Here is a 72,089-nt window from a genome sequence, read left to right on the forward strand (position 1 = left end):
GAGGTTTCCATTGTATATTTTACTTATTATTTTATTCTAATAATGTGATCTTGTATATTGTCAATGTCAAACCCTTGTATATTGTCAACATTTGGGATTGAAGCAACATGTTGCATTTGATCCTCTCCATAATCATCTTCATGTTCAAGTCCATCATGGTTCATAGTGTTTCTCCTTTTTGTTGGTTCATCATGGTTATCATGCATTATTACAACCATGCCAACTCTTCCTCCATTAGTTACCATGCTTAGAATCATTAGATAAATTGCATATACTCTGAATTTTTAGTAGCAAGGTTCTCACAAATTTTTTTTACAATACTATAAAAATAATCTTCTAAGCTTTGGTTAGCTACCATCTCCAAATGAGCTATTCATTAATATGATGATTTAACATCACCAAAACATGTTGAGCTCTTAGGCCTGCCCCTTGAAACAAGAGTAAAATCGACAAGAATCCCTTTGCATGCATTCTCAAGCCTCCCCAAATGAACTAGTCATTATCAAGGTGGTTCAACATCACCCATTAGTGTTGAACCCTTAGGCCCACCCTTCCAACTGAGAGGAAAATTGGTTCTTAGTCCAATAACATTAATGAAATACAGGGTTGTTGATCATCCACATACTTACTACATCTAATAAAAAGAATTTTCAAGAATGCATGACATGTTTCCAAATGCATATCCATAAAAATGCACAAAAATGAAATTCTATAATATTAAAGGATGCTAGTCCCTTTGCATACACCCTTTAGCATCTCTAGAAGAGCAAGTGATTTCCGTGTGGATTCAATATCACCCAAATATGTTGAGCCCTTAGGCACACCCATTTGAATTAGTAGGAAAATGGATTGGTTATCCAACAATTCTCATGCTAAGAAAGCTTGTTAATCGATCACATATCAACCACATCTCATCAAAAATAAATAAATCAAGTAATGCATACATAAGGTATGCACAATCACTAACCATTCTATGCACTTTTTTATCACATCAATACATGGAACACTAGTTCAAAGCACCTAATCATTTTTCTTTTCTTGATGTAATAAGGTCTAGGGATAGATCTAATGATCTCCCTGTGACCATCCACATTTGTAATGGACACAAGACCCCATGGTGCAACTATAAGCCTTGGCCATCAATTGGTCCAATAAAGTGGATTTTTGGTAAATTGCATGTTTTTTTAGGTAAGTCTAGATGTTTAGAACATTATTAGGGTCCCTAGGAGTTTGTAGAGTCCATTTGCAAACAAATTTGCAATAAAACTTGTCTTAGCGCAAAAATGCTTAGCAACTTTTGCAATTTTCTTGACAACTTTTCAAAATCTAAATCCTAACGGCTAGAACTGTTTGAATCATCAGTGACATTAGCTTTGGGTGGGTAGGTGAACCCTAGTGACATCCTTATTCTGACCATGGAGACTATCCATCATCTGCAGCCACCCCATACTGAGGAGTCTCCAAGGTGCTCTAAGTGCGTTTCGAGGTCGATCTTCCGAGGGTCATAACTCAGAGCTCGTGAGGGCTATGGATGAACTGTTGAATGCTACAGGACAGTGATGCTGAGGCCTAAAATAACCTATCTCATTTTTGAGAGATCGTATTCCATTTGGATTCCGAACAGCGATCTTGCTCGATACCAAAACTCGTAGTGTGCCTCAATTCATAGGTGCACCACAGCGTAACTTTGAAACCGTTGATCTTGGCATCGAATCGTCAGCACCATTAGCTCTAGGTGGGCGGGTGAATCCTAGTCACACACTTGTTCAGGCCATGGAGACCATCCATAGTTCGCGGCCACCTTGCATCGAGGAGTCTCCAAGGTGCTCTAAGTGCATTTCGAGGTTGATCTTTCGGGGGTCATAACTTGAAGCTCGTGAGGGCTATCGATGAACTGTCAAATGCTACAGGACGGTGATGCTGATGCCTAAAATAACCTATCTCATTTTTGAGAGATCACATTCCGTTTGGATTCGGCACAGTGATCTCGCTCGATGCCAAAACTTGCAGTGTGCCTCAGTTCATAGGTGCACCACAGTGTAACTTGAAACTGTTGATCTTGGCATCGAATCAGTAGTGCCATTAGCTCCAAGTGGGCAGGTGAACCCTAGTGACACCCTTTTTTCGACCACGGAGACCATCCATCGTCCGTGGCCACCCCGTACCGAGGAGTCTCTAAGGTGCTCTAAGTGTGTTTTGAGGTTGATCTTCCAAGGATCATAACTCAGAGCTCATGAGGGCTATCAATGAACTATTGAATGCTACATGACGGTGATGTTGATGCCTAAAATAACCTATCTTATTTTTGAGAGATCACATTTCGTTTAGATTCGGCATAGCGATCTCGCTCGATGCCAAAACTCGCAATGTGCCTCAGTTCATAGGTGCACTACAGCGTAACTTTGAAACCACTGATCTTGGCATTGAATCGTTAGCGCCATTAGCTCTAGGTGGGTGAGTGAACCCTAGTCACACCCTTTTTCTAGCCACAGAGACCATCCATCGTTCACGGCCACCCCGTACTAAGGAGTCTCCAAGGTGATCTAAGTGCGTTTCGAGGTTGATCTTTTGAGGGTCATAACTCGGAGCTCGTGAGGGCTATCGATGAACTGTCAAATGCTATAGGATAGTGATGCTGAAACCTAAAATAATCTATCTCATTTTTGAGAGATCACATTCCATTTGGATAGGGCACAGCGATCTCGCTCGATGCCAAAACTCGCAGTGTGCCTCAGTTCATAGGTGCACCACAGCGTAACTTTGAAACCATTGATCTTGGCATCGAATTGTCAGCGCCATTAGCTCTGGGTGGGCAGGTGAATCCTAGTCACACCCTTGTTCCAGCCACAAAGACTATCCATCGTTCGCGGCCACCCCATACTAAGGAGTCTCCAAGGTGCTCTAAGTGCGTTTGGAGGTCGATCTTTCGAGGGTCATAACTCAGAGCTCGTGAGGGCTATCGATGAACTATCAAATGCTACAGGACAGTGATGCTAAGACCTAAAATAACCTATCTCATTTTCGAGAGATCACATTCTGTTTGGATTCGGCACAGGGATCTCGCTTCATGCCAAAACTCGCAGTGTGCCTCAGTTCATAGTTGCACCACAGTGTAACTCTGAAACCGCTGATCTTGGCATCGAATCGTTAGTGCCATTAGCTCCGAGTGGGTGGGTGAACCCTAGTGATACCTTTGTTCCGGCCACAGAGACCATCCATCGTCCACAGCCACCCTGTACCGAGGAGTCTCCAAGGTGCTCTAAGTGTGTTTCAGGGCCGATCTTTCGAGGGTCATAACTCGGAGCTCGTGAGGGCTATCGATGAACTATCAAATGCTACAAGACGGTGATGCTGAGGCCTAAAATAACCTATCTCATTTTTGAGAGATCATATTCTATTTGGATTTGGCACAGTGATCTTGCTCGATGCCAAAACTCGCAGTGTGCCTTAGTTCATAAGTGCACCATAATGTAACTTTCAAACCGTTGATCTTGGCATCGAATCGTCAACGCCATTAGCTCTGAGTGGGTAGGTGAACCTTAGTGACACCCTTTTTCTGGCCCCAGAGACCATCCATCGTCTGCGGCCAACCCGTACCGAGGAGTCTCTAAGGTGCTCTAAGTGTGTTTCAAAGTCAATCTTTCGAGGGTCATAACTCAGAGCTCGTGAGGGCTATCAATGAACTGTCAATTGCTACAAGACGGTGATACTGAAGCCTAAAATAACCTATCTCATTTTCAAGAGATCAGATTCTGTTTGGATTCTGCATAACAATCTCGCTCAATGCCAAAACTCGCAGTGTGCCTCAATTCATAGGTGCACCACAGCGTAACTTTGAAACCGTTGATCTTGGCATCAGATCGTCTGCGCCATTAGCTCCGAGTGGGCAGGTGAACCTTAGTGACACACTTGTTCTGGTCAGGGAGACCATCCATTGTCCACGGCCACCCCGTACCAAGGAGTCTCCAAGGTGCTCTAAGTGCATTTCAAGGTCAATATTATGAAGGTCATAATTCGGAGCTCGTGAGGGCTATCAATGAACCGTTGAATGTTACAGGACGGTGATGTTGAGGCCTAAAATAACTCGGAGCTCGTGAGGGCTATCGATGAACTATACAATCAAGTCTCTTAAGTTGAGATATTTTGAAGTTATGTTGAAATTGAAAAGTTTTAGTATGAGGATAGTAACAAAGTGAACTGCTAGTTATCAAAGATTATGAATCTATGAATGACTTGGTGGTTGGGAATAGAATCCATGGTTGAGGAGTGGAGTCCTTAACTATGTTGAGATTAGATTTGAAGCCAAGAGTTAGTTTCAAGGTTGAAGGTGGAGTTTAAAATCAGATTTGGGGTTATCTGAACCTTGTGTAGGAGGTTAGCAAGTGTGTTTATGTCATGATAGCACTTCAAATTATACATTGCATCCAAATTTGATAATAAAGGTTGTTAAAATGTTATTAAAAAATTATTGCATTTGAATTGAATATAAAAATAATAATCAAAATTAATGATATTCCATAAACATGAACAATACACATGATCCACAATAAATTGAACAATACTAGATACTAAATTAATATGTATATCATTGTGCACATAAATGACAAAAATATATATCAAAATACATGTATCCATAGACAAAATTTTATACAAATATATATCAAAGATCATATATCCATAGACAAAGTACTCAAATATATATCAAAATACATAGATCCATATACAAAATGTGGTTGATCATGCCATCAGAACATGTATAATATCAATGTTTCTGTATACAATGTGGCATATGTCATCTCAAAATGTCTCATGATGCATCTTACGAAAACTATACTATCTTAGGATGCTGGTGGATGATCAAAATGCAGCCTCTTGCTGCACTAGGTGGATCAAAGGCCTCCTACATAAACAAAAAAGGAAAACCCAAAGTTAAACTACTAAATTTATATGATTCTTTGTATCTAATATTGAATTACTCAAATGCATAATGATCTTTTTTGTAATGAAGATTTATACTATCAAATTTTCATAATAAATACCTCTCTCGTCGACCTCTTGTGCCAATCAGGAGTCCTCGTGTATGCCCTCAGAAATGCTTGTACCTCTCTGATTGTGGGCTGTATATGTTCAAATACGTTTGTCAAATGAATCTACAATTTAAACTATAACATTATAATTCATAGCATGCTAAATTTATAACATATTTAATCATGAATTCAAACTACAACTTATTATTGTAGGCTCCTCCTCAGGAGAGAGTGGCCGCATCATCAAATCTACATAACTCTCTCGTCGGACCTCATGTGCACTGGGAGTCTCCTATGAGATACAAAATAGTAGTTGTTAATATCACAAAAATTAGTTTTGAATTTATTTATGAAGATAAGGATAATAAAAAATAAATGATACTTATACATACAATGGGGCTCTCAATGCGAATGGCAATCCCTAATGGTCTGCGACGCGAAATCTGTACAGGCTCATCGTCAGTAGCCACACCCTATATACAATAAAGAATGTAATTAAATGGGATTACCACAAACATTTTACAAGAATGCATCGATATTTAATCAAATAGAAAGCACCTAATTACCTTTCCTTTGTCAATGCGTGCTGGCTCACCCCCCGCACTTTGTCCCCCCAGGACAGGTGGTACCTGCAAGATAAAAGAAAGATTAGCAACCATATATGCTACAATATCAAATTTTAAAAAAAATCTGAACACAACATAATGTACCGTAGATGTCTCAAGGCCAAATGAAATGGCTGAGAGCATGGCATCATCAATCTATTTGAGCTCCTCCTCGGTCATCAACTAAACATGAACGAAGATCACATACATATAAAAGTCAATATGGCTTAAAAATTAAAATTACTCTATTATAAAAATTAACTTTAAATCACATGTCATAACAAAAATATATATACATGTATCGACACCGAAGGAGTCCATGCCTCTGCATTCCCCTCCTCTCGCATCAGGGTCTGTAGCCTGTGCGCGTGTGTCTGGTGTATCCTCGTCTAATACAAAATGATACTCAGAAAGATCACCTATGGGACCCAGGCAAATATTCTTGCACGTAATGCAAGTGTGAGGCACACAAACATGTGATGAGCTAGCCAATGATGAACTGGCACCAGCATCATCAACACGAGGAGGCGGGACTGACCTAGCCTGAGATATCATTAGGCTACTCAACCTATGAATGGCTCTGATGGTCTGAGAGCTAGCCTCTTTCATAATATATGGATGTTGCACTCGAGGAGGGGGGGAGATATCAGTGGGGGGAACAAAAGTGTCAGCTTTCTTCCACTGGGAAGAGGGTCTATCCTGAGGAGCTCCTAGTCCGAAGCCCATGTTGGGCTTCATGCTCCAATAGTTCAATTTAAGTTTCAACACAAATTCTACATATAATTTTCTAAGGAAATAAAATGGTATGTCTAAATTGCCATGTGGAGGGATATCAAAGACCATCCACCAACGATCTCAAAAGTTTGCACGTATGGCGTCATTTGTGCACCATTTAATCGATAGTTTGGATTTTTTTGGGTCGACTAGTAAACCCATTTTCGAGTTTGCAAAAAGGCTAGTCAAATCGTCTTTGGTTATGTTGAGGGCCGCAACCTCATCATAATCCAAACCATCATCAAACATCTTGTGCATTTCATCACGCCAATGAAGAGCAGCATTTTGTTGGTTTGTAAGCGTTTCAATGTTATCCACTATGGTGTTTAACGTGGATAACATAGGAGCCAATGCAAGTACATTATTATATGTTCTATGCAAACCTCTCAACTTGATGAGATTTTCATTTATCAAATCCTGGATTCGAGGAGGGTTTTGAGGGGGTAGAGGATCATTTGGTGGACAGTTTTGTGGGGATACTGGATCGTTTGGTGGGGGGTTACGAGGAATATTATTTCCTGCCTTAGTGTCATCATTCGGATCAGCCATTCCTATTAAATTACAAAACATAATATATATTTTTAAAAAACCTTAATTTTAACCATTTTTTTCAAGAAAACCCTAGATTCAACTAAAACAAACAAAATCATCCTAAAATCTATTGAATTTAGGTTTAAAATGAGTTGGAAAAAAAAAACCTTAATATCTGATATTCAATCTTGAATCGTATATTCGACCGCTCTTCTAATACTGGCCCCAAATTAACGTAATAAGAGGGCCCGCAAGTCTGTGTTTTTATTTTATGTTATGTGCAAGTATCGGATATCCAATATTATACGAATATCCAATATAATATTGGATATCCGATATGCCCGCAATATTATATATTAATTATAACATATAATATCTTATATTTTTATTATAATATTATATTTTATATATAATATATTAGATTATATTATATTTTATATTTTTTTTTAATATTTTTTATATATTATATTACATTACTATATATTATAATATAAAATATTATATTATATTATTATAATATAATATAATATATTATTATATTATTATAATAATATTATTATTGTATTATATATTTTTTAAATTAAATAATCGATAAATCAAAAAGATAGGTACAAAATCAAAAGAGGGGAGGCGAACGTCAACCTCCTAGTTCAATTAGTAATCCATGATCAGTCAACTAGCACAATAAGTAACAGTTTCAACGAGATTACAAAAAAGGAAATTAGATAAGCTAATCCATAATATCATCATGATCATCAATCCATGTAGTCCATCCCAGCTCTCCTTCCATCCAAACAACTTTCTTCCGCTCAAGAATATGAGCAAAGAACTCAAGTCTATCAAGAAAAGGGCCTCTAGTATCTCGCATCTCCTTAATCAGCAGCTTAAGGGCTCCTTCAAAAGCAACTCGATCATCAATAATGTTGGCCCATTCCAGCCCATGCTTCATTTCGTAGATGAACATCGTAGCGTGCCCATCACGAAGAAATCTTTTCAGCTTGTCTTTTTCAAGTTTCATACTGCAGCACACCTGCAAGATAATCTTAAAGCGTATGACTTTTAGTTGAAACAAAGTAAGGGATCTACCAACATCTTGGAATTTGTCCTCATTTCTACTTTTCCAAATAAACCAAAGAATATGAGAAGAGAAAATATTCCAAAAAAAAGTTAGCATCCTTCTTGATACCAGATATGTTTCCAAGAATAGTATCCAGCACAGAGACATGATCAGTTATAGATATTCCAAAAAAAATCCATATAATCTTAACAAAATGACAAGTAAAGAAGATATGTCTTAAATTTTCAGGAACCCTACAAATAGAACAAGAGTCAGTATCACCAGCCTGATTTTTAATGGGAAGTCTATCAAGAAGAAGTTGTCATTTAAAATGTAAAATTTTGGGAGGAATATGAGACTTCCAGAATCTGTCAAGGATTTTGTGTCATTCAAGAGAGTCCAAATTCATATACCAGGTGGTATTCAGGTGTGATAAAATAGAGTGATCTTTATTAAGCACCTTATATATATCTTTGGCTTTAATTTTATGTAAGAGGGATCCATCATCCCAACGAAAATATAAAAATCTATAGGAATCCACATCACATCTACGAGGAAGATTGAGAGGGTGACAGGCATTAACTATCATATTATAGGTACATTTATGAGAGTCAGGAAGATTGAACTTAAGCCTAATATCCTGCCAACTAACAAGGTTGTCATTCTCCAAAATATCAATAAAGCTCTTGATACCACGGCTGTTCCAATGTTTTGCAAAACACCCTTGAGTCATGGCAAGAGGCTTGCCATTATGATGCAAAGTCCACCAGATAGAGCGTTCACCGTGGATAGAATTATTGCTATCGAAGTTAGAATTATAAATAAAGCCCCTCACCAACTCCCAAGCCTTCCAAATAGACTTAAAAACCATGGAGCCTTGAACAGAGACAAGGAACGTCCCAACAACAAGATCAACAAAGGGAAGGTTCTTCCAATATTTGGCCTGCTTAGGAAATCTAGATTGAATATTATTTTTAATAAGAATTTTCCAAGGTTCCTGACCATTAAGAGCCTGAAAAATCCACTTAGTAGCAAGAGAAACCCCTTGAATCCTAAGGTCTTTAAGGCCTAAACCACCAAACTTCTTATCAATGTGACACCAACTCCATCTAACAGCATGTTTCTTCCTGTATTATATTATATTATTATAATTTATAATATATTATACTTTTTTATTATATATTATATTATAATATATTACTTTAATATTATATTATATTATATTTTTTATATATTATATTACATTACTATATATTATAATATTAAATATTATATTATATTATTATAATATAATATTATTATTATAGTATAATATTATACGATTATAATATAATAATAATAATATTATATTATATAATATTAAATAATATATTATACTATTATAATATAATATTTTTATATTATTATAATATAATAATAGTAATAATATATTATAGTATAATTATTATATTGTTATAATATTATTACACTAATTATCGGATATCCGATAAGACTCGACTTTGCCTTCCAAGTTTGGTACCTAGATAGGTGAAACAAAGTAAGCAGATTTTGAAGCGCTTTTAGACGTCTTCAAACTATATTTTTTTCACATCACCACTTTTTGGCACACCATGATTTGCACATACCCTAAAGTCAAAATATATCAAAATACACACATTTATAAAATAAGCATAAAGATAGAGATAATAAGTGTTATATATATATATATATATATATATATATATATATATATATATATATATATATATATATATATATATATATATATATATATATATATCTTTTCTAGATATATCTCTCCCCATCTCCACCTCTATTTCTTTTTGTATTCCAGTAGAGTAGAGTAAATGAGAAGTCAAAATATGTCAAATACACACATTAATAAAATTAATAATTTATTAAAAAATTAGGAATAAATATGTCCAAAGGGTTTAGTGTGGAGAGACTAGTTCAAATCTCGTGAGAAACATCTTTTTGGAATTCAAGTTGTGACTTTTGGTCTTCTGGTTGTTTCTAGTGTGGAGATCAAATTCAATAATTTAAACTTAAATAGAAATCCATTTTATAGAACTTAGTCAATTTTCCTAGTATGGTATACATTATGAAAAACTATTAGAATCTTTTCTAAGTTGTGACTATTTGCATTACAGTATACTATAATGACAATGTACTGATTTTTTAATATTTTATATAATTCATTATTTATTTAAATTTGAGTTTTTTTTAACGTTAAATAATTATTCTGTATATAAAATTGGTAGAACTTAAAAATTTAACTTATATCTCAAAATATTTTATTTTAACTGATACAATATTTATTCTTTATCTTCACCAGGTGCCAAAGGAGCTCGTCTTCGATCCTCTTCACATCTGTCTCACGCACAGGTAGAGGGGATATCATTAAATTTGCGTCTTTGAGAACATTCCGCATGTCGGTCTACCTAGAGTTTATACAAGAGAATCTGGCCAATATGACACACTCTGCTTATTAGTTGGATGAACTCCTCTGGTATCAACAGATATAGCAGATTCTCCCACTGTGTATTCGCATCCTTGAGGAAAATATAAAGATACAAAAATATAGGTTATGAGATACGTGGCTGTCATTTTGATAGCTAGTGGCAATTTTTCACATTGCTCAACGATCTCACAACCCACCTTGTCCAAGTGTTATGGCGCTTTGTTTTCTTTAGAGTCTGAAAATATGTAGAAGCAGGACAACTCCAAACTGTCATCATCTGACAAATTCTCCCTTTCATAAATAGGAGCATTTGAATCGCTAGCACCCTTACAATTTCTTGCGCTCAACACAACTTCACAATCTTTGTCAAGTGGCATCGGACTGGCTAAAACCAAAGAAAGTTTCAAGGCTTTTTAAGTAGATTGGGATTCCCTAATAAAAAAACTTACAATGTGATGATGTTTTAAGTTTTAACCCGCTTTCCCAGTGCCCACCATATTTTTGAGTGAATAGGACACACTTACTTTCGCCGATTAACTGCGGAGAAACCAGGTAAAGTAAAGAACTTGTAAATGTAGAAAAATCAGGAAAAGTAAAGAACTTGTAAATGTAGAAACCGCCTAAAAATAAACGCTTGTCAATTAACATTTGTCTCTCACAAACAAGTAGGTACCTAACACGTATCAATTTTTCATGGATTACTAACATGGTTATAGAGGTGGAGGCGGCGCCTTTCTTCAATGGCGTCCTCTTGCCTGTGTTCGAACTCTCGCGTGGGTTCAGAGTATTGATACAAAATTCTTGTTACCATGAGTGAATTTCATGAAGGAGCGGTCGTTATTGTCCAAGAGCCTCTATTTCGGATGTGATGCGATGTCCAACGACGGGGATTTGATGGAAGTGTTGTACCATTTGTTAATGACTGTCAATTCTAACGCAGCTTTCTGTCGGTTCTTATAAAAGTTTTGAAACTCATTCACAATTGGAAAAATCAAGTGTCCAATCAAATTGATCAATCTATGGTTTAAAATGCTTCAATGGTAGTCTTTCTCTCTCCACAAGTTTCCACCGTTGAATGGAAATTTTAACTCGTCCTCCTCAAATAAGGGAACGCCTTCGGCGTAAATATGCTCCCACATATGTTTTCCAATGGTTACTCCACTCATAGTTTCACCATTATATTGCCACACGAATCGTCATTTTCTAATGGCACACATACTCCAAAGGAGAAATTTTCACTCGTTTCTTTTTTGTCAGAATGTTGGGTGCTTTTTCAACATTTTATTAGTTCATGTGCTTCATGTGAATTCACCAATCTGTGGTTCCCTACTGTTATTAGCACCTCTCAGCGAAGAGTCTTCATGAGCTATCTATTCTGTTCGAGCGTTGAGTTCAATGCTTTATTACTGGTTCTTTTCATATTGTCGTCGAGCGGCTCTTGTATTGAATTCGAGCGTTGAATAAGTGTTTCAGATTATGTTCTTGCAGTGCTTTTATTGTGTCCCAGTTGTTCCTATCATGTTCGATCTGTATCTACTCACCCTGTTTGAAGAGCTCTGAGGAGAATCGTAAATGATATGACTTAGACATCGTGCGTATGATGATGGACATGCTGTCGGTTTATGTTTTGGAAGTGCCGTCGGTTCATTGGTTCAATGAGGATGCTGTTTGGGCTTCGTAACGGTTGTCCTTTGCACTTCCGTGAGAAACTCGAAACTCTCATGGCGGTGTGGTTGACTCATCTAATGCAGATCTAAAACAAAACTAATTAAGTGTGAAATTGCAGAGAGAAATATATTGTGTTTGTATATGCGGTCTGGGAATGAACATCATCCTTATTTTGTGAAACTCTTTTATTTGTAATCAGCTATGTGAGATATTTGTTGGATGAGAACTTTTTTATTTCTATCTTTTTGGACTGTTTATTTCATTGTGATATTGCTATCATGATTTAAATGTGGTTTTTGAGCCAAACTCATTGACCCATGTTTCATGAGTAGTGATTCAACATGAATCCATCTCTAATGAGAATAAATTGAACACTTCGCACTCATTGGATCTAGGTGATGCCCACAGGGGTGAAGCACCAGGACTTCCCGGGAGGTCACCCATCCCAGTACTACTCCAGCGTGAGCATGCTTAACTACAAAGTTTCCTCCATGGTTAAACCCAAAGCTTGCAACCCCATTTGCAAAACCTTCACCAAGTGTTGTGCCTTATGAATCATTCATTAGAAAGCCCCTTAAGCTCATCAATTGATAAGTAGGAAATAATTTCCACAGCAAGTCAAATTGTGATATTGCTATTAGGATTTAACTATGTGATTTTTTAATCAAACTCATTGACCCATGTTTCATGAGTAGTGATTCAACATGAATCCATCTCTCATGAGAATAAATGGAACACTTAGCACTCATTGGATCTAGGTGATGCTCACATTGACTCTTCATTTTCTGTTGAAGACTATTGTATAAATATAAGGGTAAATCCCTGTATATGTAAGCTGCAATGACAGTATAATTGATTAGCTCTGCTCTCAGTGGACATAGCCACAGTTGTTGTGAACCACAATAAGTCTCGTCTCTTGTCTCTATTTGTGTGTTTTCAAGTTGTCTTTTAAATTAACAATTTGTATCAGAATATATGGATGAACACTTGCTGTGGAAATTATCTCCTACTTATCTATTTATTTCATGTTTGACTCTTCGTTTTCTATTGAAGACTATCGTATAAATATAAGGGTAAATCCCTGTATATGTAAGCTGCAATGACAGAATAAATGATTAGCTCTGCTCTCAGTGGACGTAGCCACAGTTGTTGTGAACCACAAATAAGTGTCGTCTCTTGTCTCTATTTGTTTGTTTTCAAGTTGTCTTTTAAATTAACAATTTTGGTATCAGAATATATAAGGTCCTAGAAAGCAGAGCTGACTATAGGAAAGATCGAGGAGAAATTAAGAACATTATATTGTTGTTCTATTCAAAGCAAGTTGTATAGAATTTGGAGAGGGTAGAAAATTGAAGAACGACAGTGTGCACCGCTGCCAGGAGAGGAAAGATGTGTGTGTCAGAGACCTGATGGGTGAAAATAAATCTTTTGAAAGGAAGGGTTACCGCACGCAAAAGCTGCTCAATAAATACGAAAATAAGAAAAGCTTCCATATAGCTGAAAACAACTGATTAAAACTGTGGAGGAGTCATTGAAGACCGATGGGTGGTTAAAGCAATGAAGAAGCCAACGTGGTGTGGATAGGTGACCAAAGGTTGGTGGCTTCTACACGCCGCAAAGAGTGTTCGTTTCTTAAAAGATGCGATTTAGAAGCATGCGGACTGAAAGGGATTGACGCCAAGTCTATGTGGAATTTTAAGAGGCGTGTTTGTGTATATTCTTGGAAATATGTTTAAATTGAGTCAATTTTTGGTTGACATTGCTCCTTGTTGTATGAGCTGGCTATTTCAGCATAAATCTATTCATGTTTTACAGTTGGTTGCATGTGATTACCAACTGATTGTAATTGCTATTCCGGCTGTGATGATTGTCTATTGACAAATTCTTAACATGCAATTTGGTAAGGGAAAGCAGAGTTTAAGTGGGAGGTTGTTCAGATGTGCGGTTGCAGCATGAGTTGAATTTCAAGTGGGAGATTGTTGGATGTGAAGTCCAACCCTTCATTTCATCTTCCCTGACTGTTTATTTTTTGTTTGACTATTCGTCTTTTGTTGAAGACTATTGTATAAATATGAGGACAAAGCCCTATATACGTAAGCTACAATGACTGAATAATGATTAGCTCTGCTCTCAGTGGACGTAGCCACAGTTGTGGTAAACCACAAAAAATCTTGTCTTGTGTCTCCATTTGTGTGTTTTCAATTTGTCCTTTAAATTAACAATATTAAAGACAGATATCTGAAAAGAAATAAGGCAGGATTATTGATTGATTGTTTGAAGACATCATTCATAAGCGAGAAATCTTGTATTTGTTTTAAGAACTCAAATGGAGGGTTTTGCCAAGACAAGTCTTCTGTGTTCTTCATGTTTCGGACTTCAGTCTGTTGCTAAATATATATTCTTGCTCAAAAAATTAACACCACTTTGTTCACCCTTGTTAATGGCTATGCCACTTGGAGACTGTGATTCGTGACTCCTACTAACCATTGCTGTGCTTTCTATATACTAGCATTGCCGACCTGAAGTTGTGATTTCATGAAAATTCATTCACCTTCGAAGTTTTGGTGCAGTTCCATAATGCCTTTGCCACTTTGAGCAGAGTTTCAATGTTTTCTGTCCCTCCAAAGCGTGCCTAGATTGCTCTCCATTCACTTCACTCTTCCTCGGCAGAGATTACTAACCAAACTGCCACCTTTTCATATGCAACTTGAATAGGGTCCATAAAATTCATTTACCATCCTTATCCTTGGACTAGAGTCATCATTATACTACCTTCCTTATATGTTGAAGCAATCAGTCTTTAGAGTTTGATCATCTTTGTCTACCATTCCTCATCTGTGAATGATTTGCAAACATTATTATTGGACCAAAAGATCAATACTTACTGTCTTTGATCAAAGGCGGGGAGAATGACACCTTTGAGATTGGATACGAGGCAAGAAAGGCAATATAATTTACTCTAAACTTGTCAGAAACCAGAGTTTCGAAGGGCACTAATCTTGGTAGTAACAATGGTCATTTTGCAGAATATTCATTAGATCTCGTCACAGAAGAGAAACACAGTACACAAGCATCAAGAAAACTTAGTCGCAAAAGAAAGCTATTCCTTTATCTTCTAATTGACTCATCTTTCATCAAATCTGGCATTTCACAGTTCAGTCATCAATCTAAAAGTCGGTCTTAGTATGTAGTTGGTTGATGCCTACAACAGGGGGGAAGGAGGACAAGAGACTATGGCACCTGATCAACAGACTAGGGAGGGGAACAATCCTCACCCCACCTTATTTCTGTTGGACTTTCCTGGCATTTCTCTTGAATAGGACATCTATCATGCCCTCGACCTCTACCATTCAGGACTAGAGAAGTTCTTAAAGCTTGATCAAAGAAATTGTCCTTGTACTTAAAAGATGATCAATTGATGCAGACTTACTACAGAAGAGCAATCATTAATCACACTCTTTGCAATAATAGAGTAACTAGAAAATAATGAACCACGGAAAAAGTAAAGAAGACAGAGAACTGTACTCCAATAAAATAGCTGATTAATATATTCATTATTCTGCAGCCTCGTATTTACATTCTTTCTCCAAACTCCAAAGAAAAGACCCCCATTACAACAGCCAAAATCCCCCCTTTATTCCAGTACCCTCTACTAAATGTGCTCCAACGGGGATTGCCAACAGCTAGTAAACTGAACAAATTATGCCTAAATTCTCTCCTACATAACTACCCCAGTTAACACTAAAGCTAAAGAAAACATGACTCGGCATAAACTAAAAGAGGCCGGTCAAACAACTGGCTATGCTGATATTTAACCTTCAATTAACTGGACAGTCACCCACAATTAAATGCAGCTGAACTTGAACAGCTGTTGATCTGAATGCTCTGCATCATTAATGTTTACTCATATAAAAAATATTCGAAAATGTCAAATCTTAGATATCTAATATTCTCATAAGTAGCAAAAATGACTTTGCATAAATTTGTTGCAATGCATGCAAGCTATAATACTTTTGCTATCCATGTGCACCTATTACTTAATGTTGACTTCACTGCTTTTTTTAAAGCTCGGTGATTTCAGACTGCAATAATTAAATATCTAAATCAAATTCTCGAAAACTTATAAACTTTGAGGTTTAATATAACAAGTTATAGCTTTCAGACGCAATTATACATATTCTCAAACCACATCCCAAACTGCTTGAAGAATCCTACTACCCATCATTCTGTTGATGAAACATCTAAGTTTGGCAACTTCTTGAAAACTTATGTAACCCCCAAAATTGATTGAAAATGTTGACTTTCGGCAGAAATTATAACCGTTTTCAAACCACCTCCCAAAATACTTGAGGAATCCTCTAGCAATGTATCTGAGCAAAAACTTACAATGTAAATTAAAATAATTTGCCATAACAAGCAACGTGATGTGTCTAAGATTGGTTTCTGGTTTAAATTTTGCTGGTAAATGAAAATTTAATTTTAAATATTATTTCTGGGACCAAGGATAGTGTAGAGGTAGCATAAAACTGAGTCATGTCAGAACTGAATGAGATATACAAGGGCTCTCTAAATTGCTTGATTAGTTTGCAATATATTTTATTGTAAATCTATAATCTGACTTATGAAAAACATGGCTCTGACAAACCAACTTTGTAAGCAGAGCTTCGAGCAACATATGCCTAAAATTAGTGCTAATACAGAGGTACCCTAGTCCTTAATTATCACTTTGGATTTTAGTCCTTTATAGTCAATGGGCAAGCCTTGTAGAAATCAGAAAGATGATCATGATACGGCAGTAGGATGGCTGTGAATTAAATGAATAATGAAAAGTATTGAGGCAAACATAGTTGTTAGATGATCATAATAGGACAGTAGGATGGCTGTGAATTAAATGAATAATAATAAATATTGAGGAAACCAATAGTTGTTTTTTAGTAAATAATAGGTAGATTGTTACCCCTACCAAAGTTTCTGTGTCATTTTTGTTACATTGTTACTGTACTTTTTCTAGGGCAAGCTTATGTGCAGTACACTTATGTAGTGTCAATCAAGGGCTGTTTTCAAGACTATATAGTATCAGACCAAATAAATTTTTGGCCTGTTGACTGCTTTTGTGTGCTTCCTCTGCTATCAAGAAAGAGTGCATGTGGCTGTACAGGCCAAATTAGTTCTTTCTTTGTAGCAATGTCATTTCTATCAAGCTACACAAGCTGCTCAACAAATTGGGAGTTTATAACCTTTGACCCTTATGGTGACTGGAATGCCCCCTCTTCTTGCTAAGAATCATGTTCATCTGGTAGTGAAGGCACAGTCGGAGGGAATTAGCAGGAACATGCAAATCATTATTGTAGGAAGAGGAATCTTGTAGAAGTAGTCACTTTGCTACTTTTGAGTAGCATTGTGGAGGAGAAATAATGAGCAAGAAGTGGATATCATATGGACAGCACGAGCAAAGTGCAGATCAGGCATTCAGGAAGAAAAGTCCCCGCTTTAGTGTGAGCATAAGAAAATCATGACCTGTGTGGGTGTGTGGGAGTATCTGTTAAGTTTATAGCCCGGAAATAAGGTGATAACGGCAATAAAGAAAAGCCAAAATAGATGCAAGAGACACACAGAAATATACTGTGAAAACCCTTCGAGAATGAAATTCAAGTGTATAATGCCTTTCGCTTGAAGCGATATATATAACATAAACAGAGACTTCACATTCTAACCGAAGGTCTCTTTAATTTCCCAAAACATTATACTTTATTTTCAAATGCAACTCTTCGCATTTCTATTCCTCAATGCATGTTGTATAAAATATAACACTATGTTTAATATTACATTTTATCATAAAGGTCATTTTCAGCTTAAGGTGACCATAACAGTATTAACGCCCAGATATAAAGATCGCTATTGCAGCTACAAACTCCAACACTCCCTCTTAGTTAGAGAGAGATCTTTAGTTGAACAATCACACAAGGCTGCAACCAAAATGTTAATGATAATATCTAATCACATAGATCCTATAAAATCTCATGAAATCACTCAATATGGAAATCCTACACGAAACACAACCAGATTCTCTTATGATACTAGAACAATTTACTCATGGAATCACTCAACATAATAAACCTGAAACAATTACTCATAATCATGGAATCGCTCAACATGATAAGACTTTTAAGAATCCCAGCTAAGTCTTAAATCACGGATTCTCTCCACTTGAACTGTCATAGAATTACTCAGCATGATATCCAACTTCCATCACGGATTCTCTCCACATTATGTCATCATGGAATCTCTCCACATGATGATCATTCCCAAGGCGAAAGTGTTATCATAGCTGATTCTTACAATCTTATTTATTCACACAAGGATAAAAACAGACATAACAAAAACAAGACTTAGTTCCATTTAAGTCTCAAATATAATAGTATTACAAATACCACAAGCATTATAAGCATATATGAGATTGAAAGGGATTCTATAAGCACTCCCTCTGAAGCTAAAGCCTAAAACATATCCCTCTCGATCATTGCTTTTCTTGTTGCATCCTGCAACGAAGAGAGAGGTTAAGAATTCAGAAGATCAATTATAATAAAGAAATGTATAGAAATCAATTCCAAAAGAAAACACTCAAGAATTCATAATCAGTATTCAAGATGTAATCAAAAGATACTTATCTCTTTGCACAAGAACTCAGCTCTCCCACAAAGCATTCTTACACTGTAAAATAATGCGTTCTTGGCAAAAATAAATATGAATTCAATGCAATCCTTAATTCTAATTTAAAAGAATACAGCAATAGCATGCTGGAATTAAATCATCTTCATGCCCTTTGATGTTATGCCCAGTCAGAGGTATAGAAGCTCTCACACACTTGTCCAATTGCTTTCAAATCCATGTCCAGAAGATTTGCGTGTACAACAATCAAACCTTTCAGACACCATCTTCCAGACATTATGAACTGAAACACTTAACTCTGCTGCATCGCCTCCGGCCATTTTCAAGTCTGCTTAACAATGAACTCGTTTCATCAGAACTGGATGGATGTCTAAAGACATTGATTTCAGTTCGCATGTGACTGATTCTAATGTGTTCAATTTTGATTTCAAGCAGGTATTGATTTCACAATATTTGAGATACCTTGGTTTACACCCAAATCAGCCTACTTTATACTGAGAAAGAGTGTCCCAGTTTTGATTTTGTCTAGTTGCACCCTACAATCAGTACAAGACATAGCGTGCAGCACCTGTGTGCATCATCTCATCTGCACAGCATGATGTCTTACAAGCTCAATTTACCAACACAATCTCGCATACTCTGCAGCTGTCGGCTTCTGTGTGAACTGTAATGATCCCATATTTTGGCCTTCACATTCTCCAAAGTCTCAATAGAGGATAAGAAGAAATTAAATTAATTTCTTATAAAGCCATTCAATTAAAATTAAAAGGTGGCTTTATATTTAATTAATTTAATTAATTATTGTATTACAAAGGAGATGCTTTGAGAGTGTGTATTAATTATTGGAAAGGTGGAAGCCTCTAGAAGCACAATTAATTATTGCAAGAGAGGAGTTTCTAGAGAGTGCATTAATTATTGGAAGGGGGAAGCTTCTAGCACTTGCAATTAATTAATGTTTTAGTTCTTTCTAGAAGGGTGAAGGAATAGGATAAATAGGGGTGAGAGTCTCATTGTTTAGCATCGGATTATTGATCGGATGATTATGACTTGCATTTGATAAGAGCTTGGATGTGTGAATCACACTCCTTTTTTGGCAATAGAGGACGTTCATTCTCTGTTGTAACATTCTAGACGTCATTCCCTTAGGGTTTGGCCTTTGGAATACATCTCTTTGTAAGAGATTGCAACATTTTTAGCATTAATATAATTTCAGCCTTGGTTCAGCTTTTGGGCATTCCTGGGTGTCCATTACATGAACTATGTGTTTTCACCATGCTTGCAGTTCTCACCAGCAATCAAATTTTATGTTCCTCCATTAATCGGCTCTCTCGGCTCTTCCTACTCACAAAGACTCCATCACGGCAACCATGGAGGCCAGAGGGGTGGCTCACAATTCTTGGCATCTCTACAGGAGTGCTAGCCAACGAATAACACACTCTTCTCTGGCAAATGACAAGGCTACTTCAAAACGTTTCGAACGTGAACTTCTTCAAGGCCGTTGCATCTATAACCAACCAAATACGAATCTCCAAAGAATAAACTTAAAAACAAGAGCGTTACTTTAATATTGATGATTGGAAATCCTCGACAGATTTATGCGCAAATCTTGGCAAGAAAGACAATACGATTTCTGGGACCTGTGACAATACCACCAATATACAGTGCTCTGCTATTTGCTAACTCTAAAAGACCAGGACTATATTGATGTAGAAGAGAGCCTAAAGATGAAGGCGAATAAACCGCCCAACTATTCCACCACTGAGTCACAAGAACAAAGAAAAAAATGCTCAACGGTGAATAGAAACTGGAGCGCATGTTGAAATGAAAGGATAAATTACAATATATCAAAAACAGAGAATTTCAAATACTTTCCCATGCAAATGAACACGAAAACACAACGTACCTCAGCGAAATGGCGATAGATACTGTCGTCGATAGAAATTGTGTATTAGCCGACGGGTCCCTTCGGGAAGAAAATTGTGTATCAGCTGACGAGTCCCTTCGGGAAGGTTCTTGTGTATTAGCCGACGGGTCCCTTCGGGAAGAAAATTGTGTATCAGCCGACGGGTCCCTTCAGAAAGGTTCTTGTTATGTAGCCGACAAGTCCTTTCGGAAAGGTTTTTGTTATGTAGCGACATGTTGTATGTGGCCGACGGACTCCTTGGGGAAAGTTCTTCGGAAAGTATTTATAACCCCTTCAGGAAGCATTGTATTCATCAGATCAGATCTTATCATGGAAGCATAATGTAATGTCTTTGGCATATGCGAATAATAATAAAAAGAGTTCTGCTGTTCGTGTTCAGGTTCATTGGCTATGTGCAATTCTTAATTAACCTATGCGGTAAACAGATACGAAACTAGAGAGACTCAAAATGGAATTTGCAAACATTCTGAATGACAATTAAAATGATCCCATTGCACAGGAAAATGCTGAGCAGCCTTGGGTGAAACCTCTAAACACATGCAGAGAAATTTTTTAAAAGTGATCTCAGAAATAATATAAGGATGAAACGGCACACAATAAGAAGTCAAAATCCATATTAGTAAAGCCATCAAATGCAAGGAATAACCAATCGGGCAAAAGGCAAACACACAATAAAATAATAATCTTCAATTGTTAAATAAGCCAGCAAGTATGATGACTCACACATGATGCCGGATCAAAGAATACAAGGTGCCCTTAACAAAAGAATGATTGCGAAACATGCAGATACAACTGTTCTAGCACGAGAGACGTACAGAAATTGGCATCGAATAATAAAATAAGCCATAACAAGAAGAACATGAACAAGCTGGAAAACAAAACTCTCAAACTGACTTGAGAACAACTCACTATCAGCTGAATTCGCAAGCCAATATAAAGGAAATACCAACATGCGGAAAGGCATCACACAGATAATGAGAAAAACAGGAAAGCATAAAAAGCTCTTGCATAGATAGACGACTTCCTTAGATGCTATTATCAAAATAGGTCGTGCTACCATGTTAAGTTTACAGCCCAGAAATAAGGTGATAACAGCAATAAAGAAAAGCCAAAATAGATGCAAGAGACACACAGAAATATCCTGCAAAAACCCTTAGAGAATGAAGGGAAAAATCCAGCAACACACAACAAAAATTCATTTTATTGATAGTGAATTCAAGTGTACAATGCCTTTCGCTTGAAGCGATATATATAACATATAAAGAGACTCTTCACATTCTAACCGAAGGTCTCTTTAATTTCCCAAAACATGGTACTTTATTTTCGTCAACACATGTTGTATGACACATGTCAATATATTTAATATTACATTTTATTATAAATGTCCTTTACAGCTGAAGGTGACCATAATGATATTTACGCCCAGAGATAAAGATCTCTATCGCAATTACAAGCTCCAACAGTATCATGGCCTGAAGAGCAATTGCAATGCTAGTAGAGACACAGAGAGGAGTTTAAGTATATTCTATTGTCTATAATGGCAAGCATACACACCTTTCTTTTGCTCTAAGTCAAGTGCATCATAACCACGATCAAATTGTTTTTAACAAATACCGGCAACCAGATGATGGTCATGCAATTCTCGATAACATACGTAAAAAGGCTATTGCTACCCAAAAACCAGTGGATCTTAGTAACCAGCTACTGCTACCCAAGAAGCAATGAATGCTGGAGGAGTAGTTTCAGTCTTACAGAAATTCCCATTATCCTATGCTCCATTCATTGAATCCTTGCTTGAATGACCAATTCTCGATAACATACATTAAAAAGCTATTGCTACCCAAAAACCAGTGAATCTTAGTAACCAGCTACTGCTACCCAAGGAGCAATGGATGCTGGAGGAGTAGTTTCAGTCTTACGGAACTTCCCATTATCCTATGCTTCATTCATTGAATCCTTGCTTGAATATCAGAAGTTATCAGCACTGCTTTTGCAAAATAAGTGAAAGCAAGACCAAATGGAAGCACCAACCTAAGACAATATAGAAAGGGCATTCAGTGCAAGGATCAAATGTAACGGCACGCATAGCACTAGCAACCCCTTAAATGATTCCTTTAAAGGTGTTGACACATCCAAGAGATCAAAAAGGAAATATTTTTACTTTTATGAGCCTGCACCTTAAGAAAAATTAAGAAAAATTGCAAGAACTAATTTGAGATATGACACATCAAAGAGAATCCAAGCACACACATTTTTTGAGATTGATAGTCAAGAGGAGGCATAGCTTTTGCACTTGTCGCACCCAAGGAACAATCAACTGAGTACAACCTGGCTATTCAAGACAAGAGCATCTGAACACAGTAAATACGACTGTTGTTTACCTTTTATGGAAGATAAGAGTAAAATTAAATCAAGAGTTGGATGCCCTCCCTATGGTAACGGATGTGATGATATTTGTATCGCAGTGTACAGAAATTGTTAACAGTACTGAGTTATACTTTCAAGAATGTTCTATGTGTTCTTGAGAGAAGACTGCCTAACTTTGTTCATCAATCGTCACAAATTAACGGATGCTCATGCACTAGCACTTATAAAAAATAACACTGTACTTCAGAACTGAAGTAATGAACACCTAAATCATCTGTATGTGTCTATATTTAGCATATTAATTGAATCATATTCATTTAGAAAAGTTGGGAGGTATCCATGAAATAGTAAACAGGATAATAGAGCTAACAGCCATTTGATATTGATAAAGAATGCTGTGCCAAAGGAGTGCCAGATATAGTACATGAAGATCTGTGTGACCCAATGAAGACAACCATAGTGCTAAAAGGGGAAAAGAAAATTGTTGCTGAGTTAACTTTTTTTTTTAAATGTGGGCTAGTTCTTGAAATAAACAGTCAAATACTTAACTTCATTTGTAACATTCAAAAAATTGGTGAGGAAATAAACAAGTAAGCATATCAAAACACTCATATTTGCTAACAGAGGAACAGTGGGTAATTTTATTTATCTTACTACCGCTCAATAAGACTTTGTTTTGCAGGAAGTTGTTACAAAATGAGTTCTTAAATATATCAAAGACACCCTCAATTTCAGCGCACCATATAGAAGATCTACAAATTTTATATTATGCAAGTATACTAACTCAGATTATACTAACTAATGAATCTACCACTAGATATGTTTCACTCTTGTTTCAGCAGCAAATTCTTTACAGCACAAGTTGCAACATACAGTTTCCTTATCGTCCACTATGGCAAAATATTAAGGTAGCCTGCCTTACAAATTATAAGGCTGTGAGGTAATGTCACAAAGGATATTAATCAACCTTCAATTTACCAAACAGCGCTGATCTTTTTTATGACAATATAAGTGTGCCAATGATAGTGGAAAAATTGATCTATCATTGTAGAAGCAAGCATATTTAAGTCCATCATTATTATGTCTGGTGGTTAAAACTTGATACTGAAGATACTTGTCTTTTATTATTGTCCTCCAAGAGAGCAAATTACTGACATAATCAATAAGCCACTTATTCATTGGGGGATATCAGATATTTTAAAAGAAATGGTGATGCAAACTAGTAATTGTTTTTTATTAGATAAACAGGTTTTACATGGACCCTGAAACCCAAGAGTTAGAACATAACCAAGGCTGATAATAAGCATGAAAAGCCCAGCCAAAAAAGTACCAGTTCAAAGGTTGATAATAAACACAAGGCCCAGCCAACAAACAAAAACCATAGAAAAGACCAAGAACAGAAACCATAAGAAATGACCAGGGCAAAAGCCCTTACAAAAAGCCAAAAAAAGGCACAGGAAGAAAGAAAAGAACAGGCAGAGGATTAGTCCTCGTTCTTTCTCTCGAGGTCTTGCATGACCTGAGCTGCCTCATAGGCCATCTTGTTCTCCTCAACCTCATGCTGGTGCTCCCTTTGATCCTCCTAGTCCTGATCATTGTTGATGTTGTCCATAGCAGTGTCGACCCCATTCTAGCTTCATCTCTGTCTTTTCCATCCTCATCATCCTTCATAGCTCTGTCTTCGATCCAGTCCGTTAAGGATATGATGTTGCTGTTAATGGAGCTAAGCATCGAAATCATTTGATTCGAGAGCTTATGATTGTAGATTTCGAGGTTGTTAATCCTTCTCTCCGCCAGACTGAGCCTCTCGCCGTTGCCATCTTTATTATCAAAGTCCGCTCCATTCTTGTTATACTCCATATGACCCACCTGCTCTTTGACCTCCTCCAACTTATGGAAAAGCCACTTGATTGATCTAAAGTTATCAATCATGCTATTGCGGGCATTATTCAGGAGATTCAACCCAATTTCCCTTGCTTTGTCTGAAATTGCCACAATCACCGGGTCTATGAGTTCTTCAAGCCTCGTCTCTTCTCGGTTATCCACAAGGACCTGCGAGATCATGGCCTCTCTAAAAATGCCCATTTTCGAGGTCCTGCCTCTGAAGTTTTTCCAAGCTTTCCTCCTGTTATTTACCTGCACCTCCCCACCCTCTGTCTCAGAATCCAAATTTTGTTCCTCAGGTTGCGCATTAATATGGATAGGTGAAAGAGGCAGCGAAGACATATCCCGTTCTTGCTACTTTATCTCATCCTCCAGACCCTCCCTCTTGCGTTTCTTCTCTCCACGATCATCCTTATTATCCTCCTGCATCTCCATTTCCTCCTCTTTTGCCTCCACATCCTCCTCCTCATCACTATCGTCCTTCACATCCTTCACAAGATGCTTCTGCCCATGATCCCTAGGACTTTTTCTACTAGGGGTGATGGAGGAAGGCGAGTTTTTGACCTGTTGGATGGCTTTCTTATTAGCGGAAGAAATCACGTCATCCTCAAAACTAAAGCTCTAAATGTCATCCGAGTCTGAAGAGAAGCTGGAGCTTCCAGAGGTCACATTCTCAGTCTGAGGGGGAGCCTTGCTAATAGACTGGGCCTTAAAATGCTCATAAATAAGCAACAGGAGCCCCTCATGCAACGCGGGGTTATCAGTAGGCTTCTTTTTGAAGCTAACCACCGCCTTGCTCAAAGAAGTTAACAAGTAAAAAGGAAAAGAAATTTTACGGTTGCGCTGAAAATGATTCAAAAGAACAAAGTGGTGGGTACGATCCCTATCAAACCTAGGGTCCAAAGTAATATACTCTATAATAGCTCTCAGAACATACCTCCACAGTTTCTTCATGGTATCAGGAACATAATACGTGTCAATCTTCTTCAGGGCTTTCAATTCCTTCTCGTCCTTTACAAAATCCTGCATAGCATTAGCCGAGAGCTTCTTGTCCCTGAAAAACTTAAAACCCTCAATCAAGATTTCAGTAACGATCGAAATAACCTCCTCAGTGATCATGAAAGAAACCCCATTCACCTTCACTCTGCCATCCTTCAATGAACCAATCATACTATTGGTCACCTCCTAATCAAAGCCATGCAATTTCGTTATGTATCTGGTAATCCCACCCAGATCCAGCTGCTCCCAAACTTTATCCCTACTCTTCCATTTCTCAGTTTCACCCACTAGCTCTTTTCTGCACCTTTCGCCAACCATGTCTGCACTCTGCACACCCTCAATTCTCATATGCACCTCGCACTGCAATAGATTGGAACCTCTGTGAGTAAGCAAAATGCAGAAAGAATTAGCCCTTCTGTCGTTTCTATTGAAAATGTAATAAACAACCCACAAAGCGTGTCGACTAGTCTGTAATAAATTGCAGCAATTACAATTTCCCATGCTAACTTTTTGGGAAGTACCCTTTCCCTTTGATCCATTCATACTCATAATTGCGTATTGATCCTCTCCGTACATCCTTGGACCTTGTCCAGATCGATCAAGCTTTTAACATCCGCCGGCAAAGTATTAACGGGACGCCATGTCATAATTTGGCTTGCGCCAACCCCAATATTTGCAAACTAGTAATTGTTGAGTTTGCTTAATAATGCATAAATTGTTACGCCTAACAAAAGCTTCTTGTCATTTTTGTGACACAGTTACAAGAATTGTTAAGGGGATACCAGTTTATACATGGCACCATTACGCACTGTTTGAAAATGCTCTGCACACTATAAGTAAATTCATATTCCTTGTGCACAGCATTATTCAGCCAAGTACTTCGTTAAAGTAATTGCATGTATGCCATCCTCTGTTGACTTGGAAGGCTTTATTGATTGCAATACTGCAATCAAAAGGGGAAAAAAGGAAACTGAGGTTTTGCACAGACTTGAACTGTGTAATAATAATGTACATAAGAACAGTGGAGGGATTTGGAATACACAAAGATGGCACAAAGAAATTCAACAGTTAACAGTATTTCAGAAAATGTCCAAGATATAGATCATATGTAATCAAACTGAGAGCTTGTATACAATTTTTTCTTTGTGTTCATTACTTACAAGAAAGTATTTACTATATGAAATATGGTTTCTGGACATCATGCGGGACAAGCGTCATCATATTATTTCACTGAGAAGCTGTGCTCTTCTTGGTTATGTAGCCTTGGAGTTGGAACCATTCGCAATTCTATTAGCCCTCTAGCATTCTCATCTGATTCTTAAGGCAGAGTCAATTTGCACTTGCATGTACACAAAATGACACCTACGATGGGATTGTAACTGATTTGTTTTCAGCAGAGAGAAGACCAACCTCTGCATCCGTATCTCTGGAATCAATGGAATCATCTGAAACCAAATCTTCAATAATTTGCAGATCAGGAAGCTCTGAATTAGTAACAAACTTTGCCCATTTCTCCTTTCTTACAAATCCAAGGCATGGATACAGTAAAAATCCAATCAGGACTGCAGTAAGGCTGACCACCATGACTTTTCGTGATGCAATAACCACCACCAAAATCAACAAAAGAGAAGGTGGAACGCAAAGCAAAATCACCCCAAGCATTCCGAAAGGCACCTTATAGGGCCGATGCATATTTGGCTCTTTAAACCTTAGCCACATAAATGCTGCAAACTCTGCAAACATACCGAAACAGTAGAGATAATTCTCTGCGGCTACAATCTCTTGGAAGGTCATCGATGATAACAACAGCACGCCTGATGCAGAAAACAAAATGCCCAATAGAGGAGTTCCATATTTCGATCTAACTGCAAACATCGACGGCAACATACCTCTCTCTGCCATTCCAAGAAGCTGAAAAGAATCACTACTCATCTCTGCCTCAAACATACCCATGTTTGAAAGAGCAGAAGCTGCTTCCACCCACCACTGCAACCAAAACCCACCCAATATCTTGGCAACATCTGCAAAATAGCCTGTGTTCCATTGGCTTCTCACGAGATCTATAGATCCAGTAGCTGATAAAAGTGGGAGAATATAAGTACCCACAACAAGCAACACGGCCCAGAATAGTGCCTTAGGAAGCGTTCTCTTGGGATTCTCCACTTCTCCTGCTAGTGTACTTACCGAGTCCCAATAATTCAGATTCCAGAAAAGTGTATTCAGATAAACATTCCAGTCAATATTTTTGTTATCAATTTTTAGCCATTTCGAAGGTTCTAGATGTGGTATGGAAATAATGCCCATCACGCAGAAAGGAAGTAATGAGAAAATTCCAAGGCAAACGGATGCCCATCCTACAATGGTAAGACCTCTGTAGTTCAGGTAAGTCAAGGCCAAGGTTATTACAATAATAGCTGCAATTCTAGGAACCCCACTGCCAACCTCTGGAAACACAGATTTAAGGTAGTCCAAGAACAAGACAGGATAAAGAGCATTATCAATGACTCCACTCAACCACTTCCACCAGCCTTGCTGGAATCCCCAAAATGGGCCAAATGCTGCTGAGATCCAGACAACATAACCACCATTCTCGGGAAACATTGTACCCAATTCAGCAGTCACGAGGGCTTCAGGTATACTCCAAAGAAGGGGAAAAATAAGAAAACCAAGAATGGCTAATAGAGGCCCCCCAGCTTTCACAGACTCCTCAACACCAAAAGGACCGCCAGAAACTTCATAGAAAATTAGAAACACCAGGGGTACAATGGATAGCTTATGACTAGGAATCTGGTATTTAGGAGACTTTGGTACATCAATATTTGTTGAATCTAAATTTTCCTCCATCTTCACACCTCCTGAAACAGGGTGCTTCCCTCTTCTATGCAATTCGTTCACAGAATCAACCTGTTTGACTTCTGAGGTAGCGAGTCTAAAATCGCTCAAAATTTGGGAAGCAACCATCAAATACGATGTCCGAAGCCATGTCATCCTTCGCCAGCTGATCTGGGATAAACAGTAAATAGCCATGCGAGCGAAAAACAAGCCATTGATATCATATAGGAAGCCATAATTTTGGGTTTACCTAAGTAAAGCTGTCTCTGCAAGATTAATCGACTCTCAGCAAATTGGCCATATAAAATACCATTATTTGCCACAACTTGTGAAAATACTTTATTCCAAAAATATAAATCCATGGAACAAGCTGCCGTTTTTTTAACGTTGCATTATATAAGAGAAATGAAAAACGAGATAGAGTGTCCAGATTTCACAGAGCGAAACTAAACTTACCTGTGGTCCTATCCGACAGTTAGGTTCAATCCCCAGGATGCCCTGCTATAAAAACTGGTAGAGATATAGCATCGATCTGTTTAAATCTTAGGAGGAAACGTTGAGCTCACTCCACATGAAATACTGTCGAACCCTAAAAGCGATAGCATCTGGAAAAGCCCAGATAAGAAGGGGCTAAAACATCTGTGTTTTTTGGGGCTCGATTACAGGCATACAGCGGTTGTGATATTTGAAAGAGATGGAGAAATTTTGCGATTTCTTAATTGATTTCGTTTAATGCGATGAGCTGTGACGATGTTTATTTGTCAACAAGGCCCGCATTGAACTGAATTAAGTAGGCACGTCTATATGCAGACATTTTCGATCCGTCCTTTCCATCTTATTAGCGCCTGCCTACGGCAGCTGTACATTGTTTATTCAGAATTAAATTTAGTGTCTACAGAAATACAATAGTTCATTATTAATATCTATTTTTCTTAATGGAGGTCAGCTTTGTTCTTTTTAGTTAAGAATCAAGGGTTCACTTCCACTAAATTCGCCTCGGACACAATCCTGGCCTCATCCCTTTTAGGCGCACTCGGCACAAGACTTGATGCCTGGTGGACTTTTTGTGAGCCTTTCAACTTCACCAGTTCATTATTAATATCTATTTTCAATTTTAAAAATAAATAAAAAAGTTCCTATGGGTTTGATCAAGTTGAAAAATCAAATATTCTTTAAAAATACAAAATTCATCATATTATAACAATTAATAAAATATAAAAGCTTCATAATAGAAAGATTTTCCTAAAAGTGTGTGCCTACTTGGAAGTCATTTCTACTTTCCATTCTAGAAGCATTGAAACTTTATGTTTTCTTTTTCTTGAATTTGTTACGGTACATTATGGGTGATGATGTATTTGCCTTGGTTTAGCCGATTTGGATTATAAGTTGTGGTGTTTTGATCATGAAATTACCTTGAATATGGTTGTCAACATGATGCAAACTTATTGGAGTGAAGTATGGAAAAATTCCAATTTTTCATATACCCACAATTAAAAATGATCGTGCAATTTCATGACAATAGCAACAAAGTTCTACATCATCCTCATATATTTCTCAAGGAAATGTTTTCTAAACTCCTTTCCTCATTTTTTTAGTAAGATCATATAAGGGTGGTTTCACATTTTTGTGAATCTTTCAAAGGGGAATGTTGGCTAGAGACGTAGTCCATCTAAAGTCTTCACTATGGACGAAGTTGTGAATGTTAATCCCTACTTTTCAGTGTTCTCAATGTCGATTGTTGTTTTCTTGAGGGTTAGTCCCTAAGATTTATGTATGGTGATTGGCTAGGCTATTACAATCAGTACTTTCTTCTATTGCCTAAGGATATTAGTATTATTGGTACCATTTTGGGGTCTTCTTCATTCCATGGTGGTCTCATGTAGTTATATATCTTTGTTACAACATATAACGGTACATCTGGCATCTTTCAATCCAATATTGTAGACAATGTATATTACCTCACCCAATGCTTCGTTTACTATTCAAGCATTGGAAACTACTAAGATTGATAAAATCGTGGTTTTTTCATTCATGATGAGTTAAGCAATTGCCTTATCAAAGTGCCAAATGTTACACCAATTTGGGAAAAAAAAAACTCAAGATTCAAATATCTTCCTATGTAGAAGAAATTTGAGATCTAAGTTATTTATATAAGTTGATTTGAAATAGATCAAATCAAGATATAAGAAGTAATTCCACAACAAATATTGTCGAGTGTGTAACATTAGTTTCTATTTTATCTTTTTGTGTGGTTGATCATTTAAATATAATGTTGATAGATTTGTAACACATTTAGTGCACTCATGCATAATGTCCCATAATTGTATTTGACAGATAGTGTGCCCATCTAGAGTTGACCTTAGACTTTGGCTATGACTTATCTAGAGATATTGATCTCAACAAAAAATTCAAATGAGACAAGTGGGTTGGAAAGCTAAGGGTGTACACATTAATGTCCAATTTCAATTATTAATACCATTGTTAAATATTAGTTCACGCAATGATAAGTTTGTAGTTCACAATACCTACTCAAGGTCATGGTGTCTTCCCCACTCTTTTACCAACCAAATATGACAGAGTTTCTTTGTGTCGAGTGTGCATATCTTGAGTTTTTAATAAATTAGATGTAAGATAATATAAAAGCAACATTGACAATAATTTGTAAATAAACATATGAACACTACATACTTTTTACAAGTGTTTTAGAAAGAGGAATTCAAATAAGGGGAGAATTCACCAAAGATATCTTGCAATGGTAGCCCACCTTCATCTATAGATAAGTGGTTTTGCAATCTAGATTCCTACAAGAACCCAAGAAAATACACGAGTTTCACACATAAAGCTACCCTAAAGAGAAAAGTATCAAACCTACACTTTAAATTGATTTTGAGTTTGAAAAACATTCAATAGATTGATTCTATCATCGATGAATTTCTTAGAAATTTAAGCTCGACAAAGACTGATGTTGTGCCTACAAAGACCAAAAGAATTCACCATGTGCATTAGTGGGATGATTAAGAAAATAAGCATAAATTTGAACCAGAAGAATATTTTGAAGCTCTCAAATTTGAGCAATGGCTACACAGATAGAAGGTATACCTTGTTCTTTGAAATCTCCTTCATCTTCTTCTTTTACTTTTTTATGCTCCTACTTCTTCTTTGTTGTCTTTCCTCTCCTCTTCTTCTCCTTCTTCACATTTTCTTCTTAGTCTTCTCTTTGTTTGTCTCCTCTTCCTCCTCCTCCTTTTCATTCTTTGCATCCTCGTCATCCTCCTTATTTCTTGTTCACATGTAAACATGCAAGCATTCACACACATAACACCATATAATTACCTAGAAACCCTCCAAGTGAGAAGGTAAAACTAGGGTGGGGATGACACTCACAAATCTTCACTACTGCAGCAATAAAGTGTATTTAATGAAGGTTACAATGGTTTGATCATGAAACATGATCTACCCTATGAAAGGTCTGCCCTGTTAAAGGCTTACAAAGATTGTTAGGTCTCACCTTGTTAGAGGATTTCAACACCCTGTTAGAAGTGTGCTTGGTTAGAGGACTTTAACTTACAACTAAATAAGCACCCTATTAAAGGATTTCATATAGCTTGTTAGGACTACTCTATAAAGAGATTTTACTAAAATCACCTATTATATCATCTCAGCATAGATCTTGCGATTGGCACTTGCTTGCCTGATAACAGATCACCTCTAAACAATGTCTTCTTGATCCTTCTTGATCAGATGTCTCAATGTTGTATCATTTTCTCTATCCTTTGTTCTTCTCGAATTGATTTTGCAATTTACTCTCTCTTTATAACTTCTAAGTCACCATAAATGCTTTGTTTGTGCATGTAAACTATCCTCTTTGCTCCTTCATTTCCTTACATACACTCTTAGAGTTTTGGGTTTTGTCCTCCTTAAGAAGACTTTGGTGGCTTAGGATTAGGTATGAATCTACGACTGAGATTCATTCATTTTGCTGCTTAAACCTTGTTATTTTATGATTGGCTACATGTAATTGCATAGTGAATTCAAATATAGATTCATTCTTATCTCCAAAATATTGAAATCTAATATTGAGTCAGCTCAAAGACGTTTGACATAGTTGTCTGTGCCATTACAAACAAGTATGTCAAAATTGTTTCACTCGGCATCTGAAATCTCTAATGCTTGGCATACACTAAACTTTATATTGTGACTCGACACTTATATTGCTTAGCATTTACTATTTACTTGGCTCCTCTGTCACTTGGCAGAGTCTATATGCTTGGCACTTGAGTGACTTGGTACATGAGTGGCTTAGCACTTACTATGACTTAACTTGGTCTAATATTTACATGTTGTGCTCGACATTTACTACTAGTCCAACATGAACTAAGTAACTTAAGTGTGTTGACACTTACTTGTCAAAACCAATATGAGATCAACAATCTCCCCCTTTGACATGAGTGTCAAAAAACACTTGAATATACATTAACATTTGTATTCTCTCAAACATAACATATACATAACTTGGCTTATGTACAAAACTTCAAAATTTCAAAATTTTGTAATAACTTAGATACCTCAAAATTTGATATAACTCCCCCTAAGTTAGTGTGTCCATTTTGTAACCAAAATTTTGTACTCCCTTTGAGTAAATGTGTCTCTGCTGATACACTTTGACTTCATTCTTATACTCTTTCATCTAATACTTCTTGTGTTGTGATGCTTCTCCCCCATTTCTCTTACTTTCCTTATGTCTCCCCTTTTGTTCCTTCTCTTTAAAAAGATATCTCCCCTTTTGTTCCTTCTCTTTAAAAAGATATCTCCCCTTTTTGTCTTATTTTCCCATTCTTATTATTCTCCCCGTTTTTGACACTTATGCCAATGGGCTATACACTTATTGTGTGTTTGTCCAAAAAAGATTTATGGACATCGAATATTATTTTGAGGGTTGTATCCCAGTTATCACATGCAACATCCAATGACTTGATTTAGATGGCAAGCTCGACAATAAGGTGAACTCGACCATCTAAAGTAGAATTATTGGGGTCTTTCTTCATTAAGGTCTTTGTGTAATATTTCCATATGGGGAGTGAGGGTTGCTTGAATGCTAGTCAGTTTGGCCCTTATGTTGGCCTCATCTATTGTCAATGTAGCTAACTGACTCTGTGTCTGAAGCAATGTCCTGAAATGCTTCTCACTTTGAGCTGGATTTTTTGGCAGTCTTGCATCTGATGTAGAAATTTGGATCTCTAGACTCAGAATGTGACTTATGGTCTCTTGGGTGAAGAGTGATGGGTTGCACAATTTAGCGTACAATGAGAATATGTTCTCAAGTACCTTCTTCACATCCTCAACCTTAGTTGCCAATGCAACTTGAGTTAGTGCTATGTCACCAGATATTTTCTCATTTACCTTGTTTTGGAACTTCTTTTCTGACCATTCTAATAATTTTGCAGTAGTATCTAAGTCTTCATTACTAACCTTATCCACTATATCTATCAGTTGATCCATTAGTGGCTTGGTCTCATCCAGAGTTGGCAGACTAAATACATCTAAAAAGATGTCTTTGATGTCCTATAGTGCCAACTTCTGCCTATGTTCTCTCCTAAGCATTTCTTGATACTTTTTCCTTTCTAAGGCCTGCTGCAATATGCCTATTTATTCTAATGTCATTGTATCATAATCATATTTTGGTATAACAATTTCTTCATCAAGGCTTACATCTCCATAATGTATTACCATTTCAACCTTTGAGGAACTTGGGCTTGGCACTAAGATCTACAATGGAATAGCATATGTGCTCAGCTTATGAAGAGTTTGTGTAGAAGGAGTGTCATATGTTGGTAATCTACTAGAGCTTGAATGGCAACTTGTTCCTTCACCTTAAGTGTTAGTTGTGTCTCTTCAGACTTTCCCTATTCTGCCACAATGACCTAACTCGCACTTTTTCCTTGTGATGTAGGTGCAGATAAGTCTATCTAACTTGTTTCCTTCTGTCCTGCAGTGGTGTCTTTCTCTTCTTAATTGTATCAATCTTAACAATTGTATCAACCTTGGTAGATGTAGCTTTTGAGATTTGGCCTAAAGGTTGTAAATTAGTGACTGAAGGGGTGATAGAAGGTGGTTCTTGTGGATTTACCTTTTCCCTTGTAACATCAGTCACTATCTTTTGTAGCTCATCTACACTCACCAAAATTGGATTACCACAAAGTTTAGTCTGTAATGCAGACTGATCTAAAATTTTCTTCAAATCATCTTCAATAAGTGGATTGATGTTCTAAGCTGATGGATCAAAAAGATCATTGATAGTTATAGTCTTAGTAGTCACACTTGTTATATGTGGAGGACTGACACTCGGTAATTGTGTGTCTTGCACACCATGTTCTTCTTATTGCTCAGGCTCAACAATTGCATTGTCATCTTCTTTCATTTATGTTTCTCCTCCAACTATTTTATCTTTGTCATCATCTTCTTTTTCATCATATTTAACCTCTGATGGTTTAGCGTCTCCTTTCTTTACCATGGTTAACCCATAAATGAGTTTCCATATTTGTGTTGACTTCTTGACAACATCTTTAATATTATTTTGTATAATGCTAAAGGCTCTGTATTTAGGTGTGAACCTAACTGCATATTTCTTTACAACCTTAGCAATTTGTCTTTTAGTTAATTCAGGCATTACTTGGCCTAGTGTGGTCTACCTAGTTTGTCTTTCCAGATTTAGAAAATAATGACATTTTTGCTCAACTATGTCATATAGACTCTTAGGTATAGAGTTGGCAAATTCTAGTGGTGTTGTCTTAAATTTTGACATCATGGCATATAGGACCTCTTCCACTTGGTTTTTCTCCACTTTACCCAATTTATCAAAATCAACATGACTCAAACATGATAGATCTACACTATTCTTAACATTTTCGCATAAATTCTCAAGATTTGAGAGAGGATTGTGACTTACCACCTTAAATTGGTTGTTGTCATCTGACTCTATTTTCTCTTCACCAAAATCTGCTTATGCAACATATTTTCTTCTTGGTCTCTTCTTCTCTTGACCTCCTTGTTCTGTTTGCTTGAGTTTTTCTTTGGCCTTTTGTGTTCGATCACGTGTTTTGGCTCTTGTTGTAGGTGCAGTGGGCTTTGGTTGACTTGGTTTGGCAATTTTCTTGGTCCTTTCCATAGGTTGTGCCTTGGCCTTCCTCTTCTTTTGCTCGGCAGGAGTAGGTACTTCCTTAGCTTCTTCTCCTTCAACACCTTCAATCTCCTCCTCTTCTTTATCTTCTCCCATGCCTTGAGTTAATGCTAGAGGTTATTGTGCTTGAGTTCCTTCTTCCTTTTCATCCTCTTCTTCTTCTTCTTCCTCCTCGACACCCTCTCCAAATTTTGCTTTTAGTTTCTTTACTAGCTTGTCCCTCTTCTTGATAACTGAAGCAGTTTTCAGTTCCATGGTGATCTTGGGCTTTTCCACTTCATAATTTCCAAAAAATTTTGCAGTTTTGTCTACCTCTTCTGCTACTAGAGTTGTTATAGTTGTAGAGGCTTCATCCACATTTATTTCATAACCTAAGGGTCTCAACCATCTTATCCTTGGGGTAACAGCTTGTATAAATGTATAATCAAAATCCTTAAGAAAAAAAATGTCATTATAGTGTTCCTCAACTAAGCATACTTGTATTCTTAGTCTCTTCTTCATGGACTGATTGAAATCTTCAAAGTTGCTAGTCATGATTGATTCAAAATTTTCTCCTAACTGCTCAATAAACTCACCAATTCGCACTACTACTAATCTGTTTGTTTTCCATCCCACAGTACCAAATGAGGGGAATGTGTTTTGTACATAAAAGAATATACAAATCAAAATTGAACCAAATTTCCACTATGCACTCTTAGTTTTCCTAATTGCTCCAAGGTTTTCCATCAATTATTGCAACTGTAGCTCTGCTAGATCATATGTATGATCTTTCTTGACAATCTTGTAACCAACATCCACAGCTATGCAAAGAACACTATTCAATCTATTGGATTTATAGAATTTGTGTGATATTAACCTTACAACAAAGTTAATAAGAGGATTAGTGATTGTGTCTATTGTCATACCCTTTTTGTTCTAGATAAATCCAGTATTCTTTTTAGTCATTTCCTTGGAATCACTTCTTAGTGTCTTAGGCTGATCTAGGGTTAGGTAGCTAGTAACCATATAAATTATTCTCTTAGTAATATTGATAGGTCCACTCTCCAGTCATAAAGAACTATCATGAATTCAAATAAGCACAATTCTTATCCACTCTGTCTTAAACACATTTGGAAAATCTAGGGCTCGTGTTAAACCCTTTTTCTCAACAATTTTGTACTCTTATTTAAAAACACCATTTTCACATAACCTGTTGTATTCACCTCTGATTTCCATGTCACCAATGCTTCCTATCTTACAATTATAACATTTTCTCACATCTTGTACCATTATTACATTTTGCGAGATCATAAACAATGCGCTAGAAGGGTCTTGCTTATATGTAATGTCAAGAATGGCTTTAAACATGGGCTGCTTTACTTCATTACTCACTAACTGAACATTTAAAACTTCCTTCCCTTCAACATTTTGAACTCAATGCCATTATGTCAAACTAGGGTTTATGAAAATTTAAATTGCGTAGCTTGGGTCTTGATAAATACCTTGTGAAATTCGATGAACTGGTGTGAGATCGCTACTAAAATCTCTTGCATCTACTTTGGACAAATTTCCAAATCGCCTTCTTCTCTGCTCACCCTCTCTCAAATTTGAAATTATGAAAAATGAGCTAAAATTGATCAAATACCCTTTGAAAACCTTGCAATAAATGTTGAGTGCTTACACAATTGTAAGCTCGACATCAACCAATTTCAGGCTCACTCGACATCTATTAAAATTTCCATTACTCAACAACCACTACGAGCTTGGCATCAACTACCTAGTCTAATAGCTTGGCATCTTATAACATTCCACTTGGCACATATAGGAAACTTTTTATTCTCGGCAACAACATGAAAAACTCGAAGATTTGTCTTGAATTCCTAACAACTTCTTGCATCTTTATTCATGCTAATGTAATCTTTTCAATACTAGAACCTTTTGGAACTAATGTATGATATAACTTTTAGATATCAATCCCACATATCTTTTGATTGCCTAATTTGATAAGGTGTGATCCTGACCCATTAGGTGAAGTGATCCCTTCTCCATTTGATGTGCTGCAATCATCTTTCTTTTTCCATGTCTTATTCATCTCTTCTTTGATGTGTTCAACATTCGCCTTGCATTTGCCTTTATTAGATTCGCAACTTGGTGCCTTTGACTTTGTTGGACAATACCTCTTGATATGACTAGTTTTCAAATAGTTGAAACATGTGATTTGACTTAACCGCCTTTGGTAGTTACCTCTAAAATGTATCCTAATGCAATTTTCAGGAACATGTCCATATTCTTGATAGTAATGACAACTATATTTTGTATTATAATCCCAATTATAAGAGTTGTCATTATTTCTTACCTTTGGTTGTCTATTTGATGACCACATAGATTTGGATCTGCATTCAAAAGCTATGTGTCCATACTTTTGAAAATTGTAACAATATCCTTCAAATCTTTGTGTATGCATGGTCTTGGTTTTGCATTCATGTGCTTAATGACCCTTCTTGTTGCACTTATGACAATGAATCATGTTCTTGGGCTTAACATTTTGATTTTCAATCTTGCTCCTGCACACATTAGTAGTATTTCCTTTCTTACCACAATTATGGCAAGTAGGATTTTAGTTCTTACCTTTGTTATTCCTTTCTTCAACACTTTTGGATTACTCTCCTTCTTCTGTACTTGTATATCCCCGTCTAGATGTGTCATTATTGGATCTAGGAGATCTCAAAAAATTCTCAAAGTATTTAATGACTTCATTTGGCTTGTTGAAACTTTCAGCAAATTCCTTTTCTCTCTTTAGTTCACTTTGTAGTTGTTCATTCTACAAATTCAATGTAGTTATCTCAATGTCTTTAGCATTTAACTCATAGTTGTCATTCATCATTTAGCTTAGAGTATCCAATTGCATATTGGAGATCTTGGTTATCTCTGTCGACTTCTCTTCCAATTTGTTGTTTAAGATTATTTTGTCTTCTTCAATCATGGCTTTGTATTCCATAACTTTCTTCTTTTGTTCAGTTACCTCACGTAGTAGTATGGCTTGTGATTCTTGCTCTAACTTGAGATTTCTGATTTCCTCAACTTGTACTCTATTCTTTTCTATCAGATCTGCGATTACTGCATCAAATTCATTGGAGTCACCATTGACAAATAGCTTGGTAGTGTCAATCTCTTTGTATTGTGTGTCATTTTATGCAATAGCAATTTTTTTCCTTCTCTTCAAGGACTTCTTTAATTATTCTCTTGCTTCATCCAATCGATGTAGTATGAGTTGTATCTCAATTCCTTGATTCTCAATAATCTTTCCCAATTTGTAGACTTCCATTTCAAGATCTTTCCTCAAAGCTGCAAAGCTTCTCCTTTAGAGAACTAGGCTCTGATACCAATTATTGGAATTATAACAAGAAATGTGAACTTCTGAGGGGGGGATGGGGGGTGAATTAGTAATTCAAACTTGGACCCATAAAAATTTCACCATATATCCATCTCATGCATTCAATAGATAAACTGAAATAACATGTAAGGCATATGCATCTAAATCATGTAAACATGCAAGCATTCACACACATAACACCAGATATGATTACCCAGAAACCCTCCGAGTGAGAAGGTAAAAATGGGGTGGGGATGACACCCACAAATCTTCGCTACTACAGCAATAAAGTGTATCCAATTAAGGTTACAATGTTTTGATCATGAAACATGATCTACCCTATGAAAGGTCTACCCTATTAAAGGCTTACAAATATTGTTAGATCTCACCTTGTTAGAGGATTTCAATACCCTATTAGAAGTGTGCCTAGTTAAAGGACTTTAACTTACAACTAAGTAAGCACGTTGTTAAAGGACTTCATATAGCCTATTAGGACTACTTTGTAAAAATATTTTACTGAAATCACCTGTTAGGATGTCTCAACATAGATCATGCAGTTGGCACTTGCTTGCTTGATAACATATCACCTCTAAACAATGTCTTCTTGATCCTTCTTGATCAGATGTCTCAACGTTGTATCCTTTTCTTTATCCTCTATTCTTCTCTAACTGATTCTACAATTCACTCTCTCTCCATAACTTCTAAGTCACCATGAATGCCCTGTTTGCACATGCAAACTATCCACTTCGCTCCTTCAATTCCTTACACACACTATTAGAGTTTTGGGTTTCATCCTCCTTAATAAGACTTTGGTGGCTTAGGGTTAGGTACGAATCTACAACTTATTTTCATCCATTTTGCCGCTTAAACCTTCCCATATTCTGATTGGTTGCATGTAATTGCATAGAGAATTCAAATATAGATTTGTCCTTATCTCCAAAATATAAAAATCTAATCTTAAGTCGGCTAAAAAATGGTTTACATAGTTGTTTGTGCCATTATAAACAAATATGTCAAAATTGTTTCACTCGACATTTGAAGTCTCTAATGCTCGGCATACACTAATCTTTATATTATGACTTGGCACTTGTATTGGTCAACATTTACTATTTACTTAGCTCTTGTGTCACTTGGCATAGTCTGTCTGCTCGACACTTGAGTGACTCGGTACATGAGTGGCTCAGAACTCACTATGACTCGACTTGGTCTAATATTTACTTATTGTGCTCAGCATGTACTACTAGTTCGGCATGAACTAAGTAAGTAACTTAAGTGTGTTGACACTCACTTCTCAAAACTACTCTGAGATCAACACCCATCTCTATATTAATTACATATATCTAGAGTGTTTCTCATATTAATTCTTATATCAATATACAAATATTTGGAAAACCACTTACCTAGAAAGACATTGCAGTGCTATGCTAAAATTTTATTTGTTCTATATAATTTCTTAATTTATTAGAAATCAATGTTTGATAATATATTAAAAGTTAAAGAAGTTTTACTTTTAAAATATGTTTAGAAAACATAACATGGATAGGCAACACTACAAAAAATTTGATCAAATATCATTCAAAAATTTGTGAAAATGTTTGTCCTTAAATAGTCTTATAAAAAAAAATCCCTATGAATATAGTTGAAGAGACTTATTATTGGCACCACATTTTATTTAATGTGTAATTTACTAATATATTCACAATTAAACATTATTTCACACACACGCACACACACACACACGCATGCACGCACACATGCACACACACATGCACATAGGCGCACACACACACACATATAAAAGACATGAAGTTTTTACGCTAAAATATTTCTTCGAATGTTGGTAGTCGATTAATTAATTTGGAATTTATTAGAATATTGACTAAAATTCCATGACAATGAACATCAATTGAAAGAGACCATCTTAGGCCCAGTACATTCTCAATTAACAAGAACTCAAACTACTTACAAAAGTGATATTGGTGATACACCAATTTTTTTTATAGCCTAAAGATATTTTGTTGTGATTCTAGTGAGTATGAATTATTGTTTCCCAAGTCTAATGCTTTAATTTGTGGTGGAGGCATTACAAAGAAGAAGGGTTGCCTGCTATTAAAAGGGACACATGTTATTTCTTTACCGCAAATGATATTGCTAAGACTTTCCTAAGAGAGACTATTTTTAGGCATCTTCATGAAAAATTCCTAACTGTCATCCTAGTACGAGCCTACAATCCCAAACTTTATTTTTAGTTAGAAAAATGATGACTTGAGCCCAGACCATATTTGGTGACAATGCGATGACATTTCAACCAAGATTTTCCTAGATGATAGCATGATCAACTAAATTAAATGTTGTAAGTATTTTGTCATGTATTCACATTTACATGTTTATTTTGAAGTTGGTTTCTTAGTTTTGGGCTTTGATTTGGTTTTGTTGTCACTAGTTTAGAGAAAATCCACATCTAAGTTTTTTTTCTATAGGATGAAATATCAAGTGGATGTTGTTGTATATGTTGATTCTAATAGGATTTATCATCTAAGTATTCCTAAGAATTTTGAGGTTTGGTGTTAGAAAATTCTAGTATCTTCAGATAGTACATTTATGTTCAATTGGTATTCTATCTCCCTTGGGCCTCTACTAGAAAGAGGCAAAGATTTTATTTGTGGGACTAGACAATGTCAGGAAGACTCAGTTGTTGCATATATTGAAAGATTAGGCGGGTCTTCTAGTTTTGAAATAAAATAATATCATAGTCTCTAATAATGTTGAGGAAATTTAGAATATAGTTTTGATTACTACATAAATATGGACTAGATAAAATAATTAGAGGTTGGGTGATTTTGTGACATGTTTCATTTTTCTAATATTCAATAGAATTTTATAATTCTACCCTTCAGTTTGACTGTCAAAATTTATCCTAGCAAAATGAGATATGAGATATTGTTTTGAGTTTTTAGATCATGTTCATATGCTTCTTCAAAATAAATTAGGTAGGCATCTAGGATAGTAGTGTTCATAAAAGTACAAGAAATGTGAAATATGAAGTCTACCTAGTCAAATGGAAATGAAAACTTGTTTAAGATAAAACTTTTATATCAAAAGAAGAGGTTAAACACATTGGTTTTCCTCTAAACATCTGAGATGTGACAAGGTCACTTCTCAAATTATCTCAAGTGTCTGATGTAGGAACATCTATAGTGTAGGAGTAATATTGCATCAACCAAAGTAAAATATTGCCTCATTTTCAATAAGGGTTATTTTGGACAGGGTTATTATTTTTGGCAAGTTTTCTATTTTTAGTGAGCTCTTTTTTATTTGATCAGAAATTGTTCCAATTACTTCCATAGAGGTATATAAGCATGCTAGTAAAGTTTCATGGCAAGTTCAAGTTCAGTCTTAAGATATTTAATTTTAAGTTTGGGTGAGGAAGTACAAAAAAATTATACTCAATTTTGAAGGCCTTAGAGGCTTTGAAAGGGATCAAAACTAGTCTAGGATAGTGCTTTGCATTTTGGTTGCAAAGTTTTTCGAGAGGTTTCCAAAAAGTGGTTATAATAGATAATGAAGTGCATCATGATTCACAACATATCACCTTTGAGAGTTGCACTACTTTAGGAAAATAAAATTCCTTCAAATACTCCAATGGGCATTGAAGCCCATTTGAGACATATTCTTGACATATTCTAAGGTAGGGAAAAATAATATAATGGTGGTCAACCTCAAAAAGGGGATTATGATTTCTAGAACCTTCTAAGGTAGTTAGGGAATTAGTTCTAATTTTGTATATGGTTGTTCTCTTATGTATTTATTGTAATAAAAATTTCCATGTGATTGTAGCATGTCATTTTTTGGAATATGGTAATGTCGTTTCATTAAAGATAATAGAAAGCAAGTATTTTTGTTCTTGAAATTATTTATTTATTTCTCTATTGTGTTGTGTGTATTTGGGTTAGTAAGGGAATTACCCTTCATTAGAACATCATCCTCATAAATTTCCTAGGGACATGTTTTCCAAACATCTTTCCTCATTTTTTTCATAGGATCGTATATGGGTGGCTTCACATTTTTGCAAATCTTTCAAAGGGGAATGCCAGCTAGAGACATAGTCCATTTAAGGTCTTCACTCTGGACAAACTTGTAAATGTTACTCCTTGTTTTTAAATGTTCCCAATGTCAATTGTTACTTTCTTGAGGGTTAGTCCCTAGGATTTATGTACAATGATTTCCTAAGCCATTATGATTGGTATTTTTCTTCTAGTACGTAAGGATATCGATATTATTGGTACCATTTTGGGGTCTTCTTCCCTCCATGGTGGTCTCATGTAGTTATATGTCTATATTACAACATACAATAGTACATCTAATTGATCCAATATTGTAGAAATTGTCTATCACCTCGCCCAATGCTCTCTTTATCATTCAAGTGTTGGATACTTATCTTAATAAAACCATAGTGTCTTCATCCATGATGATTTAAGAAATTTCCTTATCAAAGTGCTAGATGTTACCCCAATTTGAAATAATGTCAAGATTCAAAATATTATTTTCCTATGCATTAGAAATGTTTGATTTAAGTTATTTATATAGGTTGATTTGAAATATATCAAATCAAGATATAAGAAGTAATTATAAAACAAAGATTTTTGAGTGAATAACATTACTTTATATTATTTTTTTGCATAGTTGGTCATCTGAATAAAATTTTGATAGATATGTAGCACATTTAGTGCACTCACACCTTATCCCATAATCGTATTTGACAGACAACATGCCCATCCATAGTTGACCTTGGACATTGGTTATGACTTATCCAAGGATAGGGATCTAAACAAAAATTCAAATGAGACAAGTGGATCGAAAGCTACAGGCATACACATTAATGTATAATTTCAATTATTAATACAATTCACACAATGATAATTTTGTAGTTCACAATATCTACTCAAGGCCTTGGTATCTTGCCCACTCTTTTAGTGACTTGAATTTGATAAAATTTCATTATGTCAAGTTTGCATATCTTGAACTTTAAGTGTGAGTCAGATGTTGGAGAATAGAAAAACAACATTGACAATAATCTAGAAATAAATGCATGAACATTACATGTTTTTTTAAAGGTGCTCTAGAAAGAGGATTTCAAATAAAGGGAGAACTCTTTGAAGATTTCTCGCAACATTTAAGTTTTAATATATTATCAAACATTGATTTCTAATAAATCAAGAAATTATATAGAACAAATAAACTATTAGCATAGCACTATAATGTCTTTCTAAGTAAGTGGTTATCCATACATTTCTATATTGATATAAGAATTAATATGAGAAATGATCTAGACATACCTAATTAAGATAGAGATGGGAAGATATAAATGAGAGATTATGTATATAAGTACAAAAGAAGGAGGATGGTGAGGATGAAGAGAATGAGAAGGAGGAGGAGGAGGGGCACAAAAAAAAAAGAGAAGACTGAGAAGATAACATGAAGGAGGAGAAGAGGATAGAAAAGATAACAAAGAAGGAGTAGAAGAAAGTAAAAGAAGAAGATTTCAAAGATTAAGACATACCTTCTATTTTTGTAACCATTTCTCAAATTAGAGAGCTTCAAAACATTATTATAAAAAAAAATTTCTACCCCACGTCCCTTTACAAATAAGTGGTTCTACTTGAGCTAGAGTCCTGTAAGAACCTAGAAAAACACATGAGTTTCACACCTAAAGTTCCCCAAAGAGAAAACAAGAAGACCTGCACCTTAATTTGACTTTGAGTTTGACAAACATTCAACAAGTTGATTCTATCATCAACAAATCTCTTCAAAATTTAAGCTTGGTAGAGAGTGATGTTGTGCCTACAAAGACCAAAATAATTCGGTGTGTGCATTGGTAGGATGGATAGGAAAATAAGCCTAAAGTTGAACCAAAAGAATGTTTTGAAGATCTCAAATTTTAGAAATGGTTACATAGATAGAAGGTATGCATTATTCTTTGAAATATCCTTCATCTTATTCTTTTATTTTCTTCTACTCCTAGTTCTTCTTTGTTGTCTTTTCTCTCCTCTCCTCCTCCTTTGTGTTATCTTCTTGGTCTTCTCTTTGTTTGTATCCTCCTTCTCCTCCTCCTCCTTCTCACTCTTCCCTCCTCCTCTTGCTCCTTCTTTTGCACTCACATACATAACCTCTCATCTATCTCTTCCCATATCTATCTTAATTAGGTATATCTAGATTGTTTCTCATATTAATTCTTATATCAATATAAATGTATCAATAACCACTTACTTAGAAATACATTGTAGTGTTACACTAATATTTTATTTGTTCTTTATAATTTCTTAATTTATTAGAAATTAATGTTTGGTAATATATTAAAACTTAAAAAACTTTTACTATTAAAATATGTTTAGAAAACATGACATGGATAAGCTACACTAAGAAAAATTTCATCAAATGTCATATAAATAATTGTGAAAATGTTTTCCCTTGAATAATCTTATAAGAAGAATGTCCTTATAAATATACTTGAAGAGACTTATTGTTTGGACCACATTTTATTTAATGTGTAATTTACTAATATGTTCATAGCTAATCATAGTTTCATATACATATATATTAAAATTTACTGCAAAAAAATGATATAAAAGACATAGATCTGTGATAGTAGAAAAACATTTCTATCAAACTTTGGCAGTTGATTAATTAATTTATAATGTATTGGATTAAAAAAACCATGAGAATGAAAATCGACTAAAAAATATTGCATTAGGTCTAGTACAATCTCAAGTAACAACAACTCAAAGTACATACAAAAGTGAGGTAGGTTACATGCCAACAAATGTTACAACCTAAAGGTATTATGTGTAGTTAATTTGTTGTGATTCTAGTATGTATGAATGATTTTTTTCCAAGTCTAATGCTTTAATTTTTGTTGGAGTTGTTATAGAGCAGAAGAGTCACCTACTATTAAAAAAGACACGTGTTATTTCTTTACCATGGTCTCATGTATTGATGATGTTAGAGTAATAAAGTATTTTCTTATTAATTAAATCATATTGATTTAATTATTAAGTCACTTATTATCTCTAGTTTACTTAAGCTAAACTTTTGGCATATAATAGTTAATTATTTTATTAATTATTATCATGCAACCTAGGTTAGTTACCTGTTAGGGTTTTGATCTCCTTTATAAGGACGATCTCTATTTGTAATTAAAAATTGATTCATTTTCTTTTGATTATAGCAATTTCTCTTTTTTCTCATCAAGAATGTCTCATCTGTGAATCTGGGAATTCCAACCTCCATAGCTTTTGCTTCTCTCTTTCTATGATAGGTGTTTGCATGCAAGTGATTCTTGGGAGCTATGCGGTTGATCTTTCATCAACTTCAACATGGTATTAGAGCTCCAAATCTTCATGCCCCTATTCTATTTTTAAGATATTTGGCATCAATTTTTAGATTTGTGGCTTTTAGAGAATTTTGTATTGTATTTGGAAGGGACCTATTTTTTAGAGCACTTTAAGCCTAAATGAACATTACTGTTGAGCTTAGAGTGCTCGAAAACCCCTATTTCCCTATAAAATATGTCCAGTTTGGGCACTATTGAAATCTGAGGCAAAAAAAATTTAGCCCAAGGTCATATGACCTTGGGCTTGAAAATCTAGGTGGAGGGTGTTGCATGTGTATGAGCTGAGATTTGCTAATGTTACCTTTAAGCTCTTTTGGGTAGTGCACAGGGAGGAGAATTTGTTGAAGAACATTTTTTTGGCACTCTATTGTTGGCATTGCAATTTTCTACCAAGCAGAGGTGGAAGGCCACACAAGCATAACAAAGTTTGTGGGTTTTTGACCACATCTCCAGCATGCATGTTCATGGTTTTCATGCCTTTCCAAGGTGTTTACTTATTAGAGGGCATGATATTTGGAGGTGTGATTGACGTGGACTATGGTCTTTGCATGCTCAACACAAGGTGATTTGGCACTTTATGGTGAGTTGGCATCAATTATGGAGGTGTTTGTAAGCAGTGCATGAGATTTTTTTGGTGCTTCCCATGTCTCCCATTTCTGTGTTATCATGAATTTCTCTTGCACCACCATGGATTTTGGGACACAAGGCTCCTTACACTCATGCCTATCATGTTCTATGCTTGCAACCCACTATGTATTTATTTTGGGGCTCTCCTTGATTGTCAAGCCACATCCCTATCAGGCCATGTCAGTGTATGTGCTTGGAACTCCACAACTTGCTCCTTCACTTTGGGTATTCATTTTTGGCATGCGGTTAATTTTGGACATGGGCCCACACCAACACTCTTTGGAGGTCGCCCAACCTTTTCTAAACAACCCTCCAATGTGCCCACGTCAACACTCTTTGGAGGATGCACAACATGTCCACTGAGGAGTATTTTTTGGTCATGGGGCCCACACCCGTACCCATTTCCTTTTCATTGGGCCTTTGTAGTGACTTTGTTAGCATCCTTTTACATGCACCATGCCTAAATTTTTTTCTTTGGATGTGAATTTGTTTGTGATTGTTCATCACTCTTAGTATGCTTGGGACTTCCACACCCGTGCCATGTCAATTGGAATTGATGCACTCAATTGGAATCTACACCTACCTTTCCTCCACACAATCAGTGCATACATTTGTGAGTTGAGCTTTTTTGGGAATATATTTTCTTGGTGGTTTCTAGGAGATTGAAGCCAACCACGTTGTGGTCCCCACATGACATGCCACAAATTTCACCATGTCAGTGGTGTTCTTTTTTGGAGTCCCATCCCTAATTCAGGGAACCCCAGGTTGGTCAACACAGGCAATTTGGGCATTATAGTGTTGTTTGGATATTTATGGTGTGTGGTAGTTTTTTATTTTGTTAGCAATCATCATTTTTGGCCTTCTTCAATATGGTGGTTATTTTACATTGACATGTGTGGTGATTGTCCTATGGGCAAGTTTGAATTTTTTAAAATTTCCAAACCAAAATTTATTTGGATTTTATCTAAACAAGCTCATGTTTTGGCCATTAGATTATTCTTTCGACATTGACCTTTTGTTTTCCATCTTGTTTCTGGTGAATAGATATATTTTTTGATAGGGGTCATTTTTTTTACCTTGACAACCATTTGACCATCAAAATTATGCTTGTCACTTGCTAAAGTCAACATTGCATCAACACTCATGTCACCCTTTCTTCATTTTTTTCTTCATATCTTGGGCATACAGACTTCGTTTTCAAAAAATGAGATATCGTAGAAAGCTAGTTCCAAGCCCGTCATAGTGGTACATGTAATTTTTTGTTTTGATTCTTTTTTAATGGATTTATTTTGTTGTCAAAATTAGGGGTACTTTTTTGCACTTTGGGAGACATATCTTGAGCGTACGATCTCTGATTTGGGAATTTTTTATACCATTGGAAAGGTCTTTCTGAGATCTTTCTAGTGATGCTAGTTGTTTTTCCAGATTCTACTCCAGTCACATTCTATTTAGTCTTTTTCATTTTTTCATTATGGTGGATATCTTGGTTATTTTAGGTTTGAGGATTGATTTCATTGCTTTAGATAATTCATCATGGGTTGTACTATCTATTATATTAGCCTTATGTCTCTTCTGGTCTATTTAGACATTATTTGTATATATTCTTGCAAACACACTAAGATAAAGTGTCATATTAGATTTATATTTTTCTTTTAGTTGTTTTACCTTATTTTTCCTTCTAATTTGAGAAGTGTTATTTGAGGACAATCATACAAATTATTATATTCTTGGGATTCACCATATCTCGTGCCTTATTATACATGCACTACTCTGACTAAAGTGCCATAGGGGGTTGATGTTTGTCTTTGTTTGTCATCTTCCTTTGTTAGTGAGTATTCCATCCATGACATTAGCCTCATAACATGTTTGAGATTTATAACCTCAATACACACACATGTATTCTTTTATGCATCTTGATTGTGGTTCCTTGACATGCAATTCTATTGGACCATTTTCCAATTGCCTATCACCCCACCCTTGTTTGCATTAGGGGGATTCTTCTATTGTTTCTCATGCTTCCTTAGTTTGATGGAGTGAGCTTTGTATTCAATTTTTATTCCTATGTACTAGGTGGATGTAGTGGCTGGGTATGTATGCATTTCATTGAGATGGATCATTTATCATATAAATACTTTTTTTTTTGTTCCTACTTTGGTTGTAGCCTTCCATGTTTGATTGATCAACTCTTTAGACTTTAGTGTTTCGTGCCATCTATATCTTTGAGTTTAGTTGTTTGCCTTTTTGTGCCTCCTAATTTGATGTAGTAGTCTTCTCTACTTGGCCAAGTTCTATTTTGGTGGAGGTTCTTTAGATCAACAATTACTTTTGACAGAGTTTTATAGCTTCTACATGCTTCAGTGGTGTTCTACATGATCATCCCTTTTATTCCTATCTTCTGGGATATTCCCTAGTTTGGAGGCTTCTTCAATCCTTCACTAGTTATTTTTAGAATTATTTATTTTGAAGTTGATGAAAGATCAATTCCACAACTCCCAAGAATCACCTACATGCAAACACCTGCCACAGAAAGAGAGAAGCAAAATCTATGGAGGTTGGAATTCCCAAATCCATAGTTGAGACATTTTTGATGAGTAAAAAGATAAATTGCTATTATCAAAAGTGAATCAATGTGATAATGACAAAGAGATCTTCCTTATAAAGGAGATCAAAACCCTAACAATTAACTAACCTAGGTTGCATGATAATAATTAATAAAAGAATTAATTATTATATGCCCAAATTTTAGCTTAAGTAAACTAGAGATAATAAGTGACTTAATGGCTTTTCATTTCAATTTTTACTTCTACTCCAGTGAGACTTGGTCGAAGGTTCTTCAGGGATTGCTCATAAATATCTTTTACCATTTGGGTGGCTGAATCCCATCTCGGTTGCAATCTCTTCAGTAGTTCTTTTGAGATTTGAGGGGCAATCTAGTCTGGGGAGTATTTCCATTTACCCATCTTACTGAGTACCAGTTCCTCAATCTGCATTTTCTTATCATCTTTTCTAGTTTCAAATTTCAATGCCTTGAAATTTGTGATGCCGACACCTTCTTCCAATAGTTTGAGCCTTTGCTCGAATGTGGGTGTAGGCCTGACTAGTATAGGTTCTTGCTTACCTTTTTTGGTTCTTCTGGTAAATACTACAATAGGCTTCTTCTTAGGTTTGGTAATGATTACCCTACCTTTCTTCTTTGGCTATTCTTCTGCAGATTCTTCTTCTCCTTCTTCTTCTCCTCCTCTTTCTTCTTCACCTTCTTCATCTTCACCTTTTCCCTCGGTAAGCATAAGAGGACTGGTTGTAGATTTCAATTTGGCTATTTTCCTCTTGCCCTTGTTTATGGCCTATGGTAGCTTGATTTCAAGCTCAATTTTGGCCTTAGCTTCTTCATAGGTTCCAAATTTTTTTTGCCTTGGGTCTACTGGCTCATTTACCAGTGCTTCTATGATATCTTTGGCTTTATCAATATTTATCTCATAGGGAAGAGGTTTCACCCATGCAACTTGGGGTTTGACTGCCTGAATGTATACCTTGTCACAGTCAACCACGAAGCATACATCATCCTTATAAACTTCAACAAGCTTAGGAGGAATTTTGAATTGTTTATTCATCCTTTCCTTGAAGTCTTGAAAATAATTATCCATAATACTATCAAAGTTTTCAACCATCTCTGCTACAAACTCATTTATTTGATACAAAATTGGAATGTCTTTTCTCCATTCTACTGTTCCTTTTGATGGAAAGAATTTTTGTACATAGAAAAATAAACATATTAACAGAGATACAAATTTACAGGGGTTATTCTTTGAAGTCCTTATGCTATCCATATTTTTATTTAGCTGTCTCAGCATTACTTCCGACATATCAAATTCAAGATTTTTCTTTACAATCTTGAGGGCCAAATCCACAGCTTCACAAGGTACACTATTTAATCTACTGGAATTGTATAATTTATATGCAATTATATGCATGCCAAATCTTAATTCCATATCAGGTATAGTGTTAACCTTTAAACCTCTACCGTCCCACTCGGCTAGGGTTTGTTTTTGTAGCTCTTCCCGACCTAGGGTTTTGGTGGTTTTGGTTTTGCTGAGCATAGGAAGACCTGTGATTTTGTGAATCATCTTCTTTGTTATCACTATGGGTTGCTCCAACCACAATTGACCATTATGCACCCAACTCAGGATATACCTAATCCATTTGGTTTGGAAGTTTCTACGCATATGTGCGATATGAGTCAAGCCCTTGGTTTCTAGATGCTTGTGCTTGGGTTTGAGGGTTCCATCCACACATAACTCGGCTAGGGCATTGTACATATCTAGTGTCCCTATCTCTTGAATAGTGCATTTTAAATGAGTACAAATGTCATTTATAAGTAGTACCTTTGGTGGAATCTATAATTGGGCTCCATGCGGTTCGAGCGATTCAGTTATGGCGGGAACGAGCTTGAAGCTAGGTGCTTTCCATTCCACTCCCTTCACAAGCATTTCTGAGCCTCTCTTTGCCTTGCTGCTGCTGGTGCTTGTGGATGCCATTGTTGCTTGGTGAGTGAATGATTTCGTAAAATAAATTCTTCGCTGGAAAATCACTTCAAATCGCTTGAACTCACTTGCATGCTCTTGGAAATTTCTCTGCTTTGTATATTTTAAATTCGCAGTGAAAAATGAGATCAAATTCTACCTTTTTGATGAAAAATCTACCATTAATGCTCAGGTACGAAGGTAGCTGAGATGACCTAGGGTCTGTCAAATAGTCATTGACTTACTCGGTAAACCTTGCAACTCAGTAAACAAACAAAACCTTTCATATTATCGACCTAGCTCAGTTAAGTCTGAAACCAACCTTGCTCAGTAGATGCATCATAGTGAACTATGTCTTATATCTGGAATACTGATTTGCCATTTGCACTCCTTCATTCTGGAACTACTTAGGATATTGCTTGAAGATGTAGTCCCTGATCTTCCTTGATGAGTCTAATTAGAAATGGTGGAGTCACCCACTTCTTGAGTGACATTGCCATCATTTGAATTTTCTGGCTTGGTAGATTTAGGAATCCACTGTTGTCTCATCTATTTTTGAATGCTGTCAGCTCTGGCTTTCTTTTCATCTTCAATTCTTCCTATGTTCATACAATTCTTGGATATATGACCAAGTTTGGTACATGTATAACATCTTATAGCAGTATCTTTCTTCCTCAGGTGATGCCTTGTACAGTTTATTCCAATGTGTCCATATTCTCCACAATAGTGACATCTACACCAAGTATTGTAGTCCCAACCAAATAATGCATTGACAATTTGTTTTGCTAGATTGAATGATTTAGATCTGCACTCAGATGCCTTGTGACCTTGTTTCTTGCATTTGTGACATTTGTCTTCAAATTTTGGTTTCTTTTTGCATTCATTGGCTTTGTGACCATGTTGATTGAAATTGTAGCATTTACCATTGAATTTTCCTTTACCATTGCTCCAACATCTGTTAGATGTATGACCTAACTTACCATAGTGATTGCAAGTAGTTCTTTGATTCTTTTGGGTACCCTATTTGAAAGATTCACCTTGTTCATTGTATCCAAGGCCTGCTTTACCTTTTTGTCTATGAAGATTCTGCTCATTTTGCTGATTCAATTGATCCATATCTATTTGAGATTTTATCATTCTTTCATTGACTTGCTTTTCAACATTTAAGTCATTTTCCAAACTTTCATTGATTTGTCTTTCAGATCTCAGATCACTTTGTAAGCTTGCATTGATTTGTCTTTCAGTGATTAAATCATTCCTCAAACTTTCATTCTCAGATCTTAGATTCACAATTTCTTCATTTGCATTAGATAGTTGACCTGCAAGATCTTCATGCTGAAAGGATTGATTATTTCTTACCTCTAAGTCTTCATTTCCCTTATTTCTTTGTTCCAAAATTTCACATAGCCTGATGGATTGGATTTCTTGTTCTCTTCTAAGCTTTCTTACTTCTTCCTACAGTGAACCACTCTTTTTTAAGAGTTCCTTGATTGCTTCATTAGCTTCATTTGAACTGCTTGATGGTAAAAGGTCTTCAATCTTTTCTTCAATATACTGATGATCATTCATTTGTCTTGCAAGTTCCTTCCTTCTTTTTAGAGATTGAGAAAGATGCTCTTTTGCTTCTTTAAGTTGAGCCATGGCCATTTCTAGATCTATCTTTTCATTCTCAATAGATTTGTCAAGTCTGAATATCTCCATTGTCCTTGATCTTTGCTCAAGCTGTCAAACTTTATCCTGAGAACCACAAGGCTCTGATACCAATTGTTGGAAATAATCAAGACTAACAAGGTTACTGAGAGGGGAGGGGTGAATCAGTAACTCTTAAACCTTAAATCAATTCTGCATAATAAATTATTCACCATTTATCCATCTAATCTACTGTATGCATGAAGAAATAAACATTTATAACTCATGAACACACTGATTTGGTGACCCAAAAACCTTCCAATTAGAAAGTAAAATTGGGGTGGGGATGATACCCACAAAACTTCAATACTGCAGTATAAAGTTCATCAGTTAAGGCTTACAATGATCACTTCTAATGATCTGCCCTGTTAGGAGCAAGTAGGACTGCTAGATCCACCTTGTTAGAGGATTTACAAACATACAATGAAGTATGCACTCTGTTAGGAGATTTACACAAGACTGTTAAGTCTACCCTATTAAAGGATTTACAAACTAATTCACCTATTAGAATGAAGCAGTGGATATGGTTACAACTGATTACTGATAAGATCCTTTATGCTCTAATCACTTGATGTGATAGATATAACTTTTCTGCATCTATGTTGACCTTGCTGTATTCCTCTGTTCTACTGCTGATTTTCTTTTCTTCTTCTCAAAATATTGCAATATATTACCAACAACGACATACAACATTGCTTCTCTTCAAATGATATATACCATTCCAATATTTACACTGGCAAGGTCGGCCAAACACAAGTGAACAAATCTTTATTGAGTCGGCTAGATAGTAGGAAACTCGAGTTCCTCAAACTAACTCGATAACCTTTTGATACTCAACATCCATTACAATACACTGCATCATCATGCACTCGGTAAGAGTAGAGGCACAATCCATACTAATCACTCTAAGTAGCTTGGAACTTGGTAACTATTGGTGACTCGATGAATATTATGTCACTCGGTGAAAACTGAATCCATTGATAACCTTCTTCACTTGGTAAACACTGATTCCTTCATTTACCTTGATCACTCAGTAAACACTAAGTTCTTTGTTTACCTTGATCACTCGGTAAACACTAAGTTCTTTGTTTACCTTGATCACTCGGTAAACACTAAGTCTTTCATTTACCTTGATCACTCAGTAAACACTAAGTCTTTCATTTACCTTGATCACTCGGTAGACACTAATTTCAACTGATGACTATGTGAGCACTGAGAACTTGGTAAACACTGCGAAGCTTGGTGACCACTAACTGCTTGGAGAACACTGTTCTACTCGGTAACCACTATGAACTTGGTAAACACTGCTGAACTGCCCATAAGCTCAGTTTCCAAAGGAATGCTCGATATGAGCTCGGTAAGCATTCAAAATCAAATAAGTGTTGTAACTAATCACAAATATATCATAATTCCAACACTACTGGCATAAGCTTTCTATAAATGATGATTGTAAAGAGGTAAATTAGATTACATATAGATCAATGATTGGAAAACCTTAGAATGTAGTACACACAAGACTTGTTATTGCATTAGCATTTGGCATGGTGGAAATATTTTCTGCTAATCCAAAGGAAAATTATATGATGAAAATAAATAGAATTATGAGGTAGCTAAAAGGTACTGAAGATTATGGTTTGTGGTATAAGAAAAGAGGAAACTTTGAATTGAAAGCCTTCATTGATGCTGTTTGGGCATAAAGTATTGATGATAGGAAAAGAACTAGTGGTGGATCATTCTTTCTTGGAAAGAGGCTAGTGTCTTGGACAAGCAAGAAACAAAATTGCATCTCTCAATCTACAACAGAAGCAAAATATGTTGCAGCAATAGTTAATTGTTCGAACATCATTTGGTTGAAACAGTTGTTGTCAGGTATGAAGGAAGAAATCAAGGATTCAAAAGTTATATTATATGATAACACCAGTGCAATTAACATATCCAAGAATCTAGTGATGCATACCAAGAAAAAGAACATTGCAATATAGTATCATTTTCGAAGAGAATTAGTGCAACACAGAGAGGTTAGATTAGAATATGTGAATACAAAGGAACAAATTGCAGACATATTCACCAAGCCATTACCCAAGGATGCATTTTTGTATATATAATTATGTCTTGAAGTGAAGAACCTATAACAAAACAATCATTATTTTTTCAACGATGTCAAACTCACTACCAGCTAGTGAGACAATTTCTTTTTTGTTTGAAAGCTATCATTTAGCTAATTGATGAAGAGAATTTGACAAGAGGATATAACAATAGCACCTAGAGAAAGGTTGCGTTATTTGGTAAGTAAAAGAAGCCCTAAGAGCAAGTAAGACATTGATACTATAGTGAATTTTTTATCTACTTAAAGTCTAAAATGAAAGATTACTCAAGTTAAGATTGGAAGAAGATCAAGTATGAAATGTGTCTGCAAAGCCTTGCTGAGTAGTCACTATAAGCTGAGCAAAAATTAGTGGAAGATGAGTGAAAAACAAGCCTTTCCAAGAAAAGATGAAAATTAATGCAAGCCGAGTGATTGTCATTAAATGTCAAGTAAAGTTTAGTTGATGTCGAGCATCAATAAAGTTTAGTGTTTTTCGGGTGAACTATTGTTGGCCGATGAAAGAATAGTATATAATTTGTGTGACAACATTTTGATGTTGAGTACCAGTTTTCATGTTAAATTGTTGATTTGATGAATCTGAGTTGACTATTTTTTTTTCTTGAATTATGTGAAGTGTGTGGAAAATAACTATGATGAGCTAGTGGTACATAATTCAAGGTAAAGCATTTTGAGGTGAATTCAAGGAAGATCATAGAAGAAGTTTCTAAAGGAACCAAATGGAAAAATGGGTAGATTCATTGTATCCTACCTATTCCTACCTAACAATAAAATGGACAATTATGGTCAAATGGAAAAAAATCTTAAATATCTATTTATAGAGAGATCTAGTCAAAAACAAAGGTTGTCATGTATGAGAACCTACAAAAGACAAGGAGTCTAGGGTATTGCTTCATTCAATGGCCAAATAGAAGAGACTGTAATTGGCATGCAAGGAAAGAAGGCTTATGACTATGAATGCTTGAAGGGTGAAAAAGCTATTGGAGTTGAACTATGTGAAAGCCAAGTAGAATGGAGGACTGAAAATGAGATTTTTAATCTACAAGTGAGTTGTAATTTTTTATCAGATCAAGCCTTACTGTTACTTTCTAATCATTGTATCGGTCTAGGGTAAATCCATTGGATTATGGTTGACCTAGCAATTGTTTGTAACTCTTTTGACTATGTGAAATTCCAAGTGAATAGTCTAAATTACTCTAACAAGGCTCACTCCTAATAGGGTGATTGAAATACTCTAACTAGGTCAATTAAACAGTGTGTATTGTAACCTTTAACAGGGTTGGCCTTTCATAGGGCATAACTTTAGAAGAGTGAGAATTATTAGCATGTTACTAATAGTTTTTCCCAAATTGGGTTTCTATAAAATCCTTGTGTCAAATGTGTTATTGAGTCTATTATGTTTCATGTTTACATTTTTACAAATTTATTTTGACCTAGGACAGTAACCTACATAGTTTAAGTATTGTATGATCTAAAGAATGCATGCATGACAAGGTTTCATGGATATTGGTCTACTAAGCATTGAAAATTTTTACTTGTACATTTGGACCTTGGATAAATGACTTATCCCCCTCTTAGTTATTCTAAATAATTCCAACAATTGGTATCAGAGGACCATAGAGCTTAAGAGGACTAGTTTGAAGGTACTAGAAGAAAAAATCAAGATGCAAATAAGAGAGATACCCAAGTTTAAAGATGAGAACTTCCTTGCATGGAAACATCTAATGAAGATACACTTAGGAGGTCTTAGAGACAATGAACAATCTACCATCACCATTAAGCATGTCAATCTTAATGAAGCCCTAACTGCTGAAGATCTAAAAAAGAAGAAAGAACACAATCATGCAATGTTGGAGATTTCCTCTACCCTAAGTTATTCTGAGTTTTATGACATCAAGGGTTGTGATACTACAAAGAAGATGTGTGATGCTCTTCACACCATTTATGGAGGAGATGCAAAATTTTTGAGAGCCAAATTTGAAAGTCTTCGAGGTAGTCTCAATGACATGAGGATACAAGAAGGTGAGAATGTTGCTCAATATTGCTCTAGAATAAAAGATGTTATAATGCTATAAGAGAAGCTACTAATAAGATAGATGATGATATCATATTAAGTATTGAGGACATTGCTACCCATTTATACTTTTGGTGTTTCTACCATATAAGAATTAAGATGTATACTAGGTTGTAATCTAACTCTTGAAGATTTGGTAGATAGGCTCACTGCCTTTGAACTCTCTAATTTTGATAACTTCAAATCTGAGAATGTTGAATCTACTTTCAAAGCTAAAATTTCATTAAAGGAACCTAAAGAGAAGAAGAAAAAGGTAAAATATGTTTCTAGTGATAGTGATATAGATGAAGAAGATGTAGAAAAACTTGAAGCTCTGCTAGCAAGGAGATTTCATAGAGGCAAAGAAAAATTTAAAGGTAAGTTACCTATCATATATTTTAATTTCCATGAGGTTGGTCATATTGCTGCTAGATGTCTAGAGAAGAAGAACAATAGAAGTGGAGACAAATACAAAGGTAAAAGAGACGAGGACAAAAAAGATTACAAAGACAAAGACAAGAAATCTTGCTACATTGTAGAAAAGGAAACCAAAGATGAATATGATGACCATGATGATGAAGTGGTGTATGTTGAAATAAAGGATGATTTTGATGAGGATGAGGTAACTTCATTGGTGTCTTTTGTGAACAAGAGTGACAAATAGATCATTGATAGTGAGTGTGCACATCACATGACTAGAGATAAAAGTAAGTTCATTACCCTAAATTATTATGATGAAAATAGTGTAAGGTTTGGTAATGATGCACCCTAAGGGATAAAAGAAAAAAGATCTACAAAACTCATAGAAAAGATCATGTGTGACAATGCTTATTATGTTGAAGGACTTAACTATATTTTTTTGAGCGTGTCACAACTGAATAGTTCAAGTTGCAAAGTTGAGTTTGAGAACAAGATAGCTAAGATCTATGAAACTAATGGGAAACTACTTGGGAAAGGTTATTAGACTAGAGGTAATCTATTTTATCTTGATATGAATGATGCTACTTGTCTTGTTATAGAATTTGATGATGTGTGGTTATGGCACAAGAGGTTATGTCATGTTAACTTTGATAAATTAGTGAATATCAATAACATGAAAAGGGTTTTCCTAAATTGAAAAAACTTGACAATATAATTTGCAAACAATGTTAGTTTGGTAAGATGACAAAATCTAGTTTTAAGGGTAAGATTCACACCTCTAAAGAGATTCTAGAGATTGTTCATACTGACTTGTATGGACCAATTAGTGTGCAAAGCTACGAGGGTGACAAGTACATTATCATATTTTTTGATGATTATTCTAGGATGATAACAATTGTGTTTCTAAAACATAAATCTAATGGTTTCCAAATGTTTAAGTGGTACTTAGCTAGAGTTGAAAAGGAGATAGGCAAAAGCTTGAGATTTTTGAGATCTGAAAAAGGTGGATAATTTAAATCAAATGATTTTGAGATGTTCTGTAATGATAGAGGAATCAAAAGACAAACATCTACACCTAGGACCCCTCCACAAATGAGATTGTTGAAAGGAGGACTAGATCTATAATGGACCATGCTAGGAAACTCATGATAGAGAAGAATGTTTCTTTGAAATATTAGAGAGATGTTGTAAGTGCAACTATCTATACCTTGAATCATGTGCAAGTCAAGAAAGGTACTCATTCAACACCTTTTGAATTATGTTATGGATACTCACCCAATGTAAAATATTTTAAGGTATTTTAAAGCAAGTGTTAAACTCTTAAGGATTTTAGGAATGGTAAAATAGATTCTAAAAGTGAAGAAGGTATATTCCTTGGCTATTTCACAACAATTAAAGCTTATAAGTGTTTAAATACTAATAGTAACAAAGTTATGGAAAGTGAAAATGAGAAGTTTGATGAATATACAGAGGTACATGAGGCTAAATCTATGAAGGAATTGGAAGAGTAAAAATTTGTATACTTTTATGAAGGTATGCCTTCTGATGAAGATGTTGTAAACCAAGTTGCCAATCAACAAAAAGTTTGAATGACTACCAAGTCACATACAATGAATGTCGAGTTCCATTTAGGAACCAAGATACTATTAGGAATCAAGTTGCAGAATGAAGCTGAGGTACATTCTAATTTTGAGATAAGTGTACATGAAATAGATGTTGAATTACTTGATAGAGACGTACATAGTGATTTAGAAGTTGACAGACCTAATGAAGAAAGTAGAGAAGAACCAAGATTGTTGAAGTATGTCAAAAGACATCACTATTTGTCTCAGATTGGTTTTGACAATTGAGTATCAACGCACTTAACCAATTCTTAGATGATGCCCAATATAATATAGATGTTGAGCTATAGTGTGTGTTGAGCTAGAGATTCAATAGATGTTGAGTGAACTTTAGGTGCCGAGTGAAGTTCAAGTGTCAAGTGATAAGTGATGCCAAGTCACTATAGGTGCTAAGAAAAGTATAGATGTTGAGTGAAATAGAATTGCTATAGGAGCCAAGTGAGATTGAATTCCTATATGTGCCAAGCATCAACAACTATTAAGTTCTGAGTAACATAGAATTAGCATATGAGTTTGTGCCTTCACAAACTCAAACGTAAACTATTTTTTGAGCCAACTCAGGATGAATCTTGAAGAATCTTGAAGATAAGATTGAATCTTTTGCATTACCTATGTAATCATCATGTAACCAATAAGAAAAATGGAGAAGGCATGCAACCAATAGGAAAAGTGAAAGAATTGAGCACGAAATGAAGAGTAAATATTGATTGTAGATTCATACCTAACCCTAAGTCTTCAAAGCCTTTAAAAGGAGGATGAAACCCCATTATTCATGTGGATGTGAGAAGTGTATGGGTGAAATATAGTGAAGTTCAGAGGGGTGTAAAGACTTAGAAAGAGCAGAACAACATTGCAAAATTTAGTTGATCAAGAATAGAGTATCAGAGTTGCAAAGAGAGACATATCAGATCAAGCAAGGATCATAATAGATAGAGTAGAATGAGGATTTTGAATCAACAATTGACTATTGCAAGTCATTAGGTCAAGACTTTCTAATACTCTCTAGAAATTGTATTAGGAATGAAAATCCTATGATGATAGGTTGGTTTAATAGCCATGTTGTAACCCTTTAAACAAGGTGTTAAATCCTTTAATAGGGTAACATTCCAAGTGAGTGTTTGTAAATCCTTTAACTAGGTCACTTTTAATAGTGTGTAAAGTCTTTAGCATGATAGGCTTTTCACAAGAAATACCATTGGAAGTGGTCAAACTTTGTAATGTTAAACAATTACATATTGTTGCAGTGATACTTTGCGGGTGTCATCCCCACCCTAGTTTTACCTTCTCATTTTGGAGGGTTTTTGGGTTACCAAATTCTTGTGTTATCTATTTTCATGCATGTTTTTACTTTCATGTTTATTAGATGAACTAGATGCATGTGAATGTTTTTAGTTAAAAGGTTTTAAAGAGGTTAAAGTTAGTTACTTTTGATTCATCCCCCCTCTCAGAAGTAAATCTTCCCACTTGTCAATTCTAACAATTGGTATCAAAGCCAAGTTCTCACAAGAAGGAGCCTTACAACTTGCATAAAAGATCTAAGAGAAGAAGAGAGATTGCCATAGCTAAGAATAATACACAATACAAGGAGATTGACACCTCAAAACTATTTACAAATGAAGATTCTAAAGAATTTGATGCAACAATAGAAAACCTAATGGAGAAGAATAGAGCTCAAGTAGAAGAAATTAGAACACTCAGGCTTGAACAAGAATCACAAGCCATGATGCTCTGTGAAGTGATTGAACAAAAGAAAAGAGCCGTTGAAGATAAGGCTATGCTAGAAGAAGACAAGAGAAACCTTGCCAATAGATTGGAAGAAAAGTCAATTGAACTTGCAAGAATTTCAAACATGTAGCTAGACACCCTAAGCCAGATGATGAATGTACACCATGAATTGAATGTCAAGGATATTGAGATCTCTACACTGAATATGCAAAATGAACAACTACAAAATAATCTGAAAAGAGAGAAGAAGATTGTAGAAAGCTTCAACAAACCTAATGAGGTCATCAAGTAGTTTGAGCAACTACTGAAAACACCAAGGGCTAGCAATGATACTTTAGGACTAGGATACACCAACACCTAACAAGGAAAGTCATCCAAGATTGTAGAAGAAATGAGTAACAAAGGTAAGAACACTAAATCTACTTGTCATTTCTATGGTAAAATGGGACATACCTCTAATGTATGAAGGAATAAGAATTCTCATCAACATGACAAACCTAAGAATGTGAGTCATTGTCATAAGTGAAAAAAAGCAAGGACATCAAGCACATGACTATAGTACTAGGACTATTAGAACACCAAGATTTGAAGGTCATTTCTGCAATTGAAAGAAGTATAGACAGAGCTTTTGAGTGAAGATGAAAGCCTATGTGGACACCGAATCTACTAGAAAGAGGAAATAACCATGGATATCACTACAATTGGGACTACAACATTAGGTATAGCTATCATTACTATCAAGAATATGGAAATGTTCTTGAAAATTGCATAAGAACACATTTTAGTATAAATTATAGTAGATGGTTGAGCCAAGCCACATGTTTTAGTTGCTTGAAGATTGGTCATATCAGCAGGAATTACCCAACAAGGTCAAAGGCACCTAGCTCAAAGAACAAGAAAGGTAAACATAAGGTAGATGTTGAACACATTAAAGGAGAAATGATAAGACATGGAAGAAGAAAGATGGGAGTAGCACATCAAATGAAGGGATCACTTCACCTAAAAGGTCAACTGGTCACACTTCATCAAACTAAGCAAACAGAAGGCATGAGGGATTAATTTACAAAGCTTTATCATACATCAGTTCCTAAATAAGAAAGAACTAAAAAGAAGAGATCAACATGAATAAAGATGCAAAAGTCAAAACCTCAAGATTTCATAAGTGTTTCCAAGTTAGAAAAGTTTCCCTTAGATGCTGAGTAAAATTCAAGTACATGTCGAGTTGGCTGTCAAAATCAGTAGAAGCTGAATGATTAGTAGTAGTCAAGTTGGTAATGGAAGTTGAGTAAAGAGAAATTTTAGTTGAAGTTGAGTAAAGGATACTCCTATGGAAGCCGAGTGATGAAAATTCAATGGAAGTCGAGTAATGTAGAAATCCTTAAGAAGTTAAGTAGACAACTGTAAATGCACTAAGCATTAAATGCAATGAAAATAGGGTATATTATCACATTTTGAATCATTTTTCTTCAACATGAATTAAGAGAAAAGATGAAAAAGAGAGAAAAATGACTTCACAGTGGAGAAGCTAATTTCAACATTGATTCAAAATGATTTCATCAAATTCAAGGTATTTGCATTTGTGCAGAGTTACACAGTTTTACATTTTCTTTGTGTTCAAACCCTAGATCATACAAATGGCTTATAGCTCTAGGAAAATATAGGAGAAGGAACCATTTGAAAGTTCAAGTAGTGTCCAATAAGTAAAATAACTAGATTTCTAACCAATTCCAGAGGTAGTATATGAAAACTACCTAGCTGGAGCCCTATTTGTCATACCCCCTAAGGTAGTTATGGTTTAGGATGTTAGACGATGTTACAATCGCAAAATTGGAGCCATAGGAGACATGAAAATGAGGGAAGCCTATGAGAGATTGTGTGAAAATGAAGTTTTAAAGGAAGAGTATGAGATTGTTGAGAAGAACGGTTTGACGCGTGCCCTAGAATTCCCTGCAATTTTCAAGATTGAATGGATCAGGCTAGTGCTTAGTAGAATACATCATGGAAGTGTAACGCCCCGCCAAGGGATCCAAAAGAATTAACCTAAAGTTTTACTAAGTTTGCTAAACATTTTTTTTTTTAAAAGTAAGAATGTATAACATACACATCAAACACATAGTAGCGGAAGCAATAACATGTAATCATTGACAAACATACATTGCAAGTTAAATTTCTTAAAGATCCCAAGACGTTGAGTCACGTTTAAATTTAATTAAATTCTAAGTCTAACAACTAATACATACATAATAAAGAATAATCAGAAACTCCAATGTCCATAATATACATTTGTTCCGAATGCTCCTTGGCAAATTAATTCGGAATGCTCCATCATCCATTGTACATGTCACAGGGTATGAAAGGCTTAAAAGAATATACATATGTAATAATAGAAATACATCAACCTCCATGAATCCATGATACAAAGTACAGTAAAGATATATACAAAACTATTCACCATACTTGATATGTCCATACATCCATAATGATAAAACATCTAACATAAAATCTAACCATCCATCATAATAATCCAAGGACATAGTGAAGGTAAATGCCAATCACGAAAACTCTAGCCATGGTGACCATGGAACGGATCTCAATGGTAAGAGTAAAAGCACTACCACCCGACCGCGTGGAACCTAAATGGTCCACTCCCACCGCGCTGAGGAGATAGTCTCAAGTCCCAAACAAGGTATCAAAACACAAAACACAAGTACTCTCTAAGTCTGGAAATCCTAAAAGTATACTAACTCAAGGGTTCCAACATAGATAGACATCTAGATCCTAGAGGTACCACAAGACACGTAGGAGACCTAATATGCAAGCGGGAAAGTGTCATCGCAAAAGTCACGTAGAAGTTACCCGAGCAATCCCTTAGGAATCCCGGGTCCCTACTGATCCCTGCGGCCATTAGTATCCTCTCGTACTGACGAGGCATACTATGGAATGCAAGGTCGTAACCAAGCGTTCTCTCTACCCCATCCTAGTCTGTACTAGCACTCAAGGCATGGGAGAGAACATACAATTATCTTATTAGGTTCATTTTCCCTTATTTAGTGTAAATGTTTTCACTTATTAAATCAACTTACAATGGGTTACTCCAGGCAGCCTCTTAGGGCCCCGATCCCCATTACAAGCCACTTCCCGACACTACACATAGATAACCTACCCTAGGCTCATGAAAATACAAATCAAGAATCATAATAAAACCACCTCAGTCCTATATGAGCAACTGAAAAGACATCATAAAAGATAAGTTACAAAATTACATCAGTTCTTCATGAGCAACAGATAAGCATCCAATAATAACCATATGATCACGACAGTTCTCTATCAGCAACTGAAGGCATCAATGATAAATCACAAAATCCAATGGTTCTCCAATGAGCAACCAAAAAGTATCCCAATAGTAAATCACAATACTGATCAAAGACTCCAAAATGGTCAAGTCAAAACATGACATCATCAAGAACATAACAAACACTTCAGTCCTCTCAAGCGACCGAAAAGCAATCCAAGTATAACTGATCGAGACTCAAAAATGGTTATCAAATATAACTGATCGAGACTCGAAAATGGTTAAGCCAAGTATCTCAAATACATACACCTCAGCTCCACACAAGGAAACTGGAAAGCAATAACAACAGTCAATAATCCACACACATCATAGAGCATATCAACACAGCACCATGGTTGGGTTTAGAAAGATCAAGAACAAATCATCATAATATCACAATCGCATAGCCCCCAAGCCTCTGGTAAACGACCTAAACTGGTCAACACTCTAAGACCACCAAACCCGAAACATAGACAGTTCATAGAAAACATAATAGTCTAAAACTTAATCTGATAAAGTTTCAGCTTAAGTAAGGTTTCAGTCTTGTTTCAATGTACATTTTAGGTAAAAGAGATTCTCAATTTTATCCTACGAGTTAGTCCCCTCATCTATTCGAGTCAAAGTAGCAATCACCCCATTATATTTAAATCAATTTCCCTAAATTATTCCAAGGATAATCATTTATTTGAAATAATCTTTATTGATCAAATTCATTAATAATTCACTAATTATATAACTTCATTAATTAATTAATCTTAATTAAAAATTATATTTAATTAAATTAATTGATAATTATATAACTAATCTTATTCATAATTCTACAATTCTATCAAATAATATCCACCATTAATTAACATTAATTAAACTAATTTTAATTAAATTAATCAATAATTATTGATCTAAATACTTATATTAATATCTTCCTTAATTATTAATTCATTAATATTTAACCAAAAATTATTAATAAATTAATATTTAGAAAAACTATATTAAAATGTATTTAATATTTAAATTATTAAATATTAATAAAAATTATTAATAAAACATTATTAAATGATAATAAAGTTAATCTATTAAAATTTATTAATAATAATTATAAATAATAATTATTAACAAATTTAAAATGTAAATACTTAACAAAACACGTATACTAAAAGAAATACCGCTGGCTTTATATAGCCAAGCGGCCTTAAAACAAGCCGTTGGCTTTAGATAAAGTCGTGCGGCTGTTATTAAACCCCCCCCCCCCCCCCCCCCCCCCCCAACACAATGCACGTATGTTGTACTGCGTAATCGCAGTCACAGGACATGGATGGCTGCTGATATTAATAAGGTAAGTGGGGGTATTTCATTTTTTATAAATATATATATATATATATATATATATATATATATTTATATTTTAAGTTCATTTAAAAATTAACACCATCTCCTTTTTAACATGTATATTTTTAATTTAAATTTCATTAAAAATTAAATTCAAACACTATTTTTATTTATATATAAGTACTTTATTTATTCATTTATTTATTTACTTATTTAAGATTTAAAGAAAATCGTAATACTAATCCCCTTCCAATTGCTTGAACATGTAATTTAATTTATTTTAGATTTCCAATAACAATATTTTAAATAAATAAATAATTTTTATTTTTATTTTAATTTATTTATTCTATTTTTTTTTTATAACATTTACAATTATAATCTGATAGAGAAAATTCCATTAACCATTCGAATTTTTCAATTTAAAATCTTCATCTTTAGAGTCAAACCCTTCCCAAATTATAATTCTAATTCGACTGAGGGAGAATTGCAACGATATATATATAATCTCGTAACCAGATGAAAACAACATACATGCCCGGATTCAAGTTTACAAGATTGAAAGATTCGTTGTAATGAAGTACAAACAATCAGATGCACAGTCACGAAGAAGACAATAATATCAAATTGCATAATTCAATCAGTGATCACAACACAAGATCCTACCTCAATCTGATGCTAACACGTAACCAATCGAGAATTGTGAGAAGATTCGCTTCCACAAATTTGCATCCAGATTCGTCCCTAAAAATTTCTCTCCCCCAAAATTCGTGTCCAATCTTCCTCCCCCAGAAATGAACCTTCAATGTTGTGATAAGCAAATTTTCTCCTCAAATCGGGGCACTAATTGTGCGTTCACCCGAGAAGACTCTTTGCACAACTGGGTTAACTCCAATTAACCTTTATTATCTTTTATTTTATTTTGCATTCATCTTTCATGCACGTTAAGTTGAATTATTAAATAACTTTATTTAATATTCCACTTGACTTCTATTTTTAATCCTTATTACATTTAATCTCATGCGCACTTTATGAAATTAAAGTAACATTATTATTTTCACTTATTTTTTTATCTTTTAATAAATTTCTTTTATTTAATCTTATGCATAAGTCATGCGAACTAGAATCTTTTATTAAATAATTATATTTTCACTTTTTAAATTATTTTAGAAACTAAATTGATAAAAATATTTATTAACTCAAATAATAATAATATTTAGCATTTATTTAAAAATGAACTCTAAATATATTATTATTAAATTAACTAAATATTATCACGTTCTAAATTTAGACTTAAAGCTTTTATCTCCAAATTTAATTCCTTTCAGTTAATTAATTTCTCAATTTAAATAAAAATAATAATTAAATATTAAAATGTCATAATAATCTTCTATTAAATTAAATCATTAATTAATCATTTTAATTAATTTCTTTTATATTTAAACTCATGCTTAGATCATGCGATCTAGAAACCTTTAATAATTTAATATCTTTTCCACTTTTAATTTATTTAAGAAACTTTAATTGATAAAATATTTATTAATTCAATTAATAATAATATTTAGCATTTATTTAAAAATGAACTCTAAATATATATTATTATTAAATTAAATAAATATTATCACATTCTAAAATTATAATTAAAACTTTTATTTCCAAATTTAATACTTTTTATTTAATTAATTTCTCAATTAATTAAATATAATTAAATATTAAAATATCATAATAATTTTCTAATAAATTAAATCATTAATTAATCCTTTTAATTAAACTTAATTAATAGAAAATACATCAAGGACTCATAAAGCAACATATGAAAACCCAACATAGAAGAACACATACTGAATCAAACAAAAAGGGTTATAATCACGAAATAACATCATTTGATGCATTCGAAGGGTACTTAACTCAGATACTTGTCCTAATTATCAATTAGGACAATTGGCTAAAGGGTTTAGGAATTGGACTTAAGAGTTTATCTCCCCTCTCTTACCATTGAGATAATGCGATAGGGTACGCTCATCCTGGCAATTCAGGGAAGTCGATACCCGGTACCTGCAACCTGCATAAAATCCACGCATGTACAGACACAATATTCTAAGCTAAATAGACAATGGCAGGAAGTGGTGCATTGTGTAGATCCTGACTAGCAGGTGACTACGACTCCCTTCCTTAACCACATCAGAAACACCATACATAAAGAAAACAAACACGCACACCATACACATGCAGTATGGGGTAAGTATCCATAAGAAAGCACGTGTGATAATAAACCATCTAACTAATCATCATCGATAACTGAAAATATTGAATAATCATCATACATGCATGAAATATAGAGTACCAAGTAATCTCATCATATAATAAACTGAGTGTACAACAACATCTGATAATCTCTAAAATAATAATACTAATCATCAAACATAAATTGGCCTAAAAGAGTTTGGCAAGGATAACAGAAATGCGACTTAGGGGCAGGCACTACAGGAAGCTTATGGTTGGAGGATGGTCTAGTGAAAATTACAAAAATGGTTGTACATAGAGTAGGATACCCAACTCTAGATCGGCCAAAGACCCTTAGGAGTGATTTTAAGGAAGCAATTGAGAAGAACATTGGTGCTAACTGGAATAAGAGAGGAATAACAATTGACAATATTCAAGACCCTCTTGTTGACTTTGTTGTTAGAGTCATTGCACATAAGTTTTACCAATCCAATAGACTTAATAGTGTGACTTGCATTGTAGTAGATGTGGGTTATAAATTGGTGAAAAAGGATAATACTTATGATCTTGCAGAACTACAATTGCAAAAAATTAATTAGAATTTAGCAGAAATAAGGAGAACCAAGGGATCCCAATGCAAGTTTGGTGCTATTTTGTTTCCTATATTCTTCTATGTATAGAATGAGTTTCCTTCTTTTGGTAAAGCTGTGTGGAAAGTAAATAGGTCTATCATAGCTCAAGTTAATGAATACATTGAACAAATGGGAGCTAATTTTGAGACCCTAATGACTATCTATTTTGAAGACTTCAAGAAAACCATGAAGCAAAGGCTAAGAATACTAGTTTCATTAGTAGAGAAGCATGTAAATGATGTATGCTTTCTTGTAGATATAATCTACAGTTATATACAAGCTGCCATACCAAGAGTTAGATGGCTAAGACCTCTTGGCTATGAAATAAATATAGATGAGGCATGAACAACTATAACTACACTACTAGCTAAGGAAGTGGACAAAAGTGCACCACATTTTGGAACCTATGATGTGGTTAGATCAAAGTTGGATATGGAGTTGAAGACTTCCTCCACAATGAAGAAGAAAGACAAACTTGTGAAGAAACTTAAGGCCAAATTTGGTGAAGGCACAACAAAAGAAGAAGAAGAAGGTGAAGAAGCATAAGATGATGAAGAGGAACAAGGATAGGAAACACTTTCTTTGAACCAAGGCATGGGGGAGGATGCAAAAGAAGAGGAAGATACCGAGAAAGAAACACCAAAGCCAGAGCCAAAGAAGAGAAAAGCACAAAAACAACCAGTTGCATAGCCAAAGAGAAAGAAGAAAGCAAAAAAGCCAAGCCCATCCTAGCCAACTACAAGGGTAGATACTAGGGAACAAACCCAAGTGGTGATGGAATAGGGGAAGCAAAAGGCCACAAAGCAAGGAGGGCCTCAGAGAAAGGAGAGCGTATAGAACAAAAGAAGAAAAGAAAATATGTTGCACCCCCAGAGTCAAATGAATAAAAGATAGAGTCTGATAATGATCAATTCAAATTGGTAAGGCATTCTACAAGGTCTAAATTGGAAAATGTTTGCAATAACATTAGAGATAATGATGCAAATTAATTAGTTTAAATACCATTGATTTCAATAAATTTTTGAGGGAAGAACAAAACATAGTGGAAGAGTCCATCTACACTATGATGGCTAAGTTAAAGACCACTCCAGTTGAACTAGACAATTCAATGCCTAAGGAGCTAAGCTCATTAGTTGAAAATAAATGGCATTACTACCTTAAAATGGAGAAGGAAATAAGGGAGTCAAAATTGGCTCATGTAATGCTAGACCTTACAAAAGGTCAAATAAACAAGGCCAACAAGAATCATGGGAGAAAATTTGCACCCAAATACAAAGCCTTCCATATTCTGCAAAATCAAATTGAAGATGTTGTGCAAAAGTCCACACAAATGTGAAAATTAATTTATGGATTGAATCCTATCAAAGAATGGTAGGAAGATTCTTTTGAGGGAAGGAACGATGATGAAGAAGAAGAGAATGAAAATTATGAAGAGGGAGAGAAAGAGAAAGAAGAGCCAATAGTGAAGAAGACACAAGGTGAAGAGGCAATAGATGAAGAGCAATAGCCAAGACAGAGTGTCTAAGACACCCAATTGCCACCACCAAGTCCTCCACATACAACACTTGCAAAATAAATAAATTTCAAGGATGTTCCTGACATCTTACGTCATAACATCAATCCACTAACTATAGAGGATCTCAAAAAGATCCTTCACCAAACCACATTGCAATCACAACTTTGCACAAATCCTGTTTTGGTGAGTGTGGGAAGAATTGCAAAAGGCTATAGTAGAGATCACTAGGTAAGAGGTGAACACACAAGAACCACCTTCACAACCTCCATAGCTACAAAAAATCAAACAAAAGAGAAAGAAGCACATGATACAACTACTAAGGTTGATCATATAGTCATAGCAATAGCAACTACCAAGGAGCCATCAAAGGAACAAACATGACAAGATGTTTCTATAGCACAAAACCAAGGTGGACCTCCTCAAATCATTATCATTGATCAAGGTAGTAGAGAAGAAGAGAAGGAAGATAAGAAAACCTTTTAGGAAAGAGAGCAAGAGGCAATACAAACACTAGCAAACTTGCCTACTACAGGGACTCCTACCAAACAACTGAGCATTGATGTAGTACCACTACAAATTTCAGCACCAGGGTTGAGCTCCACCAAGGTAGCAAGGGTACTTCACTATGGAGACCCTGCATTTGATAAAGAAATAGTCATAACTAGTTATGACTACAAAACTATGAACTTGGCTCAAATAAATGAAGTGCAAGAGGCACTTGAGAGAAAGAAGAAGCAGGAGATACTAAAAAATGAGTCTAGACAGAGGCAAGCATTAGTGGAAATCAAAGATATATTCCTTGATGCATTCAGCTTGCCTATACCTAATGAAACCAAGCCCATCATGGAGCAATTTTCCAACATAGTGAACCAGGTATAAAACAAATACCTTAATACAAATATTAAATTATTAGAATGGCTTGAAAAGAAATTTCAAATGAAAGTCAATGAGAAGATATCTAGTGAGATAGCACTCTCACAAGTGGAATTGGCTAAGAAAGTTGAAAAAGTTAAAATAGTACTAGAGAATATATTCTCATTGTACTCCAAATTGTGTAACTCATCATATCTCACACAAGAAACTAGCCAAAAAATACTGATCTTGAAACAAAATCTTAAGATTTCTAGCACAAAACTACCCAAAGATCCAACTCAAAGTGAGAAGCATTTTGCAACAACTCTTCACACCCATAAGGAGTTAGCTGTATTAATAGTAGAAGAGGCCAATGTCAAGGCAAAATTAATGCAAATTCAATCTACTATTGCCTTACACCTAGAACTACTCCATACGGAAATGGCCCATGTAGAAAATGTTTTAAAGAAAGATCCTAATCTTTCTACCTTAGAAGGCCTAGTACATCTTGCAACAGAGACAACCATCCATCACAAATCACTAGAAATTGCCTTAGATAATTGGGATGCCTCTTTTAAGATGATAATGGAGGTAAATAAAATATTGTTGGCTAAATATTCTATTCATTCTTAGGACCCTTTGACATAAGTGTCAAAAAGGGGGAGATAAGCATTATGTAAATAAAAGGGAGAGAAATTTGGAGATTTTATTATTTCATGGGGGAGATTATAATAA

The 72,089-nt window shown here is 35.2% G+C and overlaps 1 protein-coding gene and 1 pseudogene across 3 annotated transcripts; both read right to left on the reverse strand.

The window, feature by feature from the left end:
- Positions 1-4,622: 4,622 nt before the first annotated feature.
- Positions 4,623-7,097, reverse strand: LOC149532190 (uncharacterized). The gene is made up of 7 exons (XM_089811728.1): positions 5,929-7,097; positions 5,738-5,815; positions 5,594-5,656; positions 5,420-5,500; positions 5,229-5,319; positions 5,040-5,117; positions 4,623-4,900 (listed from the first exon to the last, which is right to left on the reverse strand). Exons 2-6 carry the CDS (start codon positions 5,774-5,776, stop codon positions 5,065-5,067), a joined length of 327 nt encoding a protein of 108 aa, XP_089667854.1. The 5' UTR covers positions 5,777-5,815; positions 5,929-7,097; the 3' UTR covers positions 4,623-4,900; positions 5,040-5,064.
- Positions 7,098-18,232: 11,135 nt separating this feature from the next.
- LOC149532191 (putative polyamine transporter At1g31830 pseudogene) lies at positions 18,233-29,728 on the reverse strand (annotated as a pseudogene). 2 transcript variants are annotated; one of them, XR_016359206.1, is made up of 3 exons: positions 29,255-29,728; positions 27,127-29,064; positions 18,233-18,662 (listed from the first exon to the last, which is right to left on the reverse strand). The product of XR_016359206.1 is annotated as a putative polyamine transporter At1g31830 pseudogene, transcript variant X2 (transcript). The 2 variants fall into 2 exon arrangements; XR_016359205.1 differs by lacking the exon at positions 18,233-18,662 and having other exon boundaries at positions 27,044-29,064.
- Between the last annotated feature and the right edge of the window lie 42,361 nt (positions 29,729-72,089).

This window comes from Cupressus sempervirens, chromosome 11 (assembly GCF_028749045.1).
Source record: "Cupressus sempervirens isolate cs-2001-9-10 chromosome 11, ASM2874904v1, whole genome shotgun sequence".
Classification (NCBI taxonomy): Eukaryota; Viridiplantae; Streptophyta; class Pinopsida; order Cupressales; family Cupressaceae; genus Cupressus; species Cupressus sempervirens.

Coding starts and splice junctions, on each gene's coding strand:
- LOC149532190 (XM_089811728.1), bottom strand. CDS start 5,776: ATGCTCTCAGCCATTTCATTTGGCCTTGAGACATCTACG. Junction 5,320..5,419: donor TTCGCATTGAGAGCCCCATT/GTATGTATAAGT, acceptor TGTATCTCATAG/GAGACTCCCAGTGCACATGA. Junction 5,118..5,228: donor GGAGGAGCCTACAATAATAA/GTTGTAGTTTGA, acceptor GAACATATACAG/CCCACAATCAGAGAGGTACA.